Consider the following 72,089-nt stretch of genomic DNA (forward strand, 5'->3'; position numbering starts at 1 on the left):
TGGTTTGATGAATTGCTGACTTGACAGCCAAATTCTCTGGATGTCAGTCTAATCAATCAAGCAACACATATGGGATGGATGCTTTTTTAAAAGGAAAGTTCCAGTAAAAATATATATATTTTTAAATAGCCATAAACAGTCATTGAAAAGAAAAAAACAGTAGAGTACATAATTTGGACCAACATTTATAAGGTTGTGCTACATATTAAAAACAATGATAGTTTTCATTGTTTGTTTATTTAGTTTTAGTTTTAGTGTTAAGCATGGTCCTATAGAGGGTTTTCACCGACGTCACTAACCCGGCAGTGACCCGGATACGCTGCCATGTTGGAGATATACGGCTGTCGATATGTTGGAGGCGCACGGAGGTGTAGTCTGCAATGGATAAATCACATAAAAGCTCCTCAAAATGCATTATAGATGCAAAGGCATACAGGGAAGGACTTGGTCCGCAGGAAAGGGTACGATATTTGGAAAAGGTATGCTTTATTGGAGGTGCAGCTCCATACAAGTTGGATCCCTCGTCTTGGATCAATGATGACCGGGAGAGTCTCCGTCTATTATGTATCCTGATATTGTCAACTACCTGGTTTTCTTGCCAAACCCATTCACAGCGGAAGAACTTAAATCTTATAGAAGTTTGGAGGTCGGCTGCAGAAGCTCGCACTAGCAACGGATATACAACGGCAGATAACTCAGTCAGTTCTAATAATTCCACAGTGAACCTGCAGCATACTTACTCTAAAATAGTATACGACCACCAGGCAATCTTAGATTTAGGCAAATCAAACAGTTACTCTGGACCTCTTACGTAGCTTTGGATTGCTACACCGGCTACACTTGTACCAGCGGTGTCGGCCAGCGGAGGAGACGTAAGCGGTGTGATTGGAAGCAGAAGCGGGGATGCGGAGCGGGGCTAGCAACCAAGCTAAAAGCTAATCCTCACAGAACGCCGCTTCCTTCCATCTTGCTTTCTAATGTCCGCTCCCTCGAGAACAATCTGGACTACCTGAAGCTGGATTTAAATGCAAGACGGGAGATGAGGGACTGCTGCGCTATATTTCTCACAGAAATGTGGCTGTGACAACCATTCCAGATGAGGCAGTTAGCATTGAGGGGCTAACACTGTACCGGTCGGACAGGAGCAATGAGCTAGTCTCGTGTCACTGCTCTCCTCATGTAGAACTACTGACTATAAAATGCAGACATTGTTCTTCCTGATTTGGTATGAGTTTATAGAGTCTATAAAACTCCAAATGTTTCTAAACATGCTGCATATCTCCAAAATGTTGACTACCGGGTTGATGACGCGCTGTGAAAACCCTCTATAGGATAAAAAAAAAAAGAAAACATGATCTCTTGATTTTCTAAGCATTGACTAGTAGAGGTTACACATGCCCACAAGATGCAAGTCCTGAGGCCTCATGAACAAAAGGTACAAAATTCGGATGTATGAAAACTGAAATAAGCGTGGAAATGTGCGATGCTTCACAGCAAGTCCTGAGGTTGTGTACAGATATTTATGCATCTATTGATGCTTTAAACTCTAAGGATTTATTAGGACTACTACCCAAATAATACAATACATCCACATATGAATGTGTGAGCTGCTGTTGACCTGTATCATTTACACAAATGTTGTGAGTTACACATATCTATGCTGTCTAATGCCTCATAAACGTTTATGCTTTCCTGTTTATCAGCTTGAGGCTGAATCTAAATTAGCAGATAATTCCCACCCACCAACAAGGGGCATGATATACTGTATATACAAAAAATAAATCATCAGGTTTATGAAATAGTGTGACAGCTCCCTCAATGATCCCTATACATTTATTCAGTATGACACTCTGAGTGCACTGTCCCAGTTTGAGCAGTGTTGCAGTGGGAGTCCTGGCTTATTGTTGCTGCTACTGGAAAACAGGTCACATTGTTTGTGAGAAGATGCAGAAACATTATCCATCTCTTGCAATTACACACGACGGTGTCGTTGTCTGCCCACGTTGCCTAATGACGCCACGCTTAAAACGAGGGACACGAAACAGAGCGCACACAAATGGTCCACTGCTCGCCACCTTTTCTGCTTCACACACAACAACACACTCACAGCGAGGGAACCGCAGCATTAAGATTTAATGAACCCGTAGGGGTTGTCGTCTAGTGGGGTTTAAATGTTTAACTGATGCTATTTCTTACTGTCACAGCAGAAAGAGGGAGTTTCCTGTTATAATCCCTGTGTCAGCAGTCATTTTCCTGCTCCTGCCACAACAATCACCCAGAGGCACAAATACATTGATGCTCTAATGCAGGTTTTGCATAGCTTAGAGCTGCTACTGTGGACGTTATGGATCTGTAGGTTAAATTAGACAGAGGGGAGAACAGTGCGGCACAAAAAAACACAAAAAGAACGATAACTCACAAATATGAAAAAATGATAATAATGAAAATAATAATAGTAATCAGAGCTTCTCAGTTTGTGGGTATTTTATTGTATCCTTTCACTTTCCCACACCTGGGACTAGCTTTTCCAGAGAACATCAGGTAACAGCCTTGGCCACAACCAGAAAGAACTCATAAAGACACGTCAAAGTGACCATCAGACTGCTCTGAGGAAGACTGGCAGTTGACAGTCAAAGGATGTCAGGAGATCAAGGTCAATTTCTTGAAAAAAGTTGTTTGAATAAAAAAAAAAACCTTAACATATCTGTAAGGAGGTTTAATGTTGGGCTATTGTTTAAATAATAATAATAATAATAATCCGACGGCGGCTAGATTAGTGACCTCTGCCGTGGTGGAAAAATTTCACAAGGTTTGAATGTAAATCAAAGGAAAAAAGGCTACCAGGTTATGAGGAACAAAAGTAACACTAAAAGAACGTCACATTGAGAATGGTTGCTCACACTCACCTTCCACTCAGAAATCAACATGAACCCAAAATAAGTGCAATTTTATGACATTGATACATTTATGCAAGATATAGGCCTACATAACGTTGTAGGCATACAAATGTACATCCGCACAAAGAATTCTTTGGGGAATTAAATATCTTGAATAAAACATAACGTGGCTAAAAATGTCTCTGATACCTTTTTCTTGAACGACAGACTGCTCTGTAATTAATTCAATTCAAAACAGCTTTATTGGCATAAGAAAACAGGTTTACATTGCCAAAGCAAGTGTGAGAACCATGTACACACAAAAAGATTAAATGTAAAATTTGTGCAAATAAAATAAGATTAAAATAAAATAATAAAATAGGCTTTCACTATATATATGTAGAACACAACTTACAATTAAGTTATAAATGTTATAAAAGGGGAGGTTTTGTACAGAATTTTACATATATCAATATACACACATATGCGTCCGGTTGCACAAGCACATACATATATATATATATACAGTACATGTACACAAACACCTACATATGTATATATTCATGCATGTATGGGCAGACTATCTACAGTATATATACATAAATGTAATGGGACTGTAGGGTCTATGGGGGCTGGAGGTTGTTAGAGTCAATTAATCTTGCTGCCGTGTTTGCACATTGCTGGACTTCCCCGAGCAGGTAGGGAAGTTTGTGGATGTCAGACAGGTTCTGAAAGTCTTTGTGGGTGTGTGTGATCAGGGGGAAGTAAGTGTCTCTGAGGTCCTGGTAGCTGGGGCAGGGGGTGAGGAAGTGCAGCTCGGTCTCCACCTGGCCCTGGGTGCAGTGGGTGCACAGTCTGTCCTCTCGGGGGAGCCAGGTCTGTCTGTGTCGGCCTTTCTTTATGGCCAGGCTGTGCTCGCTGAGTCTGTACGCTGAGCTGTGGGTTGGTCACAGTGTTTAGGTATTCTGCCATTGTGTACTTCCTGTTTAGGGCCAAGTATACTTCCAGTTTGCTCTGGGTTTGGGTTGATTCTTTCCAGTGGTTCAGGTAGTTTTCTTTTTGTTTTCTTATGACGTGGTTCAGTCTGGTTGGGGTTCTGTAGAGGTTCTGCTTGTGTTTGAGTCCTAGAACCAGCTAGCTGAGAGGGCATCCGTCTATGGTCTCTGTGTAGGTGAGGGCTTTGTGGTGGGTGCTGGGCTCACTTTCCTTGAGGTGCTCATAAAATGTGATTGCTCTCATCTGGATTTTAATAATTACAGGGTATTGTCCTAATTCTGCTCTCCATGCATTGTTTGGTGATTTGGATGGTTTTTTGCAAAAATTTTACATGCAGAGTCTCAATTTGGTGTTTATCCCATTTATTAAAGACTTCACAACCATAGAGAGAAATGGGTTCTATAACTGAGTTTAATATTTTAAGCCAAATTTGAACTGGGATGTCTAATTTGATGTTCTTTTTGATGGCGTAGAACGCTCTTCTGGTCTTGTCCCTCAGGTCTTTAATGGCTTTGTTGAAGTTTCCTGTGGAGCTGATGTTCAGGCCCAGGTAGGTGTAATTTTTGGTGTGTTCTAGGGCTGTCTTATTTAGGAGGAATTTGTGATTAGAGAGCTGTGTCCTTTTTGAAATATCATTATTTTAGTTTTGGATTGATTCACTTGTAAGGCCCAGGTTTGGGACGATTTGTGCAGAATGTCCAGGTGTTGCTGTAAACCTTCTTTGGTTGGCGACAGCAACACCAGGTCATCGGCAAACAGCAAGCATTTGATTTCTGTGTCTGCCAGCGTGATGCCTGGTGCTGCAGACTGTTCTAATGATTGTGCTAACTCGTTGATGTAAATGTTGAAGAGGGTTGGGCTCAGACTGCGTCCCTGTCTGATAATATGGCTTGAATATAATAATATATGGGCTTTAGAATATTTAAAGGGGTTGAAGGCATATCATTGCATTGGTTACTTACATGATATGCATCCCTTTTCAGTCTTCATAAGTTTCTGTGAAGGCTTGGCCCACAATTCCTTGTGGGTCAGCATTATCTGGTCTTCTTTGGTAAAGGATGCATCAGTGTTTCCTAGGCTAAAGGAGGTTATAAAGGAAGCACTGAGCTACCTTCCTTTAGCTTTTAGAGAATTGGTACGCTCCTTACCACTTAAAGGGGACAAATCATGGTTTTAAATCCTTCCTTTTTACATATAAATCATACAGTTGTGGTCTATATAAAGCGGAACTGCAATGCTTGGGTCTGAATTCCTCATTATTATAGCTCCACAGGCCCCTTTTCTACCCCTTTTCTGATGTGCTTCTAAGAGCAACTCGTTTTGATGCGGTCTCTTTAAATGCAAATGAGACACTCCATACCCCGCCCCCTCTCCAGGTTCAACTCCACCCTACTCGGCCATTTTTGTAGTTTGATAGAAGAGATATGGCTATGTAGCGGCGCAGAAAAAGTTTATTCACACGTTATTTACACAATGTCAACAACAGAAGACTTGTCCATCCAGCCTTACATGTTTGAGCCAGAATCTGACCCAGCGGAGCGAGATGAAAATGAAGATGATGAACCTGCAGAACCCTAACAAGTGAGCCAACACAAGCACCGAGCTAACGCTAGCGCCAAGCTAACGTCACGAAATGCATTTTAATACAGTCTTTTCGGAGACAAAAACGGCAAAATGAAATGACTAATGAAAACTTTAGACTTAAATTAAACCACGTAGGCCATATCATCAAGGATCTAAAACGAGCACACAGCGCTAACATATGAAGACGGTGCAACTGCTAATGCTAACAAAACAATGACAGGGACGTCTTATCATCACACTTTTTAGCGTTATTTACAGCTTACTGAAGTGCTCTGTTCATCGTCTCCAAAGATAGAAGGAATTGAACCCTCAATCAGACAAAGTCTTTCTGCAAATCCTTCTTTATACTGGTGGAGGTTGCAGAAGCAGTCATCCTTGAAGTGCTTCACGCACACAAAAATGATCTTACCCACAGATGTGGGTACATTTCTGTGAAAAATAAAACTCAACCAGGCACTTTGAAAAGGTTCTGATGCTGGGAGACGGTGTAATGAAGCGTGTGGGTTACTTCATCCAACAACCAAACATTTTGACTTATCCTCTCGTAACTTCTGCATCCTGGAGCTTGGACTACAAAATAAAAGCGAGAAATAAAAATGGCGGATTGCTCGAAGTGTTGGACCTGGAGTCGATGTCCTAATTTGGCAGTTCGGCTGCAAATACTGTGATGTTATTGTTCAAAAAACGTAATAGAGAATCGAAAAATCAAAACAGATTGAAAAATATGACCAAAACAGAATATAAAGATTTCAACGGATCACCTGCAGAGACTAATTTGAACTTTTCTGTACTTCTAAACACTCTAAATATACAACAAAATGCATTTAAGGGCTAAAAAAGTGGATTTAGCATGATATGTCCCCTTTAAACACTTCCGGGGCTTAAGGAAAAGTAGATAGGAATGGAGATAGGAGGGACTATTTGGATGCACCTTGTGTGTGACAGTTTGAGTAGCTCCTCCCATTCCCACACAGGTGAGTCTCATCTTCCCTGATTAGCTCCCTCACTTATTGGAGTCATTGGCTGCGTCCGCATAGTCCAAAAAGTGTAATGTATATTCTATATTAAACCGCTGTGTTTGCTTTACCTGTGTGGTAGTTTGAGAGGGAGGAGCTCACATTTTTATATAGGGTAGGAGGAGCCAGGATTGTCAGGAGGAGGATTTTCCGCTATGTGACGTCACAACGCGAGAGAAAACCAACCTGCCCGTTTGAAGCTGATTTTTTACAAAATGTGGAATAACAAGGGAGGAGAACATAACTTCAACATTCACCCTCTGCATGAGGCTAAAGGGATGTTAATCATTGTAACAAAATCATTATAAAGTGATTTTTTATAATACTGTTCCTTTAAAGTCATCATATTTTTGTCTTATTTGTGGTTTTAATGCAGTTTTATTTTTACACAATTTTAGCACAATTCTGTTGACGTGACAGTATTATTTATTTAGGTTTGTATCTATGACAGTTAGTTTTACATGCTTGTAATTCTTGCAACATGTCATTAACTTGTCATGACAATAATACATCGTTCATTCAAACACTTGCACCACACAAAACCTCTTCTAAATCTGTTTTGAACAAGTCGACTATACTTTGGTTTTTTGCCAGTTTTGTGTACAGATCCTCTTTATTTAAAATACTTTGAGACCCAGAATTTGATGTGTGATGAACCATCTTAATATTTTTTTGCTGTGGTTATTTATAGTAACATGTTCAGCTATTCAAAGGGATGTAGTTCACTCAGATGACAGAGCTGGGATGGAGGTGCTCTCTTAAGCACATGTCAAACATCAGGCCCAGGTTCTTCAATACACTGGACTGCAGACGCAATAACTCGAGGAAATAACTGGGAGGGGAAGTAAAACTGGAGAAAATGGAAGAAACATCGCAAGTAAGGCTGAGAGCAGAGAAAGAAAGCTGACCTGGAGAAAACCTGACTAGTGGTCGAGTTTAAAATTTTAGGTAAAAACAATCCTGACACAGACTTCATCTGACAGCCATTGCACTCTCTCTCTCTCGCTCTCTCTCTCTCTCTCCCATTTTTACAGTCGCACTGTTACACACACACACACACATTCACAAATTCTACCTTGTTGACAAAGCTGCACATCTATTTGATTTAGGGCTTGTAAATTACATTATAGGTACTGGTAATTATATACATGCTGCATATAGGCTAGCTACATACAGCATGTGTGTGTGTGTGTGTGTGTGTGTGTGTGTCTGTGTGTGTGTGTGTGTGTGTGTGTGCGTGTGCATGTGTGTGTGTGTGTGTGTGTGTGTGTGTGTGCGTGCGTGCGTGTGTGTGTGTGTATGTGTGTGTGTGTGCGCGTGTGTGTGTGTGTGTAGGGGGTGCATATAAGTGGTGCACATGCACACTCAAAAGATCTAATGTATTCCTGCCAACATTTTTCATGGAAATCCACCATTATTCTGTCTCCTATAGTCCCTCTCTTTTCTCTCCACAGCATGTGTATGAAGCTGTCATCAAATAAGACAATTTCCCCATTGTGGGATTAATAAAAGTACATTCTAATCTAATCTAATCTAATCTAATCTAATCTAAAACAGCATCTGTAATAGATTCTAGTAATATTAATGTCACAATACTGCCTGTAAAGAGCAACTTTTTAGCTTTCAGAACAGAAATTTTCTACTAGAGCAAATATTGGCATGTTACGTGTTCATGTCCGGGAAACCCGGACTTTGGTGATTCCACCTCCTAATTTATGATAAGCATAAAGCATGCTAATGTAGAGAGCACCAGGATGTAGTAAAAATAATGTAAACATATGATCACAGGCTGAACCAGTGAGAAGGAAGTAATCTTTGTACATCTGTATCTTCAACTGATTTTAAGATAAAGGAGGACAGTGAGAAGAATGAGGATAATAATGATGACATTCTGTTTGGTGTTTCCCTAAGCAACAGAATAAAAAGGTTATGTGCACCCCTGTATTTAATATATTTGTTAAACCTTTACTTATTATGTGAAGATGACTTGGGAGAAGGGGTGCCTCCTAAAATGTTGCCCTGGATGCTAAATTGTTAAGAGCAGACTAGTCGGACAATCACGTCTACAGCTATAGGCAGGTACTACAGTTTTTTCCTCAGTGGTTTACACACACATACACTGGTACTTGAGTCACAATGACCAAAACATGCACCAACTGAACCAGTTCCGCTAAACTACAAGCACAATTCCTGCTTTACACTTATATTTCAGTTGTAAAACACACTTTTTTTTTTCCAAAACACCACATACTATTATCTGCATTTGGCACACTTTCCATCAAGAAAATATCGGTTTCACAAGGAACACACTATCATTAAAAATGATAAAGTTGATTTTCATACTATGCTCACTCACTCACTCATCACATGGGCAAACTCTACAGTTAGCAATCAAAACTTTAGCATAAAAGGGCAACAGTAGCATCCATTAGCTGGACTTTCCAAAATGAGAATAGGTAAGAACTCTACTCTCACTGGAAAATTGCAGTACTGCATCTCATTACAGGGCTCATTGAGTGCAGTAGTACAGATTGTTTTCCTCACTGTAACTGTATGCAGTATATTTATTTTTTCTGTTTGGTGGTGTTAGAATTTTTGAGCTAACTCTCGTGGTCAGTGCCTGAGATTGCAGACAGAGAGACATAGACAGAGGTTTTGCTTTGCTGAATCAATCAATTAAGTTATTACAGATGAACAGAAAATAAATCAACAAGTCAATAGAAGAAACAGGCCCTTGTCTAAACCACAGCTGTGGACGTCAGGGTCTGCTCACTCCCTGGGCCTCCAATGTAGTTTTCTCAGCGTTTTTATTCCATGTCGTTATCTGGTGTTTCTTTTCCCTTGGCTGGTACATGGCTGCACGTGTCTTCTTTTGTTGTGATACGTAAGACATTTGTGATTGTCAGGGTCAAATATTATTATTATTATTTATCATTTAGGGGTCTAGTGGGTCTGTTTATTTGATTTATTGGGTATGTCTATATGAGTTGTGTAATGTGTATTAAGTTTAATTTTTAAAATAGAATTCTTCTTATTTGTTTAATAATTTAGATTTTGTGCACTTTGGGTCAAACTGACATTTTTAGTGTTAATCTGATTGCCTTATTTATATCTGATTTTTCTCATTGATTATGCACTGGCTTGCATTTTTGTTAGATTAAGATTAAGCTGAAATCAGATGTTCTAAAACTGTCTGTTCCAACGAATAGGCTGTGAGAAAGTTGACCTGGAAATAGCTTTGATAAAATTGGCCTGACTGAGGATATATTTTATTTACAGGATTACTGAGTATGAATATATATAATTATGGTATTACACGGAAAAAACAAACCATGAATAATGGTCCATTCCAACAGTAGATGACTGCATGTGCAACTTTGTGTTGGATGGGATGTTTACACTGTGTGCATTGTTTTTGTTGAAAAGATAAAAAATATATGTCGCCATGTATTTGTGATTTCTGAGTTTAAAACGATATTCTAAAATATTTTGCAACACACTTGTGTATTTACTGTCTGTAGTTAGTGTAACAATCAACAAACAAAATGGCATAAGTCATTATGATGAATGGAGAAGTGTTTTCCATTCATGATAGTGTTTTACATTGAGCACATCAGTGTTCAACTGGTTCTTATAAAAGTCTATTCAAATGGTGGTTTGTGTGTGTCGTTTAAAAACAAAAAACAATTTTGAGAAGAAATAACTGAATGTGAAGTTTCATTTCATTTTGCAGGAGAATTCAGGGGTTTTGCCCATTGTGTGTGTGTGTGTGTGTGTGTGTTTTTATTATATTATTTTCTGTGTGTGTAGAGTTCTGAGAATATGAGGCATGCTTTAAAAAAATGTGTGTAAACAATCGAGAGAAACTGTAATATTCTGAATCATGGGTTTCAGCAGTTCGGTGTCTCCCGGTGTGTATACAAGCATTGCTCACATTCTTCGTTAAAGAATTTCTTTTCATCTTTTGGAATGTGAATAATTGAATAAATCATTTCACAAATTCCAAATGTGCTGTCGTTACGCTAAACCCCATAACAAGCTCACTGTGCGAACACCATTTTCCTGACAGGCTGTGACTTACTTTGCATTTTGGAGGGTAGACATGTTTTCTCTGCAGCAGAGAGGCTGGTTGCTTACTGTCTGCTGCCTTTAACACTAACAGCAGATGATTAGGCCCCAGATCTTTAGAAAAGGGTTATTAGAATGTATGAGAAGAGATAATGAGCTGCTGTTCCTTCCACAGCCTGCATGTGTAGGTCATCCAAGGAAAGCATAAATATAGGACCAAATATGTATTAAATGTCCATTACAGACTATGTTTATAGTGGCCCTTAGACGTAGATACACGAGAGGAGCAATTAGAAGTTGTCAGGGATTTACAACCAAAATGAGCAACGCTGAAGTCATAAAACGAATAAAAAAAACAGCTTCAACTGTTCATGTCCAATTACTGGAAAATCTGCTGTACGTGTTGGCCTCCTGATGCTGCTGGTTTGTGCAGATACATAGTCTGAGATGCCATCTGCTGGTTTTGTAAGGTACACCAGGTCAAATGTGAGATCTTTGCACAAGAAACAGAAGTTTATGATAATAAAAGGAGGTAGAGTAGGTTTCCTTCATTCAGAAGTTTGTAAAGCAAACAACAGCAGATTAACCAGGACGTTACAGAGCAATTTACAGCCCAGCACCAAAGAACTTCATACTAAAAAATGAAAAAATAAATAAATGTCAAAACGAAAGGAGAAGTTGTCATTATAAAAAGAAAAAAATGAGGAAACCTGCTCAGACACAAGAACCTGTGCAGGAACTTGTGGTAGGAAAACCAAAAAATTAACAAGTTTATTTAGGAGCTTGAAATCAACTGACTGGGAATGTCTCACTAAGGCTATAATAAGGACCTGCTTATGCACATGTGTCAAACTCATGGCCTGGGGACCAAATCAGGCCCTTTGGAGCATCCAATTTGGTCCGCAGGATAAAGTAAAAATAACAGCAAAAACATGAATTATTGTGTGAATGAATCTCAACAATATTTGCAGGTGCTCATAGATTTCCCTGTGCTTATATCACATGATTGTAGTGATTTTTCATGTTAAACTGTTAAAAAAAATACCTCAAAATTGTTACAAAATATTTAATTGTTCCTCAAATTATGACACAATATTTCCCTTAATTAAATAGAAATTGGTCACAAAATCTCTCTTACATATTTAGTATTTTATGAATACATAGAAGTGTTGGGGCACAATAATGTTGAAATTACTCGTTTTCCCACATAGAATCTGTGGCCCACTTGAGAATAAACTGCTCTGTATTTGGCCCCTGAACTAAAATGAGTTTGACACCCATGCTCTAATGAAATCTTGCACACCTTAATAAATACAGTAGGTTAATGTCACTCATTCATATACTGCACGAGTAATAACTAAGTGCAACCAACAGTTGCAATTATCTTTTTCATAAAACACATGCTATCCTATACTCTATACTTCTATGTATTCATGTTTGCCTATTATTACGTTCAGGCTTCAATTTTAATCAGCCTTTTAGGAGGAAAATGACAACATATTCATGTTGGGTCTTAGTGGTTATAGAAGTGGGCTTGTAACCGGAAGGTTGCAGACTCAAATCCACTGTGGGCCATCACTGTGGGACCTTGACCAAGTCCCCAATCTGAGCATTAATACAGGACACAGCAAAAAGTTTTTATATAGTAATTGTGTGTGTTTTTCTCTCATTCTGTGTATGTCATTATGAGGGTGTTGTTTCGTTCTTTTGCAATCAGCTGTTGAATAGAGCAAGTTTTCCACAAATCTTCAGTTTCAGAGCAAAAAGCTGAGAAAAAAGCCTTTTTGTAAAAAAAAAAAAAAAACCCTTTCAGTGACTTTAAAGCTATTATTTTTCTTGCTTTAGTGATAACTCTAACATCTGATCATTGTTTCCTTACATATATATATATATATATTAAAAAAAAACACTGAAACAGGGCTTTTGATGGCAAAATTATTATTTATCTATCTGGTTCAGAGTTGAATGTGTTTCTTACTGTATTTTGGCGTTCCTCCAACTTTCTCTCCCGTCAGTCTGCACTCATGCAACTTCCTCTTCCTCCCCGACGTGCAGAGAGTCACTGCTTGCCCTGTTTTTTTTATGGTTTTAGCTCACCATTACCACATTATCCATGTTTTCCACACATGCTCTGGTCGAGTGTGCGCTGCTGTGAACGTCAACTCTGTATGTAGCGCCATTTTCTGTCTCGTTAACTCCTTTCCTCTCTTCCTCTGAGCTCTGCTGAGCATGGATGATCTCTCATCCAAAGGTGCGCTGTTACCTCCTAAATGTCACCTATTATTTTGCTATCTGGCTCACAGGCTGGGGGTATTTTGTACCCCCCCCCCTCCCGACACACAGTGATGACCCGTTTAGCCCTGTTAGTTGATGGTTTTATCTTATGATCACAACATTATCAATTATCCACTCAGGTCCACACATGTTCTGTGTTAGTATGTGGTACTGTGAGCTGCTGGATACGTCACAATATCACTCTGTAGCGCCATAATCTCCCTTTTTCCTGCTTCTTCCTGCTTTGCTGGGTAGCATCAGTGGCTAATCTCTCATCTAAAAGTGTACTGCTGCCATCTTCAAGGCACAGTTGATCACTACAACACCCCACAGCTTAGATATTAATGAGGGACCTCCGCCAGGGTGTTTTCTAGTAATCCCCGTGAAAAAACGCAAATGACAAGTTAGCTCGTCAATGGCACTGAGTGAGTTAAAAGGACTGCGACCAACACTACACCTGCCTGCGTACTCCATTTCTCTCTGCATTTGGGTCCACACTTACACCCCAACGTGACAGTTTTGTTCATTTTTATCCTATTTTTTTGTGTGTCTTTAGAGTATTTTCTGTGTTTTTCCCATCTTATACTGTATTTTCATGCAATTTGTTGTATTATTTTAATGTATTCTTGCTTTTGTTTTGTGTAATTCTCTGTCATTTTGCCGCATAAAATTAGACCTAGGGCCGCATGTGGCCCCCAGGCTGCCAGTTGCCCATGTCTGGTTTAAACTGACTTAGGAGTAAAAATGACTTTAGACATCTTGAGGTTCTTTCATCACTGAATGTATTTACAGTTTGACTTAAACCAGTAACAGTAACCAGAAAAAGCCTCAACCCATCCAAAACTACTCATTTATTTCCTCTTTTTGAACTATTAATGAAAATAAACTGAACATTTGAGTATAAAAGTTACATAATTGAAAGACACCATTCAGTGTGTGAAGACACCTGTTAACATGATCTGAATACCAGCAGAAATACACACAGATATGGGGAAATATAGAAAAATAACATTGTACATGGAGCATTAAATATTTCTATAAATGACATAAGTAACAATTGCTCAAGAAAAACAATGAAAAGGTCTATTTACAACAGTGTTTGCCAAATGCAATGGTTATCAAAGTGGAGGCAAAGGTTGACATGTTTGTTTAAATGTTGCAAAGTTCAAGAAACACAGTGAATTTTTTTTTCACCTATTTGGTGGCATTACAAGTGTAAATTTGACTGAGGTAAATCTGTCAATTAAATAATGTAATGTAATATTTAACGAAGTTTGACTCTCAAAAACTTAACATGCTTCATTGCAACAGGAAAATAAAACATTTTGAGCTGTTCATCAAGAAATATCACCCATCTTGTTCTTCCACCATCAGATCATGAAGGATCGAGTTTGTTTGTAGTGCTTGATCTGTAAAGAGCAAGGAGACAAAGAATGAATCATTTCCTTTAATTAGCCAGGAACAAGCCTTATCAGCAACTTGTTAACAGCATGTTATGAACAATCTAAATTTGTGCGAGCAAAACTAAACCGAGACCAACAACAAGTCCTTTGATCACTCACGTTGCGTGTGGGCGGAGGAGGAGGAGGAGGAGGAGGGTTGTAGGGCCGAGTGCTGAAAGATAAACAGCAACAGTTAAAGCAGCTTAAGCACATATCTTACGTTTTAGAAAATGCAACTGTATGTCATCCAATAGTTGTTCTCATAAATCCTCTGATAGGGATTTACTCACAAACATATGTCAAAGGTAGAAACTGCTGCTCGAGAGTTTAATATTGACTCCACTGGGTTGTCAAATGGTCATATCAATTGAACTTAAAGAGTAAAAACATTTTAACCAAAGTATTTCAATTTGGCTTATATTTTTGTAAAATGTCAGTGACTGCCCTCTATGGGTTGAAACCTGGCTATCACAATTGAATTTTTTTTATTGGCCGAGATCGAGACGTTATGGAACCATCGTGCGTCAAAGGTTGTGTCCCAATACCCACACTCCGCCCTACGGACTTCCACGAATCCACAAAGGGCGCACGAGGTTTAAGTGCACTTTGAATGTAAAGTGTGTAAGGCAACAAGTGCTGAAATGGTAGAATTGGGACAGTTAGCGGTTACGTCATCCACTAGAGTTGGGACGAGGTTGAAACATTTTTTTTTTAGCTTTCCTTGTAAAAACAATACAAGAAATGCATTAAAATAACTTACTCATATATTGTGTGGAAGCATTTCGGTGGCCTGTGAAAAGCTGGTCATTTTTGCCCTCAACTGTATAAAATTAAATCTCATTTTGTCTGTGCCTGTGAAAGATTAGAAATTAAGTTAGCCATTTCATGTATTGTTTCATATTTTCACGATTACAAGGATTATGGTTAAAAGTACAGAACATAACTACATGTACCAAAACCCTTGCAATACAAAATGTATTTTAACATAATATATATTACAGAAATGAAATAAGTGATACCTTACTTACACTTACACAATTTTTTTGCCATTTTTGCTGCTAACGGTGTTTAGTGTGGGAGTTTGTCCGCCAATAATTTTTTTTTTTTTTAAACTGGAACGTCCCACGACAAAATGGCTGATGGGTAATTCCCTTCATCGAAGTCTGCTTGCATGCTCGCTTTGCAGGTGTGCATGAAGGGCGCATAGTGGGCGTAGCTAAAGCACACTCCATACTATTGGGACACCCTATGCACTCGCAACCAAGGGGCGCAAGTGTGGTTATTACGACGTACCCTAACTGTCACTGTTGGCCCCGCCCTTCCTATAAAAGCTGGTAGGAGTGACCTAAACTTCCTGCCTTCAGTTAGCATTGATTGACAGCTCCATGCAAAACTGTATTCAGCTGCAGTAGTATTTGTGACTCTGTGCTTCTTTAAGAGCTGATTTTGTTCTAATCAGAGGGTCAATCAAGTTATGTGTGTATGTACAGACACATCATGTACGTATCCCCGTCTGTCTCTGCATGTGCATGAACGTGCATGTGCTTCTTGTCGCTGTGTGCCTCTTTCTGGTTAATGTGTGTGTGCAGCGGCACCACCTGCCAGAATCCCGTACGCACTGTGCTTACAATTTTCATCTGTGTTTCTGTACGCTGTTACCATCCTCTGCTGTAAAGCCTAGCCAATCTAAATTTTTTTGTTGAGTAAAAATATACTTTGAGTTATGGAATTGATTAGAACTACCATGGCAACCACCCCGAAGAGAGCGATTTATTTCACCCTGATGGCTGAAATAAGCTGCCGTTTGGGGAATATGAGCATGTTCTAAAGGTGCATTCACACAGATCGCCACTCCAGCTACTATAGTTGCTTAGATCACCCGTGATTAGTCATGTTTTTGATCGCTTCATTACTCTGTGCAGAAAGCCGGCATACCTGGTTTCTCAGAAGGCTTGGAGCATACTAGCATGATATGGCACCAAATCCAATCTGCCAAAAGGGAAGGAAGAGACCTGCATGTCTTATTCTTGTACCTTGCCAACACTTTCAGATCGGTCTCTTCCACATCCCAGATACCATCACAAACCTGGTGAAAAACTTCTTCCAAGATCTGCAATTCTGTATCCAAACAACAGAATACACACCAGCATGGCAATGGTGGCCTATAGTGGTTAAAGACAGCAGGCTTGGGATTGGAGAGTCGCAGGTTTGAATCTCACCCGGGCCTTCACAGTGGGATGTTGAACAAGTCCCTTAACCCACAACTGCTCCCCAGGCTGCCAGCTGCTCCGAAAGGGGTGGGTCAAATGCAGAGAACAAATGTTGTGTATGTGTAAACATATATGATGATAAGTGAAAGCCCAGATTCTTCTTTTTATTTTTGGCGGTGGGAACAATGGTTGGGTGTACCATCTCCCCTCTAGCCTTCACTATGGCAATGAAAGTGATTATTAAAGTTTCCAAGTGGGTTGTGGGAGGAGAACGTCTGCAATCTGGACATTGTCTGCCTCCTATTCGTGCCTAAATGGATGACATGACCACATTGACCTCCCCGTCAAGCCAACATTGCATGAGCAAGGATGAAGTTTAAGCCCAGTAAATCCAGGAGCATATAAATCGTGAAAAGGGAATTGGTGGTTCCACATTAGGATACACCCATCCTTTTGGTGTCAGAACTGCTAACACTGAGGCACATCCTCAGTAGCTGCAAAACTAGTTTGTTTCAAGGCTGCTATACTTGGAGACACAACCAGGTCCTACAATAACTGGTGATCACCCTGGAAGGAAGGAGAACTACCAACAATGCCCTCCCTCCTCCAATGTCTAGGCATACAACACCACCACATGTGTAAAAGCAGGACAACTCCCAGCAAAACCACCTGCAAGAGTGGAAACAACCCTCCAAGACACTGCCCGGGACAAGAGAATGCAAGTTGACTTAGACCAGAGACTCACCTTTCCGCCTGAGATCATTACAACTAACCACAGGCCGGACCTGGTTTTGTGGTCAACCTCTCAGAAGTTGCTTTTCATCGTGGAACTAACTATACCATGGGAAGCTGCAGTTGTTGAAGCATATGAGTGTAAGGGACTGAAGTACTCTGACATAGCAATTGAGGCAGAACAACATGGCTGGCGTGCCCAGGTGCTTCCGGTTGAGGTTGGGTATGGAGGATTTGTTGCCACGTCCACAACCAAGCTTCTCAAGGGAATGGGAATGCGAGGACAAACCTTCCGACAAGCTGTCAAATCATTGTCAGATGCTGCTGAATGCAGCTGGCTATGGATGAAGAAAAAGGACCCCAGCTGGGCTGCAGAGGGGGGCACACCTGGGAGGCCAGGTGTTGCTGTTGAAACACCAATGAAGAAGGGAGCCCACCTGAAGACCCCTGTGAAGCTTTTACCCTGTACCCCATCTCTACACCAAGTACTGATTATCTAAGGGATTGTACTGTCGAGTGTGCAAAACTTCATTGCTCCACTGACGTGACGATTGGGGAATAATACAAATAAAATGTGTCTGTGGAGCCGGGGCAGCAGCAGAGGACTGCTGCATAGAGAGGGTTGATCACTTATTCTACAGCCATACGTTGAAATGCTCAACTTACGGAGTTTCTAAAGGATGAGTTCACTCAAAATTTAATTAGAATTCATTATATATTCAAGGAGTATTTCACTTTCAAACAATTGAATATTTGATAAACGCTGTCATGCATTGTTTACACCTATTTTGTCCTTGATTAAATTACGTTTGTATGTTTTGTAAACCAACCTTGGTTTTGAATTGGCCCAATTGTGAAAATGAATGATTATGTTGTAGAACAATCTGAACATTGCAATAACTTTATGGATATACTTTTGGTTATTATAAGTGTACTTAATTTGAATTAATGATTGTTAATATGAGAAATGTATTTCTGATGTAATGTTAGATTACACGACTCCTAATTTATGTTTTGACCTTCTTTAGGTCAGGTTTTTTTAGGGCTTTAAATAAACTTTTAGATCACCAGCCAGCATGGCTAGTCAGCAAAAATAAACTACATTATGAGTGCCTCAGAATAGATTTAAGCATTCATGTTTCTTTAAATTGTTTTTATTTTAGTTGATTGCAGAAATACATTAAAATGGTAAAAATCTAAACATTAAATTTAAAAAGTGAACCTTTTATAAAGTATATTCTCATAACTTAATAAACAAACTTAACTCAGATGAAAATTGAATCCTTGGAACACTGTTGGAAGTTAGAAAGAATAGAAGTAATCACTAATCAGTACAAAGAATAACATGTACTGTAAAAAATGCTTTACTAGCATGCATGCTTAATGTCAATAAATCCCACTCCCCACAAACTGTATGGTGCACATTTTAGAGGTGAACATAGGGTCAAATACCAGTTCCTCACAACTCGACATCCAATTTCTTCTTATTTTCAGATGCGTGTGTCCGCAGCAGCCTTCCCTTTTTGCAGTTCAGGTTTGTCAACACCCGATAAATATCTCCACATGTTTGTTTGTTTTTCCCTAACTAATTTTACAACTTAATTTCAGATCAAATTGTTTGTAAGTATGTAAGTAAGTAATATTTATTTATATAGCACCTTTTACAGACAGGAGTCACAAAGTGCTTCACAATACATACAGTGCATACAATACAATACAAATTACAGTTACAGTCACAAAAATATGATTGTTTTGCCCCGTGAGAATTTTTTGCTTGGGGCCCCATCATACCCTAAGATCGCCATTGGGTTTAGTGACATTTTAAACTTGATAAGTTTGGCGCATTGTATTGTGGGATTTAGAGTCCCTTAGAAGAACGCAAAGACAGGGCAGAATCTGAAAAATGTCTTTAAAAAGTGTTTTTACTACATTCTTACTGTCTTAACCAAACAAGAAACATAGTGATTCGCCATTGTTTGGTCAATTTGTGAACACTCCAGAAGTGTCATTTTGGGGTCGCACTGGCATCAGTAGTGAATGAGAACAACTTTTGGATGACATACAGACGTACAGTTTGAAAATGTGACTTATGTGGTAAAGCAGCTTTAAACTAAGGTAACACAACATTTAATGTAACAAAACAAAAACAACATCACTCACCTTTTAGTTTTGTTAGACTCTGTTTAAAAAAAAAAAAAAGGATTTAAGGTCAGAGAGTGACTGTTATACACTGATCAACTGAAACATTAAAGGAGACATATCATGCTTTTAAATCCTTCCTTTTTACATATAAATCATACAGTTGTGGTCTATATAAAGCGGAACTGCAATGCTTGGGTCTGAATTCCTCATTATTATAGCTCCACAGGCCCCTTTTCTACCCCTTTTCTGATGTGCTTCTGAGAGCAACTCGTTTTGATGCGGTCTCTTTAAATGCAAATGAGACACTTCATACCCCGCCCCCTCTCCAGGTTGCAGAGGTGACTCTCGGCTCAACTCCACCCTGTTTGGCCATTTTTGTAGTTTGATAGAAGATATACGATTATGTAGCGGTGCAGAAACTTTTTATTCACACGTTATTTACAAAATGTCAACAACAGAAGACTTGTCCATCCAGCCTTACATGTTCGAGCCAGAGTCGGACCCAGCGGAGTGAGATGAAAATGAAGATGAACTTGCAGAACCCTAACAAGTGAGCTAACACAAGCACCGAGCTAACGCTAGCGCCAAGCTAACGTCACGAAATACATTTTAATACAGTCTTTACGGAGATAAAAATGGCAAAATGAAATGACTAATGAAAACTTTAGACTTAAATTAAATCACGTAGGCCATATCATCAAGGATCTAAAACGAGCACACAGCGCTAACATATGAAGACGGTGCAACTGCTAATGCTAACAAAACAATGACAGGGACGTCTTATCATCACACTTTTTAGCGTTATTTACAGCTTACTGAAGTGCTCTGTTCATCGTCTCCAAAGATAGAAGGAATTGAACCCTCAATCAGACAAAGTCTTTCTGCAAATCCTTCTTTATACTGGTGGAGGTTGCAGAAGCAGTCATCCTTGAAGTGCTTCACGCACACAAAAATGACCTTACCCACAGATGTGGGTACATTTCTGTGAAAAATAAAACTCAACCAGGCACAAGGTTCTGATGCTGGGAGACGGTGTAATGAAGCGTGTGGGTTACTACATCCAACAACCAAACATTTTGACTTATCCTCTCGTAACTTCTGCATCCTGGAGCTTGGACTACAAAATAAAAGCGATTGCTCGAAGTGTTGGACCTGGAGTTGATGTCCTAATTTGGTAGTTCCGCTGCTAATACTGTGACGTTATTGTTCAAAAAACGTAATAGAGATTCGAAAAATCGAAACAGATTGAAAAATATGACCAAAACAGAATATAAAGATATCAACGGAGCACCTGAAGAGACTAATTTGAACTTTTCTGTACTTCTAAACACTCTAAATATACAACAAAATGCATTTAAGGGCTAAAAAAGTGGATTTAGCATGATATGTCCCCTTTAAGACCACGGGTAAAAAAAAAGAACATTAAATAATGATATAAATCTTCGGCAATCAATTATTTATAAATTGATTATAACAACAATATGAATGTATACATTTAGGTCATAAAACAAGTCAGAACTAAGTCAAGGTTGGCATGAAGAAAAGTTTTTTTAGGTTTGCAAAGTTGGTATTAATCAACTTTTATTAATGTATAATGTAGATTAATTTATTCATAGTTTTACTCTAATCATGTTCTAACTGTTATTGCACCTGTTGGTGGATATATAGGCAGTGAGTGACGTACATGAGGTAAAAAACTAAAGCTGCTGCAGACAAAAACATTTATCAGACAAAGACAGTGTGGGCCTCATAGATCAATAGAAATATTGTCTTTATGACATTTTTGTGTTTGGTGCATTGCATTGTGGGATGTTGAGTCCCTTAAACAGATGCATGTAAGTGTTTTTCCTTCATTCTTACTGTGGTTTCTTGTGTTTCTTTACCAGACAATTGTAGTTTATTCCCGGTATTTCCGTGATAGCACTTTAATTTGTGAGACGTTCAATTTCAGTCAGATGCAGATCTTTTAAAATAAACATCTGCCATTATTTTGCCTTTTATGCCCTTAAAGCTGCAGAATGTAATTTTTTATCAGTTGGTCAAAAATCCATAATCATCTTTGAACATATTGTAATCAAAGTGTTCTGAGTGGACAGTGAATCTCATCTCCTTCTCCTGGCCCTGTAAAATTACATTTAGAAATCCAGGAGTGTGACGCTCCTAGAATCTGGACTTCAGCCAATCAGAGATCTTTCTTCAAACGTGTGTGCTCCGTGAGCTGTTTTCGGCGTTACTACTGGCTGCTCTCCTGAAGTCAGACGCGTTCAGGTACCCTCAGTAGTAAAAGTGAAATGACGGACGTCCAAGCAGACGTCTCCATAACAGCGTTAGACAGAACAACAAATCAAGAGGAAAAAAGCAGACTGAGGTGGAGAAGCAACAGTTTAAAGCCACAAATACTGAGGAGAAACTGACTGCTTTCGCTTTGTGTCCTTACGGACCTCCGTGACTGCGCAGGTCTGCATCACACACACGGGATAATTTTTTAATTTGAAAAGCCTTTACACAGGCCATTTTTATTAATTCACTTAGTTGATAGTTTAATTTAGTTGCTGTACTGTCACTAGGGTATTCAATTACAAAAGCCCCCAACTGTAACTGTAAAACTGAAACTTGCTGAAATAACACTACAAACAAGTTGGCAGCAGTCTGAAAAACTAAGAGCTGCAGCCCAGGTAGCTGTGAAACAAAATAAAACAAACTCAAACCCTGGAGCAGTCATGTGACAAATCAATCAACAGTTCTTGTTGAGAAAGATTAAGTTAATTTTGTTCTGCGTTTGTGCGACTTGCGGCGATGACGCACTGGTGATGACCAAGATGACGGCAGCGCGGACTCTAGCCAAGACTATTTAATAAGAGCCTTAAAAGACATGGATGTAATAATAAATCTAAACTAAAACCATAGCCAGACACACGCACACACACACACATACACACACACAGACTGCAGTCGCTACAGTCACGTTCTGAACGCACCTTTTACAATCCCCGCGGAAACAAACAGAGCAAGCTGCGGAAACAAACTAGTGCGAGCATTTGGGAATCAAAAAAAAGAATCGTAATGCGAACATCTTCGTAATGGTTCTGGAACTGGACGTTAGGAACCAGTTCCTATTTGGAACTGGTTCTCGGAGCCCAACCCTACTTGTCACTAGACTATATTGAGAAAAAAGTCGCCAACAGCGTTCACAAAAGCCACCGGTAAGGGAGGTTGAGTTTCGGTTTTGGTTTCAAAATGGAGCGGAGAGAGGATTCTGTAAACTGCAGCTTTAAAAACACCAGAACTGTGTTTTTGGTGGCAAACAAAAAAGCTTACGGTAAGAATTAAGTTATAACACTTCTATGCATCCGTCGACAAGACTCCACATCCCACAATGCAATGTGCAATATGTTTACAGTGTACATCATCTCCAGCAGCTTTAAATAAATAGACAGACTTGGGTCAAGTTGACTCAATGTCATAAAAACAAACACTGTGGTGTCAGTCAGACTCACGTTGGCAGCAGCCTCGCTGGCGACACACACATACACAGATGCAGCAGAAAAGCAGCATGGCCACAAAACCTGCAGCAGCTGCTATTAGTATGGTCATATTCAATGGATCTACAAGGAGACACACACATGTTTTTTTAGTAAAAAAAAAAAATCATGATATTTACAGTTTTATATCTGTCAAAAAAACTTACAATCAACAACTTTCAGCTGGTGTGCAACACAGCTCTTGGGCGCCCCCACACTGTTGGAGGACTCACAACGATACATTCCTGCATCCAACTTGGACACGCTTCTAAACTTCTGCTCAAAATGAGTTAAATAGATTTTAAAAAAAGAAGGTCTAATACGTGTGAATTGTATTTCTGTATGAACTCATGTCTTTGATTGTTGGTGGTTGCTCACCAGCATGCCCTTGTTGGTGTCGATGCTGTAGGGAGATTCTCCAGTGGCTGTCAGAGCCTTGTTGTCTTTAAACCAGCGGTAAGAGGCAGGAGGGACGCTGAGTTTATCTTTACAGAGGAGCTCCAAGGCCGAGCCCACGAACACAGAGCTCGGCACGTCACAGGACGGAATGTGAGGAGGAACTGAGAAAGAAAACCAAAGGAAAAACAGATGGCAAAGAGTTTTTTTTTTATTTATTTTTTTTTTAATGTAATTTAAGAGCAAACAAGTTATTTGTATTAAAACTGCTCGTTCAGCCTTAGTAGTGATGAAAAATGTTTAAAATCAGAAATAGAAATCTGAAAACTGGGGGATTACAGTTTTTTGCCAACATTTCTACTACATTTCTACTTTTAGACTTGTAGAAATTTCTACATTAACTTGTCCTGATGAGGTCAATGCCTGACAGGTTCAAAGTGTTCCAAAGTATAAAAGATTAAAGTTAAAGCTGCATTTGTTTGATTACATAAAGGATGATATACTGTTTTATTTCCAACAAATGCAATAATACAAAAAACAATATTACAATAAACAAAAATTAAATAGTTTAAAAGATAATTATGGTTTTATTTCATTTTTTTTAATTCAGTGAAGGAATACATCCTTTTGTTTCATCCCATTTTAATTACTGTAATGCTATGTGTGATTGTCTAAACCACGCCTCTCTCTCTCATACTAACAGTCAGTCCAAAGTATTACAAAAACAACACATTTACAAACACACCATTAGATGCCAAATATCTAAGGTCAAATTGCAACATTTGCTCTGATTTACAGTTGTTGCTTTTCAAAGTGAAAGCATGATGTTGTGTAAGAACTCTAAGGAAGAACTTTTCACCTTCGTTCTGAAGCAACTACTTAAAATGTCCTTTTTTTTATTAGTCCAAATAAACTTATATAAATGAAATTACACCTCCAAAAAGATCTATCGCAACATATTCAGTATGTAACAATGTAAATCTGGCTGTAATGAGCAGAATGCGTTAGGGCAGTGGTTCCCAAACTTTCCACAGTCCCGTACCCCTTCATACCTTTAACCTGAAGCCATGTACCCCCTACTTCTGCACACTTAATAAACATAGTGTCATATATAATGTAGAACTACAGTGAAATTTGTCCCTGAATTTGATCTATCCTGTTGATAAATAATAATAATAATAATAACTAGAATAATAATGATAATAATAATAACTAGAATATTTGCATTTCCTGAAGAAAATGCAAGTCGTCCTGCCTTAGCTTGACATTAGCATTAGCCTAGCGTTAGGATTAGCTATCTGTAAATATAGCATTAATCTTAGCCTAGCAATAGCATTAGCCTAGCATTATTATTGACCTAGCATTAGATTTAACCTAGCTTTACCATTAGCCTAGCAAAAGCATTGACCTAGCATTAGCATTGACTTAGCATTATCTTTAACCTAGCAATAGCATTTCGTTAGCAGTAGCTTTAACCTAGCATTAGCCTTGCAATAGCATTAGCATTAACCTAGCATTAGCATTAGCTACACTATTTATATTCTAACTTCCAATGTTGTCACAGTGTTTTTCATTTTCATTCACGTACCCCCATTACAAGTTGCGTACCCCTGGGGGTACCCGTGCCCCACTTTGGGAACCTAGGCATTAGGGTAACCCTATCCCAGTTCAATGTTATTGGAAAATTTGTGAAACAAATTTTAAAACTAATTTGTTTGTTACATTAAAAATAAATATTGTTTGTGAATGTACTAGCCAGCACAACAAAACAGAAAAAGAATGATTCATTGATTCCTATGTGACACACAGGTTAAAATTCTTGGAACAGCATACCAAGCACGTTGAGGGTTACGGTGGCCTCTCCGAGGTTGACGTGGTCTTCACTGGCGGTGACCTCACAGCGATAATCCCCAGAGTCTGTCAGAGTGACTGAGTGAATCGTCAGGGTCGCACCGTCCATCTTGGCTCGCTCTGCATATGATCCTGAAGAGAAAGTTATTTAAAAAAGAGAACAGGGGAGGAGAAGTACTGAGGGAATAATAAATGAAGGAACGTAGTTTTGTGTCATACATATTGGAGAGTTACCTGAAATTAGGATGCATGTTCTACAATTATGATTTTGATTTAAAAAAATCCACATAACTTTGGTTTTTGATAGAAACACCTTAAATATTCAGAGGGTTAATTCCTATTCAATTAGAAACTGAAAATTTTTGCTTTAAACCAAATTTCAGTCCTAGAGTGAGTGAGTTCTCTGAAGATGCTCAAGTTTCCTCCTAGACATGTTTAATGATATTAGGAGTTGCTCAACTGACCTTTCTGTGCTAGTCCAGCAGTTTCCTGACATTGTGAGACATATATTTGCAATTTGCAGTTCCCTTAAAGCCACAGGGTTTAAGGAATGGGCACCGAGAACCGGTTCCAAATAGGAACTGGTTCCTAACGTCCGGTTCCAGAACCATTACGAAGATGTTCGCATTACGATTCTTTTTTTTGATTCCCAAATGCTCGCACTAGTTTGTTTCCGCAGCTTGCTCTGTTTGTTTCCACCGGGTTTGTAAAAGGTGCGTTCAGAACGCGACTGTAGCAACTGCAGTCTGTGTGCGTGCGTGCGTGCGTGCGTGCGTGTGTGTAGAAGCGGTGACAGAAGAGAGAGAGAGGTCTGATCACTTCTTTTCCTTCTTGTCCCACCGTACGTTTACAGCACATAGACACATAGACAGCTCCGCTTTTACGGTTTAAATTATCAGCTTAGAGAGTTACTAAAGGATGGTTCACTCAGAATGTAGGCTTATTCACGAAGTTAACCGCTTTAATTTTGTGCCAATAAATTGAGGAAGTGTAGTACAGCCCTCCACTGCAGTCGTCTCACTGTAGCGGGAGGGAGCAGGAAGGGGCTGATGCCTCGACTCCACAGACAGTGAAGGATGGGAAAGTTGTCACTAGAAGTTGCTTAAAAAGTTCAAATTTTTCAACTTTGAGCAACGAGGTCGCGCTTGATTTAGTCGCTCAAATTACTCAAGTACTCAAATTACAAATTACTCAAGTAATTTGAGGGGGGATAAATTGAGGTCATGTCATTTACAGTGATTGGAACGTAATCTAATCGCTTCAGTCGCTTCAGTTGCGTTCGGTGTGAACGCACCTTCAGGCGTTTTGCGCAAGCGACAGATTCCTACTTACATAAAACTAACTCTACTTTTCTTTAATGGTGAGTCGATGATCTCTCTTCAACCAACAGGTCAACTACTGTCTGCATACACAATCAACAGACAAGGGAGGCTGGCCCGACTGTCTATTTTTGCAACAGTGCTGGGCACTTGTGGCCAGTAGGGGCGCTTGACGGGAAAGTTACAGGTCTAGCGCCCCTAGTGGTAAAAAGTTACACAGTGTTGCTTTAAGTTTAAAGAGTGGGTTCAAATATAGTTTTTTTCTTATCCTGTGTAAAGTGTTGCTTTGTCGTGATCCTGGATTTCAAATCTATTCACTCACCTGTAAATTTGCCATTGAAATAGACGAAAGTCACACCCTTTCCTTTCTTTTTCCACTCAATTCGAGGATTTTGATCTTTCTCTGTTCTAAACTCACACGACAGCACGGCATCTAAAGGGGCAGAAAACACAAGTATTTAAAATCCTGTCAGTTCCTCTATTTTCACATCACCACAAAGATTTTCTGTCCATCAATCAGAAATAATAAACTGTTATTGGTCTAGAACCACAGTTTCTCAGGCTTGTACGTGAAAAAAAAAAACAGCAGAGCATCACCATGGCCCTCAGTCAGCCAAATGTTTTCACATTCTTTAATGAAAGTGTCTATTTATACGGTTGCCGTACGGACAACCCCCCAGTGCTATTGGTACGGTTACCGAAGTACACAGATTAGGGTTAGGTTTAGGGTTGGGTTAGAGTTAGGTTATAACCAAATATCACAACAATTTTTAGGGTTAGGGTTAGGTTTAGGTTTTAGTCTTAGTCACGCGAGTTAAACTGACCAATGACTGACATATCACGTGACCTATACTGGCCAAATAGGGGCAACCGTACGGAAAGCCACTGCCTTCTTTAATTAATTAATTTTTTTAAATAATGAAAAGCTCAAATGCAGTGTGTTATGAGTGCTCATAGAGTTTTATTTACAGATATTTTATACAGACACACAGGCATAGGACTGATCTGACATTGTTTATTATTTTGTATTTCAGGGCATTATATTACATATTGTGGTTGGATTGTAGTGCTACTTTAAAATTCACTAAATGAACTAACTTTAGAATGTATTAATGCATTAACCTATATTCAAACAGTTAAAACTGATTGAGTTGAAAAAATGGTTTGTTGTTTTTTTAATGGTTGGTCTGACCAACATATCAGCACAGAGAGAATACTAAAGCTAAAATAACAAACAGCATCACAACCAAGAACAGAAAAGTCAAAGTATGTATCTCATATACATTCCATTCAGTAAAAGAGATTACATTGAATTTTGACACAGTCTTCTCTATTGTTCTCTGTTGAATTAATCAGCCAATAGCGATAGCTCATTTATTCAAGTTTTTGTTATAAAAATGGCCTAAATTTACAATAAAAATGAGTCTTACCTGTGTGTTCATGAACCTCCACTCTTGGCCTACTGGTGCTTACACTTACTGATAGACAGATTGGAGCTGCAAGAGGACAAATATCAATTTATTGTCAGTATCATATTCTTAAAATCACACTTTATTTGTACAGACGTTTTCATACAAATCACAGCATCGTATAATAAAAAATGTAGTTCTCCAAAAACACACAGACTCTGCTCTCACCCTCCAAGACCTAAAATTATTATGACAGAAATAATTAAACACGTTCACAATTATTTACCAAACAAAACAAATAAACACTTCAATGTTGCATTTGTGCTTCTTAAAACCTGAGGACTCTTATTTTTTCTAATTCCACACAGTTGATTTTCTCTCTGCACCTTTTAGGATTTAAACTGATATTAAGGAAGCAGCCTTACACACACAAACACACACATGCTCTGTGTGTGTTTGTGTGTGTATCTTATGTATCCTGGTGGTGCCAGGAGCGGTGGCGTGCAGGAATGCAGCTGATGGATGACAGACTGCCTCTTCCTGACCTGATAACCTCCTGCAGCTCACACATACATAAATATGTAAGCATGGAAATCAGTGAACAGACGTCTTCAGAGTCGCCTCCGAAATAACAGAAAATAGGGCTGGGCGATTTTGCCTCAAAAAAAATCTCAGATTTTTTACAGAAAAATTTGAGTTTCTATTTGATTTACGATTTTTTTTTCAATGCACTTAAAAATGATTGCAGACATCAGATATATTGTCAAAAGTGCTACTTTATTGCTGTGATTGTCCTCAAGAGTTAAAATGCAATAAAATAATCCCAAAATAAAAAGTAAATGAGGCTCTGTTATTCAACAATTTCAAGCTTTAACTCATGTTTAAGCAAAAGCGCAACAGCAACTTCACAGTAGCTTCAATTTTCTGATCAAGAAATCAAATAACAACATATTATATAACATTACAATTAAATAAATAATAAACTCAACATCTCAGCATAGTGCGAATAAAATATTAAACATGCCTGTGGCACACATATAGCCTACTCAAAGGGTAAATAAATGTAAACACCATGGTTTAGAAAAGTTTGAACTACATTAGCATTGGTTGAAACTGAAGTCACATGCCTGCATGTCTATTATGCATCTCAGCTCAACAGTTACTCTCATTCCCAAAGGTGTTTCTCAACAACAGAACACTTCATACACGTCTCTCAAAAGAAGCTCATTCAACCACAACACTAACACATAGTCTCACTTTGGAAACACACAGTGTCAACTCTGAGCACACTGAACTACAAAATACTAACAACAAAGAGCATTACATATAATACAGCTTATCTTTCAAGTTTGAATGATTTTTGTGAGGAAAATCTGTATTTTATTACAAAATAAGATATTTGCACTTTGATGGTTCTAAATTATATGCTGTAATATATTCCAACAAGACTGAATCAGGTGTGCAGCAATTTACATTTGTCAAGAGCAGTGACGTGTCGTCAGGGTAGGCAAGGTAGGCAGTGCCTACCCAAGGGTGAATTGATATTTTGATTATTTGTTTTAATTATATATATATATATATATTATTTTTAATTATAATATAATTATAAATTATTTATTTCAGGTCCCCAAGATGACAACCATTTCCGTGCAAAGGCAGCGTAGAGAGCTGCCGTTGCACGTAACTGCGCTATGCTAAATGCTATACGTAAGTTCACAGTACATTAGTGAATAGATACCACGTGACCGCTGCTGCTACGTTCTCTAGCTAGTGGGCGGGATAACACTACAGGCAGGATGACAGCGCTAGAGATGATAGAGAAACTTTTTTTTGAGGAAAAACAACAGCTTTTAAAAGATGGAGACCAACACCTGAGCTACCAGAGCTTCAACAAAGGTAAGATCAGAAAATGTTTCGTATTTTATACAGTGAATTGTACAAAAGGAAGGATTGCCTTTGTTGTTTTTGTCATTTTCTCCATGTATCTGTGTTTCCAACACAAACAACAGATGTGCTGTCGTGTCATGAGATATATCTTGTTGGGAGAGTATGGAGGTTATATTAATAATTGTTTATCTGTCTTTAATGGTGTTTATGATGTTGATTTTGTTAGATGGCTAAATGCTTGTTCATGTGGATCTTGTTGGGTTTTTTCTTTCTTATTATGAATTTTATATTTTGATAAGCGCATTGAGATGACTTTGTTGGAAATTGCTTTATACAAATAAAATTAATTTGAATTAAATTAACACTTGACAGCAGAAACATATGAAATTGTCATTGGTGGTCTTGATTTGCAACGTGCCTACCCAGCCCTAGTGGTCACGGCACGTCACTGGTCAAGAGCACTTGTGCTATTGTACTTCGGTACTTCAGGACCTTACAAAAAAATATAAAGATTATTGTAAACAAAAATATAATGGTCTCAGAATTCCTATGTATCTTAAATATACAATAGAGTAATATAAAACACAAAATACTATAATCATATATTTCTCAAACTTTCAGCTGATGTAAGAACATAGATTACTTTATTTCATAAAATCTGGCTAAATACAGTAAATGTGGGATGCATGTCTTAACTGTTGTTTTGCTGGAAATTGATCATAATTGATTCAACTTTTGAACGCTGTAAGTTTGTCTGCACCTTAAACCAGCCTCTCCAACAGAGAGTCCATGATTTAACACATCATCAGAGACCACAGCTCATGGTTTTCCTCTCCTGGCCACTCTTCTGTCTCTACCAACCTCACCTGCTGCTCTTTGATTCATACTTGCAAAAGAAAAAGAATCAGAATCAGAATCCACTCCTTTGTTTCTAATGAGGCCAAACACAGATCACCTGAATCGGTTTTCAGCGGACAACTACACTCAGCTGAGTTTGGAATTGCATTATTTTATTATTGTTATTATTTTTTTGTCAATATCATTTTCAATTGATTTCACTGTGGCTGCAGCAGACATTACCCATGTTTTTTCCCTCATTGTTGAAACACATGGATTGTATTTTTAACTGTTTTAAACAAAGTGTGTTAGCATTTGAAAAATGTGCTGTAAAAGTTTAGTGTTTTGCAGGTGATGAACTAGTGACTGAGAAAAGAGTTGATGAATTTTGCTGACTGGACACGGAATGCATTTTGTGTGAAAGCAATGAAAAGTGATTCACAGTTTAGTCCACAAACTGCTGTTCTGCAGGTTGTATGAAGAGTTTTGAACATGTGACTTCAGTTTAGACCAATGCTTGTTAGCAATTGAAAAAAAAAACTGTAAAAGCTGCAGATAGAGGATAAATACATTAGCACAATACAATCACCTCCTTATGGACACAAAGACACACTTCATGATGGTAACCTTACTCTTCACAGCTGGCACTGAGCACACACCAGCCACGCACACACACACAAATACATCTGTGTGTGTGTGTGCGTGCGTGCATGTGTGCGTGCGTGTGCGTGTGTGTGCGTGTGTGTTCTGTTTTCATTTGACTCAAAAATGCTCTACTTTTAAATCTATAATCATTAATCAAAGCATTAATCAAACTGTACTCCTCACTTTAACCTGACAGCTTCTTGATTCTTGTATATACCTCTGCTATATTATTATAATTTTTTCCTACTATAATGTGTGCAATTGTATTTAATCATTGTTTAATTAAAAGTCTTAATTATGTATGTTTTATTTTTATTTTTTTTTCTTCTTTCCATTTGTAATATTTCTCAAGCCTCTGTAACAAAGTAATTTCCCCCTGGGATCAATAAAGTATTTTTGATTCTGATTAATACTTCTGGTGTTTCAGAACATTTTAGCATAAGTGTAACTGTGCTGATGTTGTTATAAATCTAAAATGTTGAACGATCTTTGATTTTCCATGGGTTTGTATGCCATGTTGAATTAACACCAAAATGTAATAGGGCAGGTGTTTTATATTATTTATTGTTAAATAAATATTGATTATACAAACAAATAATAACAATAATTGAAATAGTAGTTATTTTTTATTTACACATATTTATAAAAAATAACTTATTTCCTTCCTATCACTTTGTCTAAATAAAAGATTTTAATCTTTTCATTCAAGCCAGGATTTTTGGCCCTCGAGGGTAAATAAATGACTGATTAAAACACAAACGTCAAAGCTGCAGTTCCAAAACATAAAGCGTGTTGTTTTCCCAAAGTAACATCAAATGCAATTTATCTTTCCAGATAGTGAGGGCTCTTTTTCATGTCCCTCCAACTCTCAGCAGGGTCAGAGAGCAGCTATCTGCTCCCTGAAACGGTGAGGGATCTCAGACTGCTCAGTGATGTTTCTCATCAGCTCATGGATCTCGGGTTCAAACGGCATCAGAGTGGCTTTAGTGTAAACATGGACATAGACACTCCCTGCTCTATCTCCAGCCCATCCACCCCCCACCCATCACACACACACACACACACACACACACCCTCAACCTGACTCTGAGTGGGAGAAATCACACAGCCTCACAACCATAAACAGGTATCATCATGCTTTCCAATGCACACATGCTAAAAATTATGAAAATGTATCAGGCGTCAGTGATATTGCATGGACTATAATCAAACTTCATTTGTAAAATAAAAACCACATGACATCATCTTTAATTTAACTTTTATTTAAGTGTGAGGAAAGATTAAAAACACAGTTCTTATTTACAACTGAGAGGCCACAAAAGACCCCAATTAAAACACAGATTTAGAATTTAAAGTGCCTCCCATTGTCTGTTTTCTTTTTAGCTCACTTCAGGTGGAATTCACTTCACTTGATGTCATTTTGATGTGATACTATTTTATTTTATTTTTTTTTATTTATTTATTTTTCTCCTGTTGCAATGATCATTTTTGTTTTCCTGTGTCTGTTTTTGGATTTGACTAATGCCACTTGGTGAGATTTATCATTACATTTTGTTATTAATTTATAATGTATAAGGGTTTTTTTCCATCTAAATATTCTAATGCCATTTTGATTGTATCGAGTTTGTAGTTACTGTATATATTAATGTAGTTTTTTGTTTTGTTTTATTCAAATACCCCCAATGCATGTCCAGTGTTTGGTTTGAGTACATTTCATTTAAATACTCACTTAATGAATTACATATTATTAAATGCTTTATGTTCTTAACACATTTGTTTATAAATATTATGATATTTCCTGTTGTGTTTGTAATCTTCTTTTTTTTACAGTAAAAACTGCTTCTGTTTTTAATACCTAATTTTTCCCCCCATTTAAACTGTGAACATTGTATACATCATTCGTTGTTATAGCTGTTACTGACTGCATTTTTTACAAGTTTTTATGGGAGAAAAATCATTGAAGAGAAATTCTGCATTGTGAATGAAAAACATGTATCTTATGTATCAGTTACACTATAATTTTTAGTCTTGGTTTTGATATAAACTCGAAGTTAAAGGATTCAAACCAAACTGCTGTGAAAGCAATACCTAAACACAGAAAATAAAGGATGCTTTTTTAACTGATGGAATGTGTGAAGTTCTTATAAAAGTTGTCATTTGAGTCAAACTCACTGTGCAGAAAGGTGATGAGCAGAGACAGGATGAGCATCTTCAGGCTCCTCATGGCAACCCTGTGGTCCCTGCTGTGGTCCCTGCTGCTATGTGGTCCCTGCTGTGGTCCCTGCTGCTATGTGGTCCCTGCCCTGGTCCCTGTGTGTGTGTGTGTGTGTGTCTGGGACCTGGAGGGAGAGATTCCCTCAGTCCTGCTCTAAACTCTGCACCTCCTCTTCCAGCTTTCCCTGCAGTACGCGCACACGCAGCTCAGAACAACTGACGAAGCGTGCACGCACAGGGAGAGCATGGACCAGGCACAGGAAACACGAGCCTGATGTATTATCTCAGGAGGATGTCTGTGGGTTGACCCAGGGCCGGCTTTAGGTCATTCGGTGCATAGGCAAGAGTGGACTTTAATGCCTACAGGTATCGTAAAATGTCCTGAAGGAACAACAACAACAACAACAACAACAACAATGGTTCAAATCCAAAAGCAATGCAAAACAGTGCAATCAAAAAGTAAAATAAAATGTAAAGTTTCAGCGCAAGGAAATTTCTACACACCTGTTTGGTTTTACTAGTCAGTAACAAAAATCTTAAAACCAAAAAACACAATGTGCAAACAACACAATAAAATTATATAGAATAGAACAAGAATTAAAATAAAATAAAGACAAATTTGGCACCTTTCCAGCAGATAGCGCCCTAGGTGGCCACCTGTGTTGCCTGTCGGGAAGGCCGGCCCTGGGTTGACCTGCAGCTCTAACAGGACCTGCTCATATTTTCAGTTTTAGTTACTGTCAAAATGTTGCTTTGATGATCATTAGGCATGTTGTTTATATTGTTAAGGCAATTATTTTTATTTTGTATTGATTATTAGCATTGGTAACTTTGAAACATTTAGAACGTATACTACGAATCTAGATTAGATTCTTCTCCGTGAGCTGGCTTCATCTAACCAAGCAATCACCTACAGTATGATCACAACACGCTAACTGAAGCTAAGTGATTACAGCCTCACTACGTGCGCGTGCGGGTGGAGATTGCAGCGTCTGACCAATCAATGGAGAGAACTGTCAGACTGAGCGTCTTTACAATGAATGAAGGAACAGCTTATGATCTTAAACAAATATAATGTATATAAACCCACGATGACAGTGATGAGCCACACTGTTAGTTCAGCGCACAGCAGGAGGCGGAGCTTTTATACTCAGATCTGATCCACTTCATAACTTGGTACCGACCAGGTTGCTGAAGTTTAAAATGATGAATAATTAAAGTCCATAATTCAGACCAAAGACAACTCTGTTGTTACAGAAAAGGCAGGAATGAGAGAACTCAGGCAGGAAGCTGCTGACATTGTGAATATATAATATATTATATTAATCCATTGGATGCAGTTAAACAAAAATAAATGTATTTATTAATTAAGGGCTTCAGCCGTCCGTGCACACAGGCTTCATCAGCTGTCTGTAAATCAGTCCATCAGATATAAATCTATATCTTTCCTAAAGGATGTCATCTGTAAATGAAAGGATTGCATTTATAATAATAATCTTCTTGATAAACTCAGCTGTCAGATTTGCACCAACCAGGATCATCTAACAATGAGCAGGTCGTTTTCTAAGAGATCTGAATGATCAGGAGGTGGGCTTTAGGACTCGCTAACATCCAAGCCAGAGCAAAACCTGCTGCCGACCAGGTTAGCCATTCAGCATTAATTGCCATAGTGATTAAGCTCTAGTGAGCTTAGTAGTCCCTGATTAAATCCCGGAAGTCAGCGTGAAAAGAGGTCATCTAGATTCGTAGCTTACCCCCTAAAAGCCAAAAATTCTCATCCATGCCTGTAGGTGGTACTGAGTAGCACAACAAAGCTGGATTTGGTTAGTAGGCCAATTGTCCTAAAGGTGGCGCTACAACAAGCCTCAAAAGTTTAAAATTTGAAATTTCACAACAAATGAATCGTATGTGCTACAGATTTGCAACTTTCAGCAAAATGTAGCCCCGATACTGAAGAAACTTTTGTACACTCAAATTGCGAATTATGAAGTCCATTACCAACACAGAAGACTCTCACACAGACCTTTGATTTAATAATATTAAGCCTACAGTGCCTCAAAATATTTGATTGTAAGCAGTTTTGTAAACATACTCTTGCAAATTATTGCTAAATATCTATCTATATAAGCAAGGAAGTTCTGCATGCATGCGTGCGTGTGCGTGTGCGTGTGTGTGTGTTTATGGAGCGAATTTCTCCCCGACGCGGTGTCTGTTCGACCTGAAACTTTTGTAACAGCTTCCACATAGCCCGAATGTGTGCATCCATTTTTTGTACTTATTTGGTGTTGCAAAACGTTTAGTTTTTATGGTACATCCGGGTCAGTTTTTTTTTTCTCTCAAGTCTCACGCATTGGGCTTGAGACACACGCATTTCAGCAACCTGTGACGGAGTATGTGCATGTCCTAACCAGGAGGACAGGTAGCAAGTCACACACACACACACACACGCACATTCTCAAAACACGCCCTCATCACAAATAAGGTATTTAAAATAAAAATGTAGTAAATTAGTGAAATAAAACAAAAAACTAAGCAATGTTTATACAAAAAGTACACAAAACAAGAACAAAAATGCACAAAAATATACAAAAATCCTCCAAAAACACACAAAATGACTCCAAAAAACATACATTACAGAAAAATACACCAAACGACAACAAAAATATGAAAATGACTCAAAATACACAAAACTAACTATTTATACAAAAAATACACAAAATGACAACAGTATTGTACAAAACTACACCAAAGAGGCACAAAAATACACATAATGACTCCAGAATCACACGACAATGGCAACAAAAAACAAAAAATGCACAAAAAAACAAAACAAAACAGAAAGATACAAAAATACACATAATGACTCCAAAAAACATACATTACAGATAAATACACCAAAATATAAAAAAATGACAAGAACAAACACATTTATCATGCGCATGTCCCATAAAATTAAACCAGGGAAATCACACACTATTTTGCTTTGCACCCACAAATAAACCCCTTTATAACACTGCAGAGTACAGAGTATGTACACCTCTTTGTCCATCCAACCTTCAAACACATACTCATTTGGCCATAATTGACAACTATATTTAAGCCCCCACTATATGAATACATACTTTTGATGGGCGCTGTACTAGTATTTTCAATATTCATAAAAAGATGACAAAGTTTTGGATAATATCAGAATTTAATCTGAAAAACTAAATTTTCTTTTTTGCAACATTTAGAATTTTGCTCTCATGCAAACAATTGGAGTCAAAAATATGATTTATAAACATCAGTCTTTCACTTATGGAGCCAATTAATCATAGTTAAAAAACAGATAACCAACATCTTCATGCTGTCTCGGTGTAATATGTGTATTTTTGTTTTACATGCTAACAGCTGCTGTCTTGTTTTGCCTAAAATTGCCTGGCCCTGACCATTGCTGCGTATCAGCTTCAATTTGCATTGTATTTGTGTCTTATCATTTGTTGTTGTGGCTGCTGTGGAAGAAGTCAGCCTTTACTCTACAGTTTACTGCAAGATTTTTTGGTGTAATGTGAAAAAAAATGATTGAAAAATACTGCAATAATATTCCTTCAATGAGGCTCAGACGGAGAAAACCAATATTTATCTGGTTTAACACTGAGGTCTTTTCTCACCATCATCTTCATGAATGACGTTTGGCTTTTAGGAGAAAATAGTTTGGGTTTTTTTTCCAGTTATAGTTTCTGTGAGCATCTGTCTGACTGTAAAAGATTGAAAGCACAGTGGTTGTTATCCATGCACTCGCTGAGATGAATTTGAAATAGGAGGTGCAGGGATGTGACAGCTGCATGTGGAGCTACTGTGTCCTTGGCTATTAAGTTTCTTACAAACGGTGTCTGTACAACAGCACATTGTAGCTGGTTCTAGTTAATGTGCACACATGCTTACACACTTGTGGCCACATGCACACACAAAGACACCCGCAGGGGCTCTGCAGGCCGACACGTGTGTGAGAGGAACAGTGAAATATTGACTGAATGAATCCCTCCTGCAGCACCTGTCTGTGATCAACAAGGGCAGCTGCGAGCACGACACATTGATGTCATGTTACACTCAGAAACACACACACACACTATGATAACAACAGACTTTCTGCAGACTTTATTCAAATTCTGAAAAGTTTGCTGGTTTCTTTAGTCTATTTCATGCATGTTTTACCATTTTTTTAAAAAAGTGCCTATTTGTACGGTTGCCGTACGGACAAACCCCGGTGTTAATGCTACGGTTACCGAAGTACAAGTGCGTAATGTCTTAGTGTTACGATTAGGTTTAGGGTGAGATTTAGTCTTAGTCACGCGACCTAAAATGGCCAGTGACTGACCTATCACGTGACCTAAACTGGCCAAATAGGGGCGCTGCGTATGGGTAAAATGTCGATATATTGTTACGGCAAACGCACGAATAACCACTGCCATTTTTTTTTCTCCATATAATCATTTTAATCCCTAACCTTGGGGCAAAGATTACTTCCATTTAGGAATAAACATCTACAAAGTTGTGTGAACTTTTTTCTAGTTTTAAACTGAACTTAGATTTCAGCAGTTTTTAACTTGCTAAAACATGAGTGCATGGCAAAATAACCATAACTTCCATTGTCACAAAGTGGTCCTATCTGTCTACAATGATGCAACATCATTACGACAAAGAAGCGCACATAGTTTTGTCAGATTATGGACCCTGATTCTATAAGTGTGGTCAGCGTGTTTAACCTGAATGCTTGTGTAGAATCATTATTGGGGGAACTAGATTTCATACATTTGTTAAAAAAATAAGAATAATCAGAAATAAAATGACATTTTAAAAAACACAGCATCTTAAAAAGGAGTCGACAAGAGGTGAAGTTAATGATTCTTGGAGCAGGAAGCAAAGATGAGGAAACAAAGGACCCTGTAGTCATCCCTGTCATGCTGGTGGTTCTCACAAGACCAACAAATGGTGAAGCGTGGACTCTGAACTGTAGGTGGAAAAGCACCAGAAGAACAAGGGAGTCAGACAGAGTAAGAGGTCTTTTGCATCCAGAGCAGTGCTGCTGTGAAGGAAGCAGAGAACCACGCTTGTAGCTTTACAGTTATCAGGGTTATTCATGTTTAAGTTAAAAGAGTGTCTATTTGTACGATTGTCATACGGACAACCCCCGGTGCTATTGGTACGCTTATCGAAGTACACGTCTTACGGTTAGGGTTTGGGTTAGGATAAGGTTTAGGGTTAGGATAAGGTTAGGGTTAGGGTTAGGATAAGGTTTAGGGTTAGGATAAGGTTTAGAGTTAGGATAAGGTTTAGGGTTAGGATAAGGTTTAGGGTTAGGATAAGGTTTAGGTTTAGGATAAGGTTTAGGGTTAGGATAAGGTTTAGGGTTAGGATAAGGTTTAGGGTTAGGATAAGGTTTAGGGTTTAGTTATAACCCAATGTCGCAACAATTTTTAGGGTTAGGGTTAGGTTTAGGGTAAGGTTTAGTCTTAGTCACGTGACTCAAACTGGCCAAATAGGGGCGCTGCGTACGGATAGAATGTCTGTACATTGAGACGGCAACCATACGGATAAGCACTGCCTTAGGTTAGTAAATCTAGTCATCTGTCTGAGGTGATGAAAGAAAGAAAATGACTGACGTCCAGGTCATTGGAAACACCAGCATTAAAAGTTATACGTTAACAGTTTCATATTTCCCTCAAAATATATCTCTGTGTAAAAATATTAAATAGTTGTGTCGGGCGTGCAGAGCCTGACCTCATTTTATGATTTACCTGACAAACTAATTAAAGGCAAAACAAACGCCAAGAAAAACCAAACAAATACAAACAATAAATGAAAGGGGACATGAGAGACACAATGGAATAAATCACAGCCAATGATAATTAGCCTGGCAGGTAATGGTTTTTCCCTTCTTTAACAGATTTTATTTTATTCTGTTAGTGTTCTTCAATAATGTCTACGTTTAGATCAGTTCTGCTAATGTCTGTCAGCTTCATCACTTTAGTGTGTTGGTAGTACATAATGTTATTAGTCACTGATAAACTATGGATATTTTTTTTTCTTAAATCAAGTCAAGAAAAGAAATAAATGAACAATCGTTTATAATCTGTGACATATTTTCTTCTTCTGGGACACAAACAACAGTTTTCTTCATTAAACTAACTAGTTTCTAAACTTTTTTTCCTCTTTTGATGTTAGTAGAGAGCCCTCTGCTGGGTGACTGGGTTACTGCAGGGTCACATGGAGGATTCTGCTCCACGTGCTGGATCCACCTGCAGACCCGCAGGCCCTCCAAACCACGCCCATCCAAACCACGCCCATTGTGGTGGCGACAACGGAAATGAAGTGTTTGCAGCGCACAAAACACGTCAGTAAAATCTTTGGGCCACGACAATAGTAACAGTTTTAACCAACTATTATCGTTTAGGGTTAGGGTTATGGGGTGCCACATGTAAAAATTAAGTTGTAGCTAACACATTTTAATTTTTTTATCTCACTTTTCTCATATTTAGCACATTTTCCTACATTTAACATGACATTTAACAACATGTATAGAGGTAAAAAAAAAATAAAAAAAAAAAAAAAAAAAGCATTAAATCTAAATATTTAAATCTGAATCTAAATGGTATATGTTATTTCTAAATGTTAAATCTAAATCTAAATATTTAATCTAAATTTGAAATCTAAATCTAAATGTTATATGATATATCTAAATGTTAAATCTAAGTCTAAATGTTAAATCTAAGTCTAAATATTTAATCTAAATCAAAATGTTATATATCATATTTAAATGCTAAATCTTATATCTAAATGTTAAATCTAAATCTAAATGTTTAAATCTAAATGTAAATGTTATGTTAAATCTAAATGTTATACATCATATCTAAATGATATATAACATTTCATTTCAGTTAGATATAATCTTATATCTAACTGTTAAATCTAAATAACAAATCTAAATGTTAAATCTAAATATTAAATTTAAAACTAACTGTTAAATCTAAATATTAAATTTAAATCTAAATTTTGAACCTAAATGTTTCGCACATATGCTAATTGACCCCACCCCTTGTAACCTCAACCAATACACAAGCAGAGACCCACCTCTTCACCGATGCCTGCCTGGGTGATATATATGGTTGGTTCTCTCTCGGCGGCGGAAATCGAGCGCGCGATCATGGCAAGTGTACGAGCTGCACTTCACAGTACATTCCCAACACAACAGTGCAACACAGTTATTAAAATGTATTTTAATGCGTGTGTGAGCTGCTGTGTGCGTCTCTGCTTGTGTATTGGTCGAGGTTACAAGGAGCGGGGTCAATTAGCATATGTGCAAAACATTTAGGTTCAACATTTAGATTTAGATTTAGATTTAGATTTAAATTTAACATTTAACATTTAGATTCAGATTTAATATTTAGATTTGGATTTAACATTTAGATTTAGATTTAAAGATTTAGATTTAACATTTAGATTTAGATTTAGATTTAATATTTAGATTTGACATTTAGATATAAGATTTAGCATTTAAATAAGACATATAACATTTAGATTAAATATTTAGACTTAGATTTAACATTTAGATTTAGATTTAAAATTTAGATTTAGATTTAAAATTTAGATTTAGATTAAATATTTAGTTATAGATTTAACATTTAGATATACTGTAACATATACCATTTCGATTTCGATTTAAATATTTAAATTTAATGCTTTTTTTTACTTCTATATATGTGGTTAAATGTTGTGTTAAATATAGGAAAATGTGCTAAATATGAGAAAAGTGAGACGAATAATGAAAATGTGTTAGCTACAAGTTTTATACTACATTTTTACACTAGGCAGCCCATATGGGGTTAGGGTGCCAATGCACATGTCTAATACAATAAATTAATCGCATACATTTCAAACATTAGGATGTGACAACAGCCAACCTCGGTTGCAAAATTAAATTAATAAGCAATGATGACAGTTTAGACAGAAGAAATCTAATGTTTGTCTTAAGCCATAGCAGCTCAAGCATAGCAGCTGATTCAAAGGAACTTGAGACACAATGTGTTGGACCAGGAAGACATAAAGATGGAAGCAGATGCTGAAGTTGTGGAGGAGCTCAAATCAGGCAAAAATTAAAAAAATAGCATTTCAAGAGAAGCAAGACAAGAATTATTTGAAAGAAGAACAAATTACGGTAGAAAAAGAGCATGGGGTCCAACCTGAAGAAGAGGTTAAAAAGTTACCGTTAGTTAATATTAACTGCAACCTTAAACCTGATACCCGGAGTTTCTGAGAAATATATGTTTATGTATGATTCTTTTGAAATGCGAAAAAATACCTAACGAGTCTTTTTTTCATTGTCATTCATTACATTAATGTATAAAGTCCCGCTTTCTTCCTATAGACCCCTATACAAATGGAAACGAGCGCCACGATCGCCCAGCCTATAGGCTTCTACTTCCTGTTTTTGAGACTGTCAATCACAGTAAATGAGGAACTGTACACGGAAACAAGGCCGCTCATCACAACAACAAACGGGTAAATATGATTTTGGCTCTTACCTGACCCATAGACCTATATCAATGCAACTTTGTCATGTTCCACGATGCACATGCAGAAAATGGGAGGCGTGGCTTCTGGTAGATTGGGAGAGGCAGGGGGAGGAAGTGAGGCTGTTTAGGGTGGGACATCAAGACATTTCTCAGAAACTCCAGATATCAGCTTTAATCAAAAGATCAATATACGAGAAGTTTAGTCGTAACTTACTGTACTTAAGTTGTCCTCATTGAGTAGGCAGGAGAAGGAAAAACCTGGCAGACATGACGGCCGCCATCTTGCTCACCTCAGACGTTGGTAATAATGTCAGAACGTTGCCAGTGGCTCCACAATGGGTACTTCTCTCATGGATTTTCCTCCTCTTAAGCAATTCAATGTCCTCCTCCCAGACGTGTTCTTCTATACTGCCACTCTCTTTCCCACTCACTTGTTTCACGAAACGCGATCTTCGTGGCATCTCATATGTAAACACACATCCTTGTGTTGTCCATAGTAAAAAAAAATAAAAAATATTTAAAAATGTAGAGAAAAGCACGACAAAAACTTGAAAGAAGAAGGAATATCTGAAAAATTGAGGTATGAGCTAATGTAAACCAGAATCAACAACTTTACATCACATCTTGCAATACATGGCTGCTCCAATGGAATGTATTTTAAGATATAAAATCCTACAAAAAGTATTTTGAATGTGTTGGTCTGTATTAAATGTGCACATATTTTACATTGAACACGTTTTATGTGATGCACATTTCAAATGACAGAGGCCGTGTTTAAACCAGAAGGTTGAGGTGTGTAAGAAGAGGTGTTTGTGGGTAAAAAGATAAAAGCAGGAGTTGAGCAAGAACAAGGGGCTTATAATCGACTACAAAAATGTTTTATAATTCAGGACAAGTTTAAGGTAAAGCAGACGGAAAATTTGAATCAAGAAGCAGAGATTGGAAAAGTATCTGAGATTCAAGTGGAGAAAGAAAAATATAAGGTAGAACAAAAGCTAATTCCTTATTTACTATTTCTAAAACCCTTGTAATCTTTATATTGTTGTACTATGTCTATCTGATGCACACCTCCAGATATACTCATTACGAGGGATGTAACGATTAATCGTAAGGCAGTTAAAAATTGATTCATAGGTATCACGGTTTATAGCGATTTTCTGAAAATTGAATCGCAGTACTTTTTTTAACCAGCAGAAGGCGCTATCCACAAGTGTAGGCGGCGGGCGGAGTCTGCTAATACTTTCTTTCTGGCCGCCTTCTACTCTTAAATATGTTAATAAATGATTCATTACCCCTTTAGCACTGAAAGAATATCTGTAATATTACTTGAATATCTGTAAAAGTCACGTTTTTCTATTAGCTCTGTCTGCTAGCATAGCTTCTCTTCTTCACTGCAAGATATCTGCATGCCAACCGACCACTGTGTTACCAGCGCCCTCTGCTGGTCCAAACAAATATGACGTAAATCAGTGTTAATCACGGTTTTTTTTTTTTAAAGTCCAATTGTTAAGGCACAAAATAAATTTTCAGTTGCACTTTTAAAAGAAAAAGAACTATTATGCAGTTTTGCATTGTTTATTATAGAACCAGAATTTAAATTAATAGGCTTTATTTTCATTTGTATTATTCCTTTATTTATTTCATTCAAGATTTATTTTTAGTTAAATTGCATTGTTTTGAATAGTTTATCAAATAATTCTTTTGACAATGAAAAATAAAAGGAAAATAATACAGTATTTTCTAGTTTTTTTTCCAAAAAAAAAATTTGTCTACAGTCCCATTTTGTAAAATAAATCGTGAGAGAATCGTATCGTGAACCCAGTATCGTGAATCGAATAGTTGTGGGAGTTGAGTGAATCGTTACATCCCTACTCATTACTTCTCCCAAGGAGGAAATATTTTCTCTGCATTTATTTATTTGTTTGTTTGCTTGTTTGTGTGTGTGTTTGTGTGTTAGTAGGATTACATCAAAAGATAGAAATTCCATTCGATTACATTTTGGAGGGTATTCGCTACAATAAAGTGATTCTGGATCAGTTTCAAAAATCAAAAAATACCTATCTCTCATCATTGGCAACATTTCAAAAATTCTTCCCTTGGTTTATTAATTTGGCGATATTATTTAGTTTGACTTTTTTTCAGATTTAGCCTGTCGTCAGAGTTTTCGGTTTTTGTCTTGTTTCAATATGCTAAGTTTATGAAAATCTATGGAGGATTTGAAACTAAATATATTTTTTAGCACTTGTTACTCAGCATTACCTCCTCTCACCCCTTTCACAATAAAAGGCTCCTACGTCAACATTTTCATCTCATTGAATGAAATTAGTCCTTAATTAATCTTTGGAAAAAGTCCATCATTTAGTCATATTTGTATCATTGGCTACAGTGTTTGTTTTCATTTAGAGTTATTCTAGTTTTGGTGATCTGAAACTAAATTTATGAAATCTAAAGTATATTGTTGGTCGAAAAATAAACTCTAAGTTACAAAAAAAATAAAAAATGAGTCGCTTTTAAGAATCTTTAAGTAGAATTCTGGTGTGATTGTTAAATAAGTGTCTGCAGCGACGTAGCAGTAAATACATTGTTCTACTTTTCACCACATAGTAGCGCTGTCGTCTCATTGTAACGCTTTATTATTGATCTTCTTCAAAGGACTCATAAAGCTGCAGATGTTTGTGTTCACTGTCAAAGATCAACCGTAGCAGTGGAGGCAGTCAATAAGGAAACCAGGCTCCAGGTTTTGATGCACCAGTTTTATCTGTTTATTTTTTAGTTTGCACCACAAGCACCGTGTACTTCAATCTCCATTCCACTCTCTATTGAACAGAATGAATGTCCTTATATACAGGTGTACCACTAATTAGCCTGTACCAAGCATGGGGTGACATATAATGTGCATATTAAAAGTACAACATAAATATTTACACAAACACTTCCTAACAGACATTATCACAAACACTAACTCTGTATTAATATCATTAATCTTATTTACATCTCCTAAATTATTAAACTACATATTTACATTGAGCTACACACATCCAGCTCCCCTGTTCCTAGTCTCTGCTTGGTCTCTCCCACCTGGAACTATAAAAAGGTGTCCAAAAGCCCCGGGGAATTCTTTTATCCGAACACCTCAGGAAAGAGGAAGAGAGCATGCACAGGTAAGCTTTGTTGAAGATCACATTTCAATCACATGTAAAATACCAGAACATATTTAATTGTTTTATCTTTCATGTCACTGCTAAGTTATTTATCAATTAACTGAAATGTATTTTCTGTGTTTATCACTAGATGAATCCTGTGGCCTGAACCATGTGCTTCACCATTTGACCAATAAATTCATTAAACCAATACAACAAAAATGTGTCTCTTAATTTCATTAAGCACTGCAGTTTGTCACAGTATTACAATTGACTCTTTTATTTAAATTACAACAGTTCATAAGTGTAACAGTCCATAAGTAACGTCACCTCGTCGTTACATTCACTATTCATGTTTATTATTTACAGATTTAAAAAAAAAAAAAAAAAAAAAAGCTTTCTTCTGTGTCTTCTTCTTCTACGTCTTTACATACAGCAGGCCCATGTCTTGGAAGAAACCCTAAATACATGGAAGAGTTTAGTCTCTTTTTTTACATTTATTTAAATATCAGCCAAAAAATACAACTCCAGGAAAAACTCACAAACCGGTAACATTTTTCAAATGTAAGTCCATAACCTCAAAATATTGAATTTTCTATGAGTTCACTAAATTGAAATCTTATTATAAAGAGACATTCAGCTACACAGGGAGCTATATTTGATCAGCAGTGAAAATAAATGCATTTATTAAACAACTAAAATCTTCAAAGAAAATGCCATTTCTAATCGTGCAGAGCAAATATCTTTGACTAAATGATATAATGTTATACTGTACATATGGATGCTTTTCTTGTAAATCATAATTGCAATTTATTTCTGTGGCCCAAATGAACTGTTCTTTGGCCTTGAGTTTGAAACATGCTATAATCAATAATAATAATCATCATCATAATAATGCATTGGATTAATAGTTACTTTTTTTGTCACTCAAAGCGCTTTACATGGCATTATTCTTTCCCTCCACACTTAGTGGTGGTAAGCTACTATTGTAGCCACAGCTGCACTGGGGCAGACTGGCAATTATAATCTGTCACTATATTGAAGCACAACTATTAGATCAATTGTAACATGAGTTGATATTATTACATCACGTGTAATCATCCTTGATTCAGGCAGTGCATGAGTTTGAATCTATTCTTCTCCTAAAACTGGGATTTCACTTCCATGTTTCCTGGTAAGCAAACGTTCCTGCTTTGATATACATCAGGATATATCCCTGTTGGTCCCACACTGACTCAATAACAATCCTCACCTGCCCTTCAACATTACAACAGCTTAACACCCATTTAGGGATGCTTTTACTTCTCTTGTTGCAGGATAATAATACTCATGTTTCTCTGTGCAACTGTGACTCATTATTTTCCACTGGCCTACATGACCTTTGCCTGACCTTTGGACACAGGGACGGATTAACAAACCCAATGTATGTCCAACAACACAAATTCACTCGTTACTGTCAACATGAGGAGTGAAATGAGCGGTTGTTTGAAATATGGAGGCATGAGGATCGCTCTTTGTTCTCCGACCAGGAAAAATGGCTTTTGTTGGAGTTAAAAGATCCCTGTTGAATGTGCATCATTAATCTATTACTGGAGCGATGTCTCCTATACTATAGCATTACAGCGATGCGATTGGTATTTTTAGACTCTACACATCATCAGTTGTGGATTGTTGTCCACTGGAGGTGATGTGAGCATTAAACTTTCATCAGCAGTGATTGATACGTGTAGCAGAGCAGAGTGGATTACTAGTGTTTGACATGAGGCCGCCTTCTGCTGGAAATCCTCTAATACCTTGACTGATTATCACCACTGATAGGGACTGTTGTTGCTGCTGTTTAATGTCTGTCAATTTAGGTAATTTATATTGACAAAAAAGGCTATTTATAGGCTCTAATCTGTGTGCGCTCTCATATGAGCATACATCTGCAGTGAATGCTCTAACATAAAGCTATTTGAGTAGATAAATGAGACGCACACGTTGATGCGAGTGGCTGTTTTCAACAATTTTTTTTGAGACCTTTTTTGTTTTCTTTTTTTAAATGTTTATATTTTTATCTAATCTAATTTTGCACTGAGTTTCTCCATTCCGTGATGAATAAAGGATTATCTTATCTTCCAGATATAGTCGATTAATATATATTCTAAAATAGGGATGTAACGATTCACTCAACTCCCGATATGATTCGATTCACGATACTGGGTTCACGATACGATTCTCTCACGATTTATTTTACAAAATGGGACTGTAGACAAATGATGACATGGAGTCCGAGTGGACCATGTTCTCCTCCTTCATTGTCAATGCGGCCGTGCGCAGCTTTGGCCGCAAAGTCTCTGGTGCCTGTCGCGGCGGCAATCCCCGAACCCGGTGGTGGCGACCGGAAGTAAGGAATGCCGTCAAGCTGAAAAAGGAGGCCTACCTGGGCTTGTTGGCTGGAAGGACTCTGGAGGCAAAAACTGGGAGGAGTTTGAAGAAGCCATAGAGGAGGACTATAGGTCGACCTCAAAGAGATCCTGGAAATGACTCCTCAGCCTCCCCAGTAAGGTCTACTCCAGGGTGCTGGAGAGGTGGATCCGGCCGATAGTCGAACCTTGGATTCAGGAGGAACAATGCGGTTTTAGTCCTGGCACACTAGACCAGCTCTATACCCTTCATCGGGTGCTCAAGGGTTCGTGGGAGTTCGCCCAATCAATCCACATGTGCTTTGTGGATCTGGAGAAGGTGTTCTACCGTGTCCCTTGTGGTGCCCTGTGGGGGGTGCTCCGGGAGTATGGGGTCCGGGGCCCTCTGCGAAAGGCTGTCCGTTCCCTGTATGACCCAGTGATTCGGTCGCTGTATCGGACGGTTGTGGAGAAGAGGGAGCTGAGTCGGGGTGCAAAGCTCTCAATTTACCAATCGATCTACCTTCCTACCCTCACCTATGGTCATGAGATTTGGGTAATGACCGAAAGGACAAGATCGCGGATACAGGCGGCCAAAATGAGTTTCCTTCACAGGATGGCTGGGCGCACCCTTCGAGATAGGGTGAGAAGCTCAGTCACCCGGGAGGAGCTCGTTGTTGAGTCGCTGCTTCTTCACGTCGAAAGGAGCCAGCTGAGGTGGCTCGGGCATCTGTTTTGGATGCCTCCTGGTCGCCTCCCTTGGGAGCTGTTTCAGGCATGTCCTATTGGGAAGAGGCCTCGTGGAAGGCCCAGGACACGCTGGAGGGACTATGTCTCTGAGCTGGCCTAGTGTCGCCTCGGGGTTACCCCAGAACGGCTGGAGGAGGTGTGCGTGGATTGGGAGGTCTGGGCATCTCTGCTGAGACTGCTGCCTCCGCGACCCGGCCCCGGATAAAGCGGAAGAAAATGGATGGATGGATTAATGGATGGATGGATAAACTATAACATAAATTAGACTAAATGTTCCTACTGTATTTAAATGGCAGACAGTCCATTCATGTCTGTTTAAGATTAAAATCCAATCATGAGGTTCTTCAAAAAATATATATGTGCCTGTCTATGTTTTTTTTGGTTTTTTTTCTTTTTGGTTTGGTTTATTTATTTCAAACGAATGCATAAAAAAAATGGATGAAAACAAAAACGAATGAACAAATCTCATCAAAAATGGTTATGAAATTAAAAAAAAAGTCAATTTCAATATAATACGTTTGATTCATATGAATTTTGCACAACTTTAAAAAAAACCTCACTCATGGGTGATATAGTTTGTGATGTTTTAATATCACGATATCTTGTTGCACAATTTATTGTCCCTCCTTTAGTTGTAAGGGAAAGTAATCATGAGAATAGAGTGAAACAACTTGGGAAGGATTTAATCGATCAAACTATAAGAACTAAAACGTCCCTACTGAAGGTTCTGACATTCACATAATAATGCATTGGATTTTATATAGACACTCAACGCGCTTTACATTGATGTGCATTATTCTTTCACTCCACACACAGTGTTGGTAAGCTACTGGGGCAGACTGACAGAGGCGTGGCTGCCATGGTGCGCCATCAGTCCCTCCAACCAACACTCACTCAAACACCACATTCATACGAGGCAATGTGGGTAAAGCACCTTGTTCAAGGACATAATGACAATGACTTGGCTGGAGCTGGATTCCAACCCCTAACCCTTCAGTTATTGGACGACCGACTCTACCACAGAGCCACGGTCGCCCGGTCAGATATCACGGTCTTTTACTGAACATTTCTTATACGTGGGATTGGATTTATGGCTGATCAGACTTAAAAACAAAAACAAAACCAGCACATTTGCAGCCAACGACACTGACTCTGGTACATGAACATTTGTTCTAACATTACACATGAAACCACAAGGCAGGAGAAGGCAGAGAGCAAACAGACAACAGACATGAATACCATGAGGATGAGACTGATAGTGAGAGCATCTCCCTTTAACCTCTACTGATGAGTGCGTTTACCTCAGTTTTTATGTACAGGACTATCGTGCATGATAACGTGCGTGCAGCCATGAATTGTAAACACAAGGGATATTCACTAGCAAGCGTTTGCAAATGGATAAAAGTTTGTATAACTTCATGGAAATGAGGAGAATATAAAACACAAATTTGAAATACATCCCTTAGAAAGAACTTGTTTCATACACTATTATATTTGTATATTGTATTTAATAGGAACATTATATGGTGGGGGTTGAGATTCAAATCAAGGGAGGGGTCAGAATTTTGAGTAAATCTTTGGACTCTGGCAACCCAGCATCACCCAGGGGTGTGTCGCCCAAAATGCCACCCTTTATAAACACACACCACAACAGACACAAGCACGACTGAGCAGAAAATCCACAAGAAGACAAGTCGACACACAGGTAAGTCCATCATTCTCTGTCATGCTGTTGTAAAGTTTACAGTTACAGTTACAATGAAAAAAACTTTTCCTTTTTTTAAATATCAGTGAGTGCACACATTTTTTTTTGTTTTGTTCATCCATTGGAATGGAATTTTTAGAAATAGTTTATTTATCCTCCCATGCACACCGCTGACGCCCAGCTTTAACCAGCTGTGCTTTCAGGTTCCAGACTGGAGTCCAGTGACAGCAAATCCAGTATTTATGAATCCATTCCAGTGTTTACTGGCCTTAAAATAAGTCATCAGCAAACAAAACAATGAACGACAGCTCTAAAAATACAAATTGCATGGTGCATAAACATTGAGAACTTTGTGTGTAATACAATGATAATAATATTAATAATATTAATAATAATAATAATACATATGAATAAATAAATAAATGAACAAAAAGTGTACAGATTTTTTAAAAACATTTTAAAGATAAGGTATGAGTCAATATGTGTCATTGATGGAATTAAGCGGCCCATTTTCTCTTTTACACAGATTTTTCAAAACAAAGATGTATCGCAACCTCCACACTACAGCATCTCTCAAATATTAAAATCTATTCAAAAAGGAAATGTCAGGGATAGAAATTCTTGATTTTTATGGGAGTGGATTATTCTGGTAATAGATGATTTTCACCACTGATCGGGACTGTTGTTGCTGTTTAACGTCTGTCAATTTAGATCATTTATAATGACAAAAAAGGCTATTTATAGGCTCTAATCTGTGTGCTCTCATATGAGCATACATCTGCAGTGAATGCTCTAATATAAAGATATTTGAGTAGATACATGAGATGCACACAGTCAATTTTAATTGAATTAAATTCAATTCAACTTTATTTATATAGCGCAAATTACAACAAAGTCATCTCAAAGCGCTTACCAAGAAAAATACAGTCCATAGTAAGAAAGAAAGAACCCAACAAGATCCAGATGAACAAGCTTTTGGTGACAGTGGGAAGAAGCAACTCCCTCTTTTTTTAAGGCAGAAATCTCCAGAGGAACCAGGTTCAGAGGTGGCAGCCATCCGCTTCGACTGGTTGGGGTTAGTGAACAGAGGGACAAACAGAACAGGATAGAAGGATAGACAGTCCGAGTGTTCCAGACTAGTTGATCCACATGCATTGATCAGGAACCGCCAGCTCCAGCATCAAGACACCTGAAACAGAAAAGAGAGTGAAGGGTGAGGAGAAGGCACAGACTGCAGGAAAAACATGATACACTAATTCCTTGTGGTTGGGTTAACATTAAACGTCTTGCGGCATCCTCCATGCTCTGAAATGCTGCCACTACAGACGAGGTTTCGTCTTGTACTGGTCGCACGTATTGATATATGGGGTGGACATCAGTGTAAATGATGTGAAGCAGTGTGAGCAGTATGATGGGTTATGCAAAGAGGGACAGAAGTGGGGGGTGGTTAACAACCCGGCACAACTGTGTCTGACTGGACATCATCCCATTGCAGGCCATTAGAGCTATGTGTTGATAGTGGATCGTGATTGAATATAATGTTGGTGTTCTACTATATAATCTTAGTTTTCAGTTCATATTTTTAGGTTTAGGGCTTTGTTCCTAGTGTTATGTTAATGCTATTATACAGTATATGACTTAGCAAATAAGTAGGTTTTGAGTTTAGCCTTAAAGGTGGAGAGAGTAGCAGCCTCCCCTACTAAGATTGGGACCTGTCTGCTCTGCCTCCTGTTCTACTTCTAGACACTTTAGGAACGTCCAGTAGACCAGCAGACTGAGAGCGGAGTGTTCTGCCCGGATGATAGGGCACTAACAGGTCTTTAAGATACACAGGAGCTTGATCATGTAGAGCTTTATAGGCAAAGAGGATGATTTTAAACACTATTCTAGATTTTGAAGGAAGCCAATGAAGGGAAACCAATACTTGAGAAATATGCTCTCTCCTGTTAGTACCTGTTAGTATTCTAGCTGCAGCATTATGAATTAACTGGAGACTTTTTAGTGAGTTACTAGGACATCCTGACAGTAGAGAGTTACAATAATTTAATCTAGAGGTAACAAATGCATGGATTAATTTTTCAGCATCACTCTGGGCCAAGGCAACCTCCACTCTACAGCTTCTCTCAAATATGAAAATCTATTCAAAAAGGAAATGTCAGGGATAGAAATTTTTGTTTATTATGGGATCGGATTATTTTGGTAATAGCTGATTTTAGTCCTAAAATCTTAGGAGCAGATTCACTAAAGGTTTAGGGGTATTAAAACGTGTGCAAACGTCACTCCACGCGCTAATAAGGGGTATAAACCCCAAGGAATCAGGACTGCGTGTGTTCTACGCATCACAATGAGCCCACAATCCATTTAGTGCATTTCCATCTGATGAATATGTAAAGTAAGCGGATCTCATTAGGGGTGCAAAAAAATGGCAGGGGGAATAGCAAATAAATTAATGCAATGGGCGTAATGCGCAATGTGGTTGGACTGTGACTGTTTTCAGCACCGAAAATAGTACGACCCACATTCAGACTGGCTGCCAGTGTGCAGTCTGGTGCGGTGCAGTGGATGCTTTGCGAGGAGGGGGGATGTATGTTTGTGAGTCTCTGATTGCTTTTTTTTGTCATTCTCATAACTAGTGCTGATGGAGAGATTGTAAACAAAAACCCGCTGAGGAAAGAAAAAAGCGATGGAGGGCAGAAAGAAAGCTGAAGAACCTCTGATAAACAGTACAGGTAAGAATCAAACAGTCTTTTAGGACATTTCAATGTTTTGGTATTCATTTGGGTTAAAAAATAACTGAAAGTAAGTAAACTGTACTCACACTTAGGTTCACACATATCCACAGCAGATTTAAACTAACGGGTTTGGGTTGTTGCTTTTTCTTTTCTTTTCTTTCTTGGCTGATTGATGCCTGAAATATCCAAACATATTTAATGAACATTGAACGTATTTCTTTACAAACATTTGTTTTATGTCTTTTGCACAGCAGTAGTGGAGCACAGAGCGATGGCAGGAGAGGAACTGGACAACAGGAAGATTTGTGAGCAGCGTGTTTACGATGCTTTGGGAAAAGAATCGTTCTATTTTGTTGGTTATAACATCTGTATCCAAGAATCTATGGATGTGTTTGGGGCTCTGATCTGGCCTGGGGTACTTGTACTACACACCTGCATCTTATTCACTTGTTGTTTTGAATGTCTTATGAGAAACTTCTCTATAGGCCATAGCTTTGTGCCAGTTCCTAGAGAATAACCAGCAAGAGGTGAACCTGAAGGACAAAGCAGTACTGGAAATCGGAGCTGGGACGGGTTTACTTTCTGTTGTGGCCAGCCTGCTCGGTAAACAAGTCTCACTAAAAACGACTTTATTCATCACAGTTAAATCCTGAGTCTTTACCCAAATAAGGACTTTACTACACAACAAAAATTAACACCATTTCTTTGTAAACTACTTTCTAAAGGGCGTAGAAGAACTCGCCTGTGGATTGACTGTTTTTATATCTTGTAGCTGAAACTGTGCCATTTACTGTTCTAATGTTAGTGAAGTAAAAAGTTAAGGGATTTGTAATTGTGAATAGATCATGTAATTCCACCTGCATCAATTTATGTGTCAGCTAAAAAAGAAGTAGATCAGTATCAGCATTATTTTACTTAAGTATTAGCTAAGAGCAGTTAACACAAGCTTTAATTTAACTCCCTTGTCCAGTTAATGATTGTATCAGATTTCCTCAGTGGACGTTATGGAGGCATTGTTCGTCTCTGGGCTGCAAAGGATTAGGCAGGCTTTTGCACATTTCTAGATAAAAAAGAACATAAAATAACAACAGTTAAGCAAAAGACTGGAAGGAACAAATAATTCATTCTTAAACACTTATTATAAATTCATAATGCATGATAGATATTGATACAGTGGGAGAATGTTGTGGTGGTTGGATAACTTGGCAGGGCTTTGCAAAAGAAAGAACTTAGTTCAACCCCAACATGGAATCCTGGGTTAATGGTTTCCGATCTCTTTTCCAGGTGCTTCGGTGACAGCTACAGACCTTCCAGACCTTTTGCCCAATCTCACCTTTAATCTGCTGCGTAACACCAAAGGCCGTTCCCGATACACCCCTCGTGTGGCTGTGCTCTCTTGGGGTCAATATCTGGATCGAGACTTCCCCTATCCGTCGTACAGCTATGACTACGTGCTGGCGGCTGATGTGGTCTATCATCACAACTGCCTGGAGGACCTCCTGAAAACCATGCATCACTTTTGTAGACCAGGAAGTCAAACAACCCTCCTGTGGGCCAACAAGGTCCGCTTCCAGTCTGACGTGTGGTTTGCTGAAAGCTTCAGGAGCAACTTTAAAGCCACGCTGCTCGCTGAGCTCCCTGAGCAGGAGGTGTGGATTTACAAAGCAACGGCTAAGGAGTAATGGAAGGGTCCAGGAGTTCATTTTATGGCATTAAATGTTTGCATATGTATCCTTTAAAACAAACATTTGGACACGCCTACAATGCTGTCATTTCTGAAAACTTATTTGTCTAGTCTTTACTTTGAAATACTTGTGTGGCTAACTTAAAGGTCCAGTATTATGCTATTGCATTGGGTCACAAACACGTCAGATCATCCCATAAAGGCGATACAAGGTGGTATAACGGCTACTAAAAGTGAAACTGATTATGAGCGCTCTTCGGTTTATCTTCATACTGGATTATCTTTAAACTGTACATATATAAACTGTAATATCAACCTGACTTCGCTATGTTTGTTTTACCTGCGAGGTAGTTTGAAAGGGAGGAGCTCACATTCTAATGTAGGGTAGGAGGAGCCAGAATTGTCAGGAGGAGGAGTTTCTACCAACTCGCCTGTTTGGAGCTGACTTTTTACAAAAGGTAGAATAACAAGGGAGGGAGAAAACACAACTTTTTCAACTTTGGCCCCCTGAATGAGGCTAAAGAAATATATATCACTGTAGCAAAACCATTATAAAGTGATTTATCCATAATACTGCCCCTTTAAAGGATAGTAAACAAACCTCTTGTTGCAGGTCCTAACTACAACACACCAGCAGTCCATATGTTACCGGGTCAGGGTTACCAAAAGAGTGTGGCCACGTGAGGTAAACTGAATGAGATAGACAAAGTCATTATTTGACATTTGGTAATACTGTTATGGCCATCAAAAGCAGTAATAATGGAAACCATGATTTTTGTTTCAAGGAGCTTTTAATTTACCAAAGCGTTCTGACATTTGATACTTTTGAAAGCACAAAACTGATATTCAACCATTAGGCAGTAAACACAATTCAGTTATCTGTACACAATTCATCTATATTCAGATTAATATATTCTATATTAAGTTATCCTTTTTTTTCTGCTCATGCCTAGTCATTATATTAGAAAAACTCCAGGCAGTCATGGTTTCATGTCCCAACCCAACTGAACCTGAGTGCGGCATCATCCATCCTCTGCTATAAGCCTAAAAATGACAGAAACTCCACACTAGGACCAGGATGGGGGCACAGCACCTCAGTCTAACCTACACTGGGTGTATACTCACAGGTGAGTACATTAAAGCAGTAGTTACAAAAGGCTTATTCTGTCGCTAAGCCTACCTACTGTGTAGTTAAGCCTCAAAAGGCTAACATTTAAACGAGTCTCATTAATGATTGAATACCATTAAAACATCATCGCAGATGTTTCAGAAATAACAGAATGACTGGTTTAAGGAGAGCAGAAAATGAAAACATCTGCTTTGTGCTAATGAGCACTTTCTCTCACAGAAGAAAAACTCAGAACACCAAACATCTTTCCCTGCTTTTGAATTCGAGGATCCCAGCCCTCCTTCCTTCCTTCCTTGTTTGTTTGTTGTTTCCTGTATTAAAACTGAAATTGAAAGCAGATTGTTGTCTGATTTGAATATCTAACTCCTTCCACAGCCTCCTGTACAGAAAGTAGTTTGTTTTGTACTGTACTGACATATGTGATAAAACTTTGTGCTAGAGTGAATCTACGACACGCAGCATGTGGAGGACTTTGGCTGCTCCAGTATGGACTCCCTACGAAGATCATTAGGAATGGTGCCGTCAGGGCCCCAGAGGTTGAGCTCCCCATAAATGCCCATGTCGATCATCTCCTCTTGCCAAGGGATGGGGATGTTGCCTGATGAAAATTCGTCAAAAATTATTTTATCTGGATCATCCAAGGTCACTCCCTTCACCGAGGAGAAAGCCCCAACATCATCCAGGCTTTTCGCGTAAACCACTTTAGGGTCAGGGACGAAAGGAGGAGGAAGAATGCCTGAGCAGAAGAAAGGATGTGACAGTTGGAGATCTTGTAAACAATAACATATAACAAAGAAATGCACAAAGTCACAGGAAGGACACTAAAGTATAGTAATGGTTGTTGTCCCAACAAACATTTTCCACCCAGTCTTCCAGAGACCTACCTCTAACTTACACATTTTATAAGATAAAAACCTGTAAAAACTACTGTTGTAGAGGTCAGTGCACATGAAGGCCTGGCTCACAGTCCCCACTCTTCTTTATGCAAAAGGATTTCTATTAAAGCTGCAGCCTGAAGAATCTTCCCTCCGTTCCATTTCAAAACTGAAACTTAATCTCCTCTACCAGCATCTTGAATGCTGTTAGTGACTTTTTTCTCAATAGAGACTAGTGACAAATGTAGTCAATAACACAATATCTTGTGTTATTTGCGAGTTTTCTGGTGTTTTAGAGACTCTAGCGTGAAAGCTCGTTTCACTTTACCCTGAACAGGGGCTGCTGCCGTAAGCTGGTCCCCGCCAGAAAGCTCACAGAGGCGGCTGCAGTGATCTCAGCTGCCGCTCAGGGGCATAGGGCCAGGAGAAGGAGAACAGATTCACTGTCCAATCAGAAAACTTTGGATTACAATGGATTATGAATGAATTATGCTTAAAGATGATTATGGAAGTTTGACCAAATTATACCAAAAAAACGTACATACTGCAGCTTTAAGTAAGTCAAATGAATCCATACCAAACATACTCATCCATATCATCATAGATTTTGTTTTGTGCACTGGTGTGCAGTTATGTTGGAACAAAAATGAATTGTCCCCCAAAACTGCATACACAAAGTTTAATGCATGACAATGCCAAAGTTTTAAGAATTAAGGGTTCCTTTTACTGGGACGGGTCCATCCGCACAGTATGACCCCTCCTTTACCAAAAGGCACCATTATCCAGGTAAGAACCAAAGCCAGTTGCAGAAACGTATCCACAGCTCTGAAATGCAGATTTTGCACCAATAGATTGAAATTTGATTTATTACGCTTGGAAGGCTTGAATGTTGATGCCTGATGCTAAACCTTGTTCTTGTGCAATGCGAAGGCCCTCAAACACTTTTTGATGCTGCTCTACATGACCTGTATATTGTTAGCCGAGCTGCTGTTATGGTCGGTTGCTTGCACTTCATTCTAATATAACAAACAGTTGAACAAAAAGTGCAAATTATTACATCACAAACTGATGACTAGAAACTGTAGGCCTCCATTTGTCACAGTAGTCGACTATAGATCTGTCTTTTGTTTTAGTTTCAGTTTGAGGGTATTTCCTTAGATGAAACAGCTGTCAGCAACTTCCTCCCCAAACTCAGGTTAACTACTTCTGCCAAGGAGGTCAAAGTTTCACCAGAATTTGTTTGTCTGCTAGCTAAAAGAACTGACAGAACTTTAACCAAAGATAGACACCATTGCAAGATTCCATTAAAAATTAAAGAGGATCTGGATCAATATTTTGATTCTGGATCAAGTTTAGAAATTTTAAAATCCTTATCTTTCATCAATGGCGAAATTTTAAAAATTCATATCTTGGTTCGTAATTGAAGTTCCATATTGAATTTGACTCAAGTTGGGTTGGTTACTTAATTACCCCAACGGTAAGTTTCATTGTGATCTGATTTTATCGTTTCTGATTTCAATGTGATTTTCAAATGCTGTTGCCCATACGACCTACTGCATCGTTGTTAATGGAGATAGACATTTCTTCCAAGCCTTTAAAGTGTGAATGATTATGGTACCATATTCAGAATCATTGATCCACATAACTGGGAAGATCTAGAAAAGAATATATTGTATGTGGTGTTCTCAGAGTGCTCTTGATTGAAGTGCTTTTATATCTCTCTTGCCAGCATCCTTGAATCTAAGCTAAGCAAGACTTACTTTTTTGACCAGCAGTCAGTTCTCTGCAAATAATGTCTTTTTCTATTAGTCCAATTGGAGAATGAACTTACACTAAACTTAAAAAGTATGATTGGAAAAACTGCATTTAATGATCTGACGAAAAGTACTGTTACTTTAGGTATTATTGTGTATCAGGTTGTCCGTCATGATCACTGATCTATAAATAATCCTAACTCTTACCTCCAATTATTCAGTACCATCTAAGAATAGAGATGATTAAATAAGTATATCAACAATGTTCAAAAGAATGACTTCTAAAATATCATTTTGCAATTACCCAATAATTAAGTAAAGGCAGTGGCTATCCGTACGGTTGTCGTATTAAGATACCGACATTCTATCCATACGCAGCGCCCCTATTTGGCCAGTTTAGGTCATGTGATAGGTCAGTCATTGGTCAGTTTAGGTCACGTGACTAAGACTAAACCTTACCCTAACCCTAAAAACTGTTGCGATATTGGGTTATAACCTAACCCTAAACCTAAGACGCTACGTATGTGTACTTCGGTAACCGTACCAATAGCATCGGGGGTTGTTCATACGGCAACCGTAAAAATAGACACTTTCTTAAATAAAACTTGCTTCAGAGAATCAGAGGGGGATTGTACCTGCGTTCAGTTTCCTCCAGTTAATGTCTTTGAAAAAGGGATGTGATCGAATTTCATCACAGCATTCGTTTTTTAACCCCATCCTCTGATTGATGTCTCTGGCCAGCAGCCCCTCACACAGAGACTTCGCCGACTCACTGAAATTTTCGGGATAGGCCACCACTCGATTCAGCATACGCTCTTTCATCTCCTCTCGTTCAACCTGAGCATAATCCAAAAATCAAACCTAACTCTCACTACTTCTTTTTGTAAAAAGTAATTTTTAGGCTCAGAGTGTGTTTGAAATCAAACCTTCTCTCCTCTGTTTCTGAATGGATTCTTAGCGGCCATGAACTCGTACAAAGTGACACCCAAAGTGAAGTAGTCGACTGAGGAGTCGTATTTTTCTCCTTTCAGCATCTCTGGAGCCATGTACCCTGCAAGAACCACAAAAAAATCATGTCATAATTTAGTGGAAAAATGTAACTTCACTCTGACTTTGATGTACCTGGAGTCCCTGCATATCCTTTGGTCATGCTTTTTCCATCTTTTAGCTCCACAGCTAGACCCAGATCAGATATACGTACATTTCCTGTTTGGTGGCACATCACATACATTGATTAGAATTCCACATGAACAAAGCTCATTTGCCTCTCTGAGGGGGTACCATCGTTATCCAGCAGCACATTCTCCGGTTTGAGGTCACGGTAGATGATTCTCTTCTGATGAAGGTGCTCCAAACCCTGGATGATCTGAGCAATGTAGAAACAGGCTCTGGGCTCGTCAAACCCTGGATTGTTCTCATCCACAAGGTAGATGTGGTACCTTTAGGAAACAAGAAACAGATGAGCCTCAATTGCAAAACAACATGTCACATCCAAGTACATATAAATGCTATAATAGGACACTGATGTCAGATCTCTATCCGTCTGCACAAAGCTAAAAAAATAAATAAATAGGTATTTAGACAGAAAACTTTAATTTAAATGAGAATGAAAGTATTTTAATATGAAAAAATGTGACAACATACAGCACTTGAAATGTCTGTGTTCATACTTAGAAAAGGGGCTATAGTAGTCGGGAAAACAATATAATTTGCTTAAATCTTATAATTGCTCTCGCGCTGCAATATGATTCTAATTCAATATTTGATCAAAGTGCACTCCTTAATAAAGTGATGTCTTAAAAAATAAAATGACAAAGCAATGAATCTTAATCAGCACATTAAACTTTACATACATACTTAAGAAGATGTAAATTTCTCGAGTTACATTCATGCTTAACATCTATCATTTGATAACATGCTGAGAGAGAGAGAGAGAGATGTGTGTGCGTGTGTGTGTCTAATTGACTAAATGAACTGTGCAGAGCATAATATTCAGCACTGTAATATAGGCTACATATATATAGTGGAAGCCTATTTTTATTTTTATTTTATTATTTATTATTATTATTATTACTCACCTTAATTACAAACATTGCTCACTGACGACACCTGCTGGTCAATATTTACAGGGTTTTTTTTAAAAAAAATTTAGGATATTAGACCCACTTTAGTCATTTTTAAAAGACCTTTGTGCAGTCACTCCTAAGTTACCATGACCATTGAGCTGTTCTAACTTATCCTGAGTTATCATGACTACCTGTCAACATTGAGTTGTTTGGCAAAGCTGCATTTAAGACAATTTTATGAAGTAATTCATTAGCAGTATTATTGCATTCCAAACAAATCTGACGTTGAACCAAGCAGCAGCCATGTTGAAAGTCTCAGCTCAATCTGAGACTCATTTGCAGAGATATTTGAGGAACACACACACAGAGATTCCTTGCTTTATAGATAAGATAGACAATTAAAAAACATATTGCCACTATTGCCCCTAGTGGTGCGTATGGGTAATATGTTTCTTTCGACAAACCAAAGAAACAAATGCCAGCAAATTTGGAAAATCCATTATTTAATCCTTTCCAATTAATGGTGTATTATAAAGGATAATGTGTTTATTCAGTTTTTGTTTGTGACTAAAAATGTTGGCGATCCAAGAACTAGAATTAATGTTTTCAGATCCCTGATGCACAGAAATAAGTTTACTGTCAGAGGGACTGATATATGGCATTTATGTATGGAAGAACAAATAAGGGGACATTAATGTTGAAATTCCAGCATATAATCCAAAGCCAACTTGACTTCAAACTGCTGTATTTGGCCGCTGAACTAAAATAAATTCAACACATCATGTTAGAGTTATTGAATTCTCTAATCTGAGACACTTCAGTTTAAGACATGAAAGAATTGATGCATCATCGTTGTATAAAATGTGTAATTGTGGAACAATTCAAACCAGTGAGAATTCTTGCCCTTTGCATTAAACCAGAGTTTCTTCATTAGAGTGCTGTGAGATTGAAATCTGTGAGACTGTGACATTACTTGAGGTCTCCTCCGTTCATGATCGTCATCACCAGACAAAGCTCTTCTTTGGTCTGGAAAGCATACGCCAGTGACACAATGAAGCGACTGTTAACTCTCTCAAGAATGCGTTTCTCCACCATCGCCCCCTACAGCAGGGAGAGGATAAAGAAAACGCATGCATTAGTTGTCAGATAAATGATTCTGTTGACATTTCAAATGATGACCTTAAATAATTCAAGGGCAAGATTCAACTGTGCCAAGGAGTTCCCTTGAGGAGGGCTTTTGGATAAAGCCCCCTGTAATCGCTCTATCCCCTTCTCAGTGTTTAATACTGCAGGCTAATGCTAAATGAGACAGGAGCAGGACAAAGATGATTAGCACTACTGCAGGACTCTCTATCAACGGCTTACAGCCAATCCTTTATATTCTAAATACTCCACACAAAAGTGCTTTTAAAGGATTGTGCAAACTCTCACACAGAGGAGAAAGGGTTGCTGCTTTCTGTGCAAATTCAAGAGAACAATATTGCAAAAAACCCTTCAACTAGTTCATGGGGCGCAGATTATAAAGTTGCGCATGCTAAAATAAACAGCCACTTTTTGCAACATTTAACTACAAACCACAATTTTAAAAAAAAGTATGTGAATTTGTTTTATGTTACTTTTGACAAGATTTACAGCAACATTTGTGAAATTTGTGATATCTATTTTTTTTCCTCGTAAAAATATGACAATGTTAAATCTAAATGTTAAATATTAAATCTAAATCTAAATCTAAATGCTAAACGTTAAATCTAAACCTAAATGTTGAATCTAAATCTATATGTTAAATCAAAATGTCACAGGTGAAAATAAATATTTGGCTGTTATGCAAATTCCCCATTTGGATAAAGCATTTAGCATTTAATTTTAACATTTACATTTAACTTTTAGATTTAACATTTAGAATGAACATTTAGCATTTAGATTTAGATTTAACATTTATATTTGGATTTAACATTTATATTTGGATTTAACATTTATATTTGGATTTAACATTCATACTTAAATGTAACATTTATATTTATGATTTAATATTTTGATTTAGATTTAATATTGACATATTGAAAAAATATCACAAATTTCACAAATATTGCTGTAAATCTGGTCAAATAAAAAAAAAAAATCCTAAATGCTTTGTAAAAGTGGTTTGTTGCTAAATGTCGCAAAAAGTTGCTGTTTATTTTAGTTTGTGCAACCTTACAATGGGCACCCCATAAACAAGCAATAGCAGAAATGACAAAGATTTAACTATTTTGACTGCAGATGTGTGGTATATAAAAGTTTATGTAATCAACAACAATAACTTTTGGGACGTGTTGGTCTTCCCAAGAGTCCTTGATGCTCTTTAGCCTTTAACTAACACCCAGATATGTAAATGTCAATAAACTGTTATATTTACTACACTGACTGGTTTGGGCCTTTCAGAAGTGCTGGATGAATGTAAAAGACCAATAAGATGAAGTCTACGTCAGTACATCAATGACTGTATTGTCCCACCTCGTAGCCCTTCCTCTTCTTCAGCCTCTTCTTGTTAAGCTTCTTGCAGGCGTACAGTTTCCCCGTGGCCTTCATTTGACATGCGGAAACCTCCCCAAACCCTCCTTTTCCCAAAACACGAAAATCCAAGAACCAGTCCGCATCCATGGGCTGCATCTCAAGCCATTTCCACTGCAGGAACCTCTTCAGGTACATACTCTCGAGATAGAAAGTGTAAGGAGCTTCTCGCAGATAATCTAAGGTTTTAGCCAAAACTGTGGCAAACAAATCATCTCCGACAGCCTCCAGGCCTATCTTTACCTTTGCTATGATGTCGTCAGAGACAAATGGGCAGTAGTGTTTGGCTGAAGGGTCCAAGTACCTCTGAACAATCTTTGAGGATTTCTTGCCCCTCTCGGAGTCCTCGGCCATGTCATAGTCCTCGATGTCTTTCCACAAACGACAAGCTCCATGATACTGCTGGTTTGCATCTAAGAATTCCCTAAAAAGGCGTTTGCCGATGGGCTGCTCCACACAGATCAGGTCAAAGGTCAAGTCTAGGGTGTCCCTCAGATCCTCACACACAGTGATGTGAGGCAGCTTAAGGCGAGAATGATACTTTTTGTCCCGAGCTGCTGCTGGATTAGAGCCATCGATGCTTCCTCGGGCGTTGATGTAGGCAGAATTTGCCACAACGGTGGTCAGACCACCAATGTCCATGTTGACGAGAGGTGACTGTTAAGCAACGCAAAGGGAGGACATTGCGGAGAGGCTGTGAGAGAAGGACAAATTTTGTTAACTAAGGAAGAGCCAAAAGAGCAGAACGTTGACAAATCAGGACGTGTGTCTTAACAAGATCCCAGCACCCTTTGAGCACAGTACCGTCACACAGGGATACACATACCTGAGTCAACACCTTTCAGTAATCCATTAACACCCTGATGCCCCAGACAAAGTATGTAAGCACATGCTGCAGCGTATGCAGGAGTGTCAGTACACACCGACATAAAATACATTTACTTTGCTGTTGAAGATTCAATCAGTCTTCATCTTTAAAAATTCAGATTTTGAAAAAAGTTGCCTTTGTTTTTCAGATGAGCAAAAATCTATGACGAGTATGATGAGACAGTGTCCTTTGAGGTCCAATAGGAGCAGAAACATTGGCATAAAGTAGTACTTTGACATGCAGCATCCTGCGCCTTGTAACGTAACACAGCCAGTGCAATCGTTTAAAAACTGACTGGGAAACCTTGTTTTTGAGGCATGAAATAGCTTTCTGTGGAGAAGTCATTAAAAACGGATTTCAATTAACTAATGTGTAGGTATATTAATGCAACCTTAATACCCAATGGGTTAGCAGCCCAACAAAAAACAACCCTACACACTGTAGATTTACACAATAAGGGCAAGAAAAGCACTCATAGTGCAAACCTCCACCAAGCACCAAATCTCCTCTTTGCCAGATATTTGCAGTGATCCTGATCATGGTACCATGATTTTACACACTTCAAAGGCTTGGAAGATTTTTTTTTTAACAAACCTTTTCGTGTGATGTCAGCATTTGACTTAACAACGCGCGCCGCCATTTTAAGAGTGGTAATTATTTGCCTGACAACCGCTATTTACCTATTATCATAATGACACAGGCTTATATAGACACAAAAACACATACATAAGCCTACCTTAAAGAAAATATATGCATCCAAGCTTTTGTAAGTCCTCATCATCTCCATTGTGTAGACGCCAGGGATGTTAAAGAGCTACTTGTAAAGAGCAGGCCATTGGAGATCTGGCCATGTTGTCGGGTCGTTCTTCCATGAACCTTGAAGTATTTTGTATGGACATGATTCCAAACCAACCAGATGTAACTTACCTTCATATTGGTGCTTGGCCTTTGGCTCTAATCTGCTGAAATATTCGTACAACATTGAGCAAAACCTTCGTGATGTCCATGGTAAATAGTGTAAATAGAGGTTGTCAGGCAAACGTAAACCCCTCTTAAAATGGCAAAGGGCATTGCTTAAATCAATACAGTTTAGGCCAAATGTACGGACACCCATGAAATGCACAATCCGATGTCACGTACCGAGTTTGTAACCGTACTGAGACTGTAAGACAATCTGAGCACGCAGCAGTCGTACTACGATTGCACCCGTGCTGAACTTGCCATGTGTACATTTTCATACTGAGATTACAATTATATCTTATTTGTATTTCACATTAATATTGTGTATTAAGTATTTCAGCAAGTTATTTGTCAGTGAAGTGCATTGTATATGTCAAAAATTAACTTTGAAATTAAATGAATCTCAGCACAGTGGAAGTAGCAAAAATTAATTTTCCGGTAGTACGTATGCACATATAGTCTCAGTATGACGCAATCCTAGTATGCCACACCCAGATTTGATCTAGATGGGGTAACTGAGGAACTAGCCCAACATGACTTACTTGACTGATTCCTCTTTCCTCCAGGTCAGAGGTTGAATGGAACAATCAACCATCTCGTAAAACTAGCCGATTACAGAAACAAACCTGACATAACCCAAGTAAAATTCATAAAGATTTGTCCATTTCGGACATACAAATTTTCGCTAACAATTAATTTTTTCATCTGTAAATTGATCCAGATCCCCTCCAAAGCTTGATGGATTTTTCGATGGCTTAAGGTCTGTTTTCTCAAAATCTTGTCAAGTACTTTTGACTAAATCCAGCTAACAAATACCAGTGTAAACATTACTTCGTTGGCAGAGTAATGTCAAAAGTTAACTAAATGGCATTCCACCTTACACATTCCAGAAGGCTCTGCTTCCAACATTAGTTATTAAGATGCTACAGCACACCTTGCTTGCACTGGTAGAGTGCAGCAGATGCATTTTGCCAGTAAAAGGAGGTTATAATAAGCAGGTCATAATGATACACATGATTAATGTTATGGTCAACATTCATTATAACTGAAGTCCCTCAGCTTTAATAATAGGGCTGCGTAACACCATCATACTCCTCATATTACAGTCAATAATGTTTTTACTTATTAATAGCAGCTTCACATCTGTTAACACTAAATCATGAAAGTTAAAACTTTGTTTTACCCAAAAATGTAGTTTAAAAATTATTATATAGAGATAGATACAACTTTTTTTTAAAAATATTTTTCAAACTGTCTTCATATCTCTGCCTCAGAGATAGTACCGTACATCAAATGTTTGTTTTCCCACACAAGAACTGCTAAAACAAGCTTATTAAAACAATCTATATTTAATTTGCAAACTTATATTAGATTACAGAAAGGGTTTTTGGAAGAGTCAGTACATGTGTTGCTCAGTTTTAAAAGGGAACTCTGAAGAGAGTACATAAAGACCTATACAACCACACATTTGTTACATGAATCATTTTAAAGGTCTATCTTTACCACTGGCCTCTAAAGGATGCTATACGCTACAATCGTAGGATTTATATACGTCATTAACAAAGCTTATTTACCTATCGGGAGCCTGGGTTGTAGAAGTCTTTACCTTGCCGCTGCCTCTTTAGAATCACTAACAAAGGTTAACAGGGTGATGGTGGGAGATTTCTTTACTCCACAGTACAAAAAACAAACTCAACTAGCAAACAAGAGGTGGAATGCAGCTGCCTACAAAAAAGGAGGAAGCTGACCCAACACAACAAGGGGGGAAAAATAGAAGGAAAAAAAAAAAATCTATTTCCAAAAACTGCCCAGAACACAAAACCCAAAAAACAAGGCGTCCGATTGAGCCCAGTAGAGGCCACGGCCTCCACAATAAGAGCATGTCAAAGCAAACACTCTTCAAACACTTTGATCATCAACATGTCCTCCATTGATCATTGTAAAACAAGAACTATCCAAACAGGTACATTATACATTCTCCAACAGCAGGTGGACACAGTTTTTAGTGGGATGGCTTTTTAAGAAAGTGGATTAGACATACAAAGACTTGAGGTGGCAGAACTACAGTTCCCTTAGACGACACCCCGCAGAGCGGTGGTGAAGGTGCATGTGATTCAGGAAAGCACTTCTGTTCTTTCAATTATTGGATACGCCCCTGAGAAAGCCGGACAGATTTACTGGCGTGGGAAGGTCGGTGGGGGAGGCAAGAAGTACACAGGAACAGTGGCCTGAATCGCCACAGTGACGGTGGTTTTAAGGACTGTGCTTGTTGGAGTGCAGAGGAGATGATGGGGTGCTTAGTCTTCGTCATCGTTCTCATCGTATTCGTCCTCCTCATCATCATCTCCCATGTACGATACGGGGGTTTCCACACGAGACCCACTGTAATGAGAGTCGTTGGAGCTCGAGGCCATAGTGCCATCAGTGCAGCCGTCACTACGAAGGAGGAAAAACAAACAAATAATATTCAGAAAATGACGAGAGGCTGTGAAAGGTAAAGCACGTATTCTGTCCTACCTGTTTGCTGTGTAAAGCCCTCCATTAGCCGAGGAACCTCCAGTGATGTAGACGTTACTAATGGGACCTTTGGCCATCTCTGCATGAACAAAAAAGTACAAACAATTAGTGCTACAATTTGTTGTTTTTTTTTTTGCTAAACTAAAACCATACGTCAGGGGTGACGATCTCTTTTTAGCAGCAGATTTTAATTACTGGGGGAAAGCACTTTAAACTAGGGTTGGGTGGTATGGACCATAATTAATCTCTCAATATTTTTCTCAAAATGGCGATATAGATTCAATCTCGATATTTTTAACTCAAAGTCTCACCAGAATTCTCAGGTACACAAGGTGCCACCTAAAGCTTTTTCTTCTATATGGGACAGCAAGTGTGAGTGAGTTATTTAGTGTGTCTGTGTTAGGACTTAGGATGCACTAAGAAATACATCTAACTGTAGTTTTTTACTCAAAAGTAACAACCTCCTGTTCGCCTCCGACTCTGGTTCCCTCTCCATTCTGCAACTACTTGACCTCTCGGCCACCTCCGACACCATCGACCACTCCATACGCCTCCAATGCCTGCAGCATCTTTGCATCTCTGGCTCAGCTCTCTCCTGGTTCACCTCCTACCTCACCAATAGATACCAATTCATATTCATCAACAACTGCACATCTCACACCATACCCGTCAACCATGGAGTCCCTCAAGGCTCGGTCCTTTCCTGTTGCTTCTGTACATGCTTCCCCTAGGACTTGCCATTCATAATCACGAACTACAATTCCACAGTTACGCAGATGACACAACTCTACCTCAGCACCAGATCCATCATTCCTACCACAGTACAAACCATCACAAACTGCCTCTCTGCAATAAAGTCCTGGATGAACGCCAACTTCTTTAGACTCAACTGCAATAAATCGGAAATCATAGTCATTGGTCCCAAATCCCTCCAGGATTTCACTCTCCTTAAATCTGAAATCTTGGTTTCATTTCTGACAACACTCAAGTGTTTCAACATTACATCTGTCAGATCACTAAAACCACCTTTTTCCACCACCGGAACATTGCTCGCATCTGCTGCTGAAATTCTTATCAATGCATTTATCACATTAAGACTCGACTACTGCAATAGCCTCCTGTGTGGTCTCCCTTCCTCTTACTTACAAAAACTGCAATATGTTCAAAACTCCGCCGCCCACCTGCTCACCCACCCCCGTCCTCCAACTAGCTTCACTGGCTAAAACAGCACATTAATTAAAAAGTTCTGTTCATCACCTATAAAGCCCTCAATAACCTGGCCCCTCCGTACCTCAGACCTCCTACAGCACCACCGCCCCTCCCGTCACCTCCGCTCTGCCGACTTAAACCCATCACCAAATCAAAGCACATAACACTGGGGGACCGAGCCTTCGCCATCGCTGCCCCAACCCTCTAGACTCACTCCCCATCCACATCAGAAATTCGGACTCACTGATCACCTACAAAAAACTGCTCAAAACTCACCCCTTTCAGCTCGCCTACAATCGCACTCCCATTCTATGTCTGTTTCAATTTGTAAGCGTCTTTGAGTTCCTTGAAAAGCGCTATATAAAACTTATGTATTATTATTATTAGTAAGTAAGTAATTCATTTATAAAGTGCTTTTTGCAGAGAAAAAGAGCTGTACAGAGCAGTGGAGAAATTAATACCAGTGGTGCAACATCATAAAAGAATAATAAAACATGTGTGCATATTATTATCATGCTGTTCTGAAAAGTAGTGAAAGCAGTGACTCCTAAACAAGTATTTTAATACAAACTAAGCTATAACATATTGATATAGCCGATATAGTAATTGTTTATATCGCCAAAACAGAAACCTCAATATATCGTGACTCAATGTAATGGTTAATGCCTACTTTTGATATTATTGTGCACTAGTTTGCACATCCACTTGTTAATATGACCAACAGTATGTACAGTATGTACAATAACCAAGAAATAAATGACAGATAGCAGTTCCTGTAGGATCTTTACCGCTACATTTATCAATTATGAAAATTGTTTGGGTCATTGTTTGGCTAATCTTGTGGGATTGTTTGCGAGAAAAATGTGGAATTCTTGCACAATGTGATTAAAAAAGACTGCAGTAATGTGATAAAAATACAGGAAGATAAATATGGTGGAGATTCATTGAAATTGGAGAAACTGAGATATTTACAATTGAAATAGTTGGTAATTTACACAATACATTTTTTGTCATTTTTACTTTCATGGATGCTCTGGAGGGATGGATTTGGTTCCCAGGCTTTGGATTTGACATGTGACGAGTCATAAAATCATGATCATTCAACAGCATCTAAGGAGTTTAGTGAAGTATATCTATCAAAAGAATGGAATTAATTGGGATTTTGGATATTTTGAGTCATTATCAAAGATATCAGAGGGTTTATCAAACTATTCCAGAACCACTGAAGCAACAGGGGAAATATTTCCATTCCAGGGTTTGCACTGACTCCAACAATGACCAGGTGGAGGCCATGTTTCTTTGCTCACATAATACCACCAACACCTAACCAGAATGCTGAGGGTAAGTTAGAAAACAGCTTTTGTCTTCTTTAACACTCAGTGGGATGTACCTATAACGTAAGGCTCCAAAGCTTTGGGAACCAAGTTGCGCGCCATCTTCAGGTCTTCAGGGGAGCATTTCCCCACCTCCAAACCACAGGCCATGCCCATTCGTTTCAGCACCTCGATGTCATCATGGATCTCAAACATGCTGTCGAAATTGAACAAATACTCAAATCTGCAAATGAGAAAAAAAAGAGAGAAGTTAAACTTACAGTAAAACCCAGATTCAGACACATCCTCATTGAGCAGGTGGTTAAATATATGGGAAGTGACAGATGTCACCAAACTCTTGCCCTATGACATCTCACGAGATGATATATTTTGCAAGATTTGAATGTTCTGTTCTGAAGCATTTCTGCCCTGATTCTGGGATGTTTGGTAAGTCAGTAACTACATCAAATTAGGAAAAGCAAATAAAATGAAATAGAATCACTCTGAAACATCAAGTTGGACTTGATAAGGCCAATGATGAAATACAAACATGGTCTCTTTCTTAGTAAATGCATGGCGATGTGTGATGATATTGTGAAGTTGTACATGTCACCTGCTTAAATGATTGTATGAACTTTCTAAAAGAAGGCAGCTGTCATTGATATTGTGATAATGTATTAGAGCGGTAGTTCACAACGCTTTTTAGGTCGTGACCCTGTTTTGAATTATTGTTGCCAGAATTAGGAGACAAAATGCTCCAGCTCAGATGTTTTCATACTGCAGTGAAAGTATAGAACAAAGTTGATTAAGATTGTGTGGTGTTACAATTTCAGCAAGAATAATAAAACATTTCAAAAACACATCTTTAATCAATTACTAGACAATCGGGGCGACCCCACGGTTGAAAGACACTATTAGAGAGTGCACATCAGGCGGCGATGAAATTGCCAACAATCATGAAATACAATGTTTTAGTCCAAAATCTTTGACCCAAGTGCCTTTCAAATGATTCTAGGTGACATACTTGTCGTTGGAGATGCTGCAGTCGATGACTGTTTTCTTGCTGGTGTTGACTATGATGAAAGGAAGATGGATGATGGAGTTGGGGGGTGGAGTTCTGTTGGCCTGTATCTCCGACTGTCTGTTCCTCTGGACCAGGTTCTTAAAAGCTATTTGCTGCAAAACAATGTTCAAACAACATGAAACCACACAAAAAAAGCTTTACATCTACTACTTTAGTGGCTGCTTTAACTGAAAACTCTTTAAATCAATATTCTGCAGTGTTCAGGTAGAAGTGTCATCTGAGTTTTAACATACTAATGTGTAAGGAGTCAATTTGCCAATCAATAAAATCATTTAAAGAGGACTAAAGAGTAAACACTAGGGTGCATCAAAAAACGCATAACATTTTTGAATTTTTAATATCTTTCTGTCCCTAATCTAAATTTGTTCCAATACCAAAAAAAGATAACCAGGCAAATTATTAGCCAATTCTATCATTGTTTCGGGGGCACATAAAGCTAGTAGAAAAAAATAAATAAAAAACAAAATGTGCATTATTTTGGGTTTTTCCGAAAGAACATAAGAAAACAGAAATGATTAATGACTGCTAGATCATCAATTCATCATGCTAATTGTGTCAATCGTTCCTCATCATAAACGAAATAACTATGATTTATATAGTACGGAAGCGTAGAGCTGCCACAGGTAAAAATATATTCTGGAACCCTATACTGTATGAACAATATAATTATATTGTACAAACATGATAGTATATTGTACGAACAATACACTTATATTGTACAATACAAGTATATTGTTCGTACAATATGTGATATAATAATGTCCAGATGGTGGAGGTAGTGGGTTTAAGCCAGGAGTAAGAGTAAAAGGAGTAAGAAAGTTGACGTACACATGCGGTGATAGATGAATGTCTAAACATGGATTATCCACTATTAAAGTTTCTGTGTGTCTGAGGAGTAGCTTTCTCACAAGGAGGACGAACATCATCTTTTTCTAGGGGCCAGGGCAACACGTGTTTTAAGGCAGCGGGGGAAGGGGTGGGTGTGCGCGCATTCTGACCTCGTAAAATGCGAGTGTGCGCTGTATTCTACTTCTCAGGTGATAATCAAGCCGTTTTCTGCAGCTTGCTCATCTATGGTTGCGGGGGTCTGCTGGTGACCATCTCCAGCTGTCATCGGGTTCTAGGCTGGGCGGGGTTACACCGTGGATAGTCCCATACTTTTAAACTTTCTCCTCAGAGTGTTCAAGTGCTCACCAATTATCACACTAATTATCAGATTTCACAGCAGATAAGGCAAGGAGAACAAAAAGCTTGTCAGTATTGAGTTAAAATAGTGAATACACTGCCATCACAGCCAAAATAAGCAAAAACATGAACCAGGCGTGTTGAACTGTGATTGCATTCTCATGAAACCAGTTTTAAGTGGAAGCTTAGCCACAGTGTGTTTAATGAAATGTG

At 38.3% G+C, this 72,089-nt stretch overlaps 4 protein-coding genes across 8 annotated transcripts in view; 1 reads left to right on the forward strand and 3 right to left on the reverse strand.

Moving 5' to 3' along the window:
• Positions 1-13,957: 13,957 nt before the first annotated feature.
• jam2b (junctional adhesion molecule 2b) lies at positions 13,958-33,537 on the reverse strand. Its single transcript, XM_028436690.1, has 10 exons — positions 33,378-33,537; positions 27,858-27,923; positions 26,750-26,860; positions 25,091-25,240; positions 23,240-23,421; positions 23,029-23,137; positions 22,838-22,945; positions 19,359-19,377; positions 14,377-14,428; positions 13,958-14,223 (listed from the first exon to the last, which is right to left on the reverse strand). Exons 1-10 carry the CDS (start codon positions 33,427-33,429, stop codon positions 14,185-14,187), a joined length of 888 nt encoding a protein of 295 aa, XP_028292491.1. The 5' UTR covers positions 33,430-33,537; the 3' UTR covers positions 13,958-14,184.
• A 16,378-nt stretch (positions 33,538-49,915) lies between these two features.
• LOC114455497 (protein-lysine methyltransferase METTL21C-like) lies at positions 49,916-54,371 on the forward strand. Of its 2 annotated transcripts, none has more exons than XM_028436769.1 (5): positions 49,916-49,950; positions 52,584-52,679; positions 52,934-53,097; positions 53,168-53,285; positions 53,967-54,371. In XM_028436769.1, the coding sequence occupies exons 2-5, from the start codon at positions 52,634-52,636 to the stop codon at positions 54,362-54,364; spliced, it is 726 nt and encodes a 241-aa protein (XP_028292570.1). In that variant the 5' UTR covers positions 49,916-49,950; positions 52,584-52,633; the 3' UTR covers positions 54,365-54,371. The 2 variants fall into 2 exon arrangements, with proteins under 2 accessions (XP_028292570.1, XP_028292572.1); XM_028436771.1 differs by having other exon boundaries at positions 49,920-49,950; positions 52,937-53,097.
• A 1,543-nt stretch (positions 54,372-55,914) lies between these two features.
• On the reverse strand, positions 55,915-63,421 carry LOC114455034 (rhodopsin kinase-like). Its single transcript, XM_028436038.1, has 7 exons — positions 62,684-63,421; positions 61,164-61,291; positions 59,406-59,563; positions 59,247-59,330; positions 59,051-59,175; positions 58,760-58,961; positions 55,915-56,231 (listed from the first exon to the last, which is right to left on the reverse strand). Exons 1-7 carry the CDS (start codon positions 63,380-63,382, stop codon positions 55,942-55,944), a joined length of 1,686 nt encoding a protein of 561 aa, XP_028291839.1. The 5' UTR covers positions 63,383-63,421; the 3' UTR covers positions 55,915-55,941.
• A 2,477-nt stretch (positions 63,422-65,898) lies between these two features.
• Positions 65,899-72,089, reverse strand: part of LOC114455531 (transcription factor Dp-1-like) — an 18,251-nt gene continuing 12,060 nt past the window's right edge. For all 4 annotated transcript variants that reach the window (XM_028436853.1, XM_028436852.1, XM_028436854.1 and 1 more), the window contains exons 9-12: positions 70,632-70,783; positions 69,685-69,851; positions 67,086-67,164; positions 65,899-67,004 (exon numbers count right to left, since the gene is read on the reverse strand). In XM_028436853.1, the coding sequence (XP_028292654.1) occupies positions 66,866-67,004; positions 67,086-67,164; positions 69,685-69,851; positions 70,632-70,783 (537 nt within the window). In that variant the 3' untranslated portion in view covers positions 65,899-66,865. The remainder of the gene's footprint in view (positions 67,005-67,085; positions 67,165-69,684; positions 69,852-70,631; positions 70,784-72,089) is intronic.

Source organism: Gouania willdenowi, chromosome 21 (assembly GCF_900634775.1).
Source record: "Gouania willdenowi chromosome 21, fGouWil2.1, whole genome shotgun sequence".
NCBI classification, from domain to species: domain Eukaryota; kingdom Metazoa; phylum Chordata; class Actinopteri; order Blenniiformes; family Gobiesocidae; genus Gouania; species Gouania willdenowi.

Coding starts and splice junctions, on each gene's coding strand:
- LOC114455497 (XM_028436769.1), top strand. CDS start 52,634: ATGGAGGGCAGAAAGAAAGCTGAAGAACCTCTGATAAACAGTACAG. Junction 52,680..52,933: donor ACCTCTGATAAACAGTACAG/GTAAGAATCAAA, acceptor TCTTTTGCACAG/CAGTAGTGGAGCACAGAGCG. Junction 53,098..53,167: donor GGGCTCTGATCTGGCCTGGG/GTACTTGTACTA, acceptor ACTTCTCTATAG/GCCATAGCTTTGTGCCAGTT.
- jam2b (XM_028436690.1), bottom strand. CDS start 33,429: ATGAGGAGCCTGAAGATGCTCATCCTGTCTCTGCTCATCACCTTTCTG. Junction 25,241..26,749: donor TTTCAATGGCAAATTTACAG/GTGAGTGAATAG, acceptor CTTTCTCTTCAG/GATCATATGCAGAGCGAGCC. Junction 23,138..23,239: donor ACACCAACAAGGGCATGCTG/GTGAGCAACCAC, acceptor CATTTTGAGCAG/AAGTTTAGAAGCGTGTCCAA.
- LOC114455034 (XM_028436038.1), bottom strand. CDS start 63,382: ATGGACATTGGTGGTCTGACCACCGTTGTGGCAAATTCTGCCTACATC. Junction 59,564..61,163: donor ATGAACGGAGGAGACCTCAA/GTAATGTCACAG, acceptor TGTTTCCTAAAG/GTACCACATCTACCTTGTGG. Junction 58,962..59,050: donor TCAGAAACAGAGGAGAGAAG/GTTTGATTTCAA, acceptor GATTATGCTCAG/GTTGAACGAGAGGAGATGAA.